The sequence below is a fragment of the Miscanthus floridulus genome, chromosome 13 (assembly GCF_019320115.1).
Source record: "Miscanthus floridulus cultivar M001 chromosome 13, ASM1932011v1, whole genome shotgun sequence".
Taxonomy (NCBI): domain Eukaryota; kingdom Viridiplantae; phylum Streptophyta; class Magnoliopsida; order Poales; family Poaceae; genus Miscanthus; species Miscanthus floridulus.
The window spans coordinates 74,882,308-74,954,396 of NC_089592.1; the positions used below are offsets into that span (position 1 = coordinate 74,882,308).

At 44.7% G+C, this 72,089-nt stretch overlaps 3 protein-coding genes, 1 non-coding gene and 1 pseudogene across 5 annotated transcripts; 3 read left to right on the forward strand and 2 right to left on the reverse strand.

The window, feature by feature from the left end:
- Positions 1-22,642: 22,642 nt before the first annotated feature.
- Positions 22,643-24,359, forward strand: LOC136500042 (hypothetical protein At1g04090-like; annotated as a pseudogene).
- Positions 24,360-28,313: 3,954 nt separating this feature from the next.
- Positions 28,314-31,915, forward strand: LOC136500377 (probable 26S proteasome non-ATPase regulatory subunit 3). 2 transcript variants are annotated; one of them, XM_066495714.1, is made up of 8 exons: positions 28,314-28,553; positions 28,655-28,860; positions 29,910-30,047; positions 30,125-30,261; positions 30,353-30,407; positions 30,498-30,608; positions 30,820-31,059; positions 31,137-31,915. In XM_066495714.1, the coding sequence occupies exons 1-8, from the start codon at positions 28,463-28,465 to the stop codon at positions 31,647-31,649; spliced, it is 1,491 nt and encodes a 496-aa protein (XP_066351811.1). In that variant the 5' UTR covers positions 28,314-28,462; the 3' UTR covers positions 31,650-31,915. The 2 variants fall into 2 exon arrangements, with proteins under 2 accessions (XP_066351811.1, XP_066351812.1); XM_066495715.1 differs by having other exon boundaries at positions 28,316-28,553; positions 28,670-28,860.
- A 502-nt stretch (positions 31,916-32,417) lies between these two features.
- LOC136500494 (stigma-specific STIG1-like protein 3) lies at positions 32,418-32,828 on the reverse strand. The gene has a single exon (XM_066495851.1). The coding sequence runs from the start codon at positions 32,826-32,828 to the stop codon at positions 32,418-32,420; it is 411 nt and encodes a 136-aa protein (XP_066351948.1).
- A 1,334-nt stretch (positions 32,829-34,162) lies between these two features.
- Positions 34,163-34,235, forward strand: TRNAA-AGC (transfer RNA alanine (anticodon AGC)). The gene has a single exon. It is a non-coding gene; the product is annotated as a tRNA-Ala (tRNA).
- Positions 34,236-39,869: 5,634 nt separating this feature from the next.
- On the reverse strand, positions 39,870-40,915 carry LOC136501773 (methionine aminopeptidase 2-1-like). The gene has a single exon (XM_066497309.1). The coding sequence runs from the start codon at positions 40,726-40,728 to the stop codon at positions 40,282-40,284; it is 447 nt and encodes a 148-aa protein (XP_066353406.1). The 5' UTR covers positions 40,729-40,915; the 3' UTR covers positions 39,870-40,281.
- Between the last annotated feature and the right edge of the window lie 31,174 nt (positions 40,916-72,089).

Genomic DNA, 72,089 nt, shown 5'->3' on the forward strand with positions numbered 1-72,089 from the left:
CTTACTTGTTCTTTCTTGCTCTTTCTTACTGAGCTTGATGACCAGGTTCTGGTTCTGGGAATCTTGCACAATCTTTTCATGATCGGCGGCTTCAAGTCACCGGCACAAGCGGTCCACCTCCACCGTCAGCTCCTTATTGTTTGCAACGATCCCCTCGATCTGGTCGAAGCATTTCTTGTGGTACCTTGCGGTCTTTATTAAGTCCTGTGTGCAGATAGCTAAGTAAGACAACTATGACTAGACTGCAAGACCAGGGGGTGAAGCAAAGCTTACCTGCACCTCCGTCACAAGCCATTTCATTGCCCGTTCAACTTTCTTGGTTTCTTCGACCTCCAGGATTTCCTCATGGACAACCCATTGGTCATTCCACCAACGCGACACATACACATGTTGTTGTTTGTCTTGCAGATGGCCTAGGACCTCCTCCACCTCATCCTCTTCGGGCTCTTCTTTGGGATCCTGGTGCTAGCTCGACGTTAGCAGCATCTGTGATCACCACAGCCTTCCCATGAGCTGCAGCATCGGTAGATGTGGTCTGTGCTCTCACCTCCGGCTGCTGCACCTCGGTCTGCTCTATTACCCTCGACACTGAGGTGTTGCCCTCAGCAGGTTTAGCGCTCGAAAGTACTCTTGCCTGGCTCGGCTGGTCCCTTGACCACCTGCTCCAGGGACTGTTGTCTGACTGCTCACTTGCTGAGGCCCCGATGGAATCTTCTACTATGGGTTCCTCGGTGGTCAGCTGCTGGGCAGTCTGCTCTGTACTTATTGGTGGTGCCACGCCACTTTCGGCTAGCTGGTCCGGACTTTCGGTGGATGTCGAGCTAGTACATCCGAGATAAGTTCAGAAGGTAATCATATTAAATGCAAATTGCTAACTTACAACAAGGTTACGAATACTTACATGTTGGAAGCACAGAATGATGTGGAGAAGGCACGTCTCTTTAGCCGTACTTGCTCCACATGCCGTGCGGATGACTCCTGGTCCAGCACTGTCATTAGGGCCTTGGTGCTCGAACCCTCTGCCACTTGTCCTTTGCATTGCAGTGGTCGGTGGCGTGCTCGGTTGAGTTGTCGCTCCCGTCGCCGGTCGCGTTCCTTGCCCAGGTACAACCGAGGTCAACCCGGCTGCATCCTTCACTGCCAGTCGGCAATGTGGGTCCCATAGGCGTGGAGGACCCACCTTGTTCCATTGACTCCAGCTGTTTCCTCCTTTTTCGAGGGACAAGTTGAAAGGTGTCTGCATCTTCCCCCTCCTCTGCGCCATCGTCCGACCAAGCAAAAATCACCTGCTGACGCTTGCTGTCCGGGTTCTCCTTTGGGCCCTCCTTGGGCTCATTGATATTTAGCGCTCCCCCAGTGAGCTAGGGTGGTTACTGATCTCTTCTTCGACTAGTTTGGGGGCAATCGGCTTCTTACCAGCAGCTCTGGTCGCTGCCTCCTCTCTAGCTCCGAGCTCCGCCCTAGTCAACGTCCTCGTCCTCGATCTCGACGTTGGTCTGGGTGGTGGGATCAGCTCCTTGTGGCCACTCTACTCTAGGGGGTGGCGACACAAACACTGTCGCTCTATCCCGACCATTAACCTGGGTAACAAAAGGGAGTGAACACAATAAGTTTCCACTTATCCTACCACAATATAAGACTACGGGTACGCGGCAAGACGAGTTACCTTTGGGAGAGGTCGGGCAAGCTTGAAAGCATGCTTGATGTCGCTTAATCTGGCATAATTTGGATTGGCTAAGTTAAATAGCTCGTCAATTCTAGCTTTGACTTTGATTTTATCAAGCACCCTCTGCCTCAGTCCTCGTCGGGTCTGCACTCCCTTGATACTCATAGCCAGGATATACCCTCCTCTGGTAGGGCTAGATCCGTCGGCTGATGAAGCTCCTGACCACGCTTGGACCAGTCTAGTTTTTTCCATGGGATCATTCCAAATATTTCTAGGATTTGTCCTAAGATGCTCAGGTTTCTCTGACCAGCTTGTCTTCTTCTCTGGAATGTAGCCCGCATCGCACATCATGATCGTGTTCGGCTCTTCTCGGATGTAGAACCATTTTTTGTACCAGTCAGTCGAGCGACGTGTTCCATGGGCAGTGCAGGTACTGGGCTTTCATGCTTGTCATGGAGGTTGAGGTACACACCCCCGGCTATCTTTGAACCACCGCTTCCTTTCTTCCGCAGACAGAAAAGATGGCGGAAAAAATCGAAATGGGGCTGGAAGCCACCATACGCTTCGTAGAGATGAATAAAAGTGGCGACAAGGAGGATCGAGTTGGGATGCAGATTACAAATCCCAATCTCAGTAGTAAAGACAGAGCCCCTAAAGAAACAGATGTACCGGAACCCCAAATCCCCGTTTAAAGAAATCCTTGAACACCACGATCTCACCTGGTTGTGGATCGGGGTACCCCTCGCCTTCCGGCGCACGCCATCCTGTGAGCTCCTTATTGTGGAGTACCCCCATGGTGACGAGGTCTTCAATGGTCTGCTCGTTGCTTTTCGACTTCCACCATTCCTTCGCCATGACCCCTGCTTTCTTCTGCGCATCAGTTTTTCGCCATGACTCCGACCTTGCTGGTGAATGGGGAGTGTTCTGATCTTCAACAGCAGCGGGGGATTAGCAGAGGCAGGTAGTTGAAATGGTGGCGGATTGATTGGTGGCCATTTTGGATGTGTTAGGGTTGGTTGGCGAGAGGAAGACAAAAGCTGCGGTTGCGAATGGCAATGGGGTTCAGTAAATAGTAACTGACCTATCATATACCATATTTAACCCAAGAGTTATGCCATTTCATCTGCCCTAGGATTCTTGGGGGACGTGTGCACGTGCCATAGACGGTTGTTTTCACAGCCTCGAGATCTACGCCAATATATGCCTCTTCGTTGCCAGTGTGGGAGGGCCCATGCTGACGCACCTACTGATAGGTGCCACGCAACTGTTTGCTTGAACAAGACAAAAAGGTAGCATGATGTGCTATACCCGTCTACTTTTTTGACCAGACGTGTCAGACCTGGACTTGTCAGAACAAATAAATAAATAAATCCATAAAATAATAGTACAAGTGGCATATGGTTTTTTGCTACACTTTTTTCGCTTGGGGACTGTCGCGACTATCCTCGTGCTCGGGGACTGTCCCTGACCACCATTGTGCTCGGAGACTGTTCCGACCACCATCGTGCTCAAGGACTGTTCTGACCACTCTCGTGCTTGGGACTGTCTCGACCACAATCGTGCTTGGGGACTATTCCGACCACTCTCGTGCTCAGGACTAGTCTCGACCGCCATCGTGCTCAGGGATTGTCCCGATTACCTTTGTGTTCGAGGACTGTCTCGACTACGGTTATTCTCGGAGATTCATCATTTTTCCCACGCTGCGCTCGGGGACTGTCCCCGACCACTCTCCGACCATTGCTCGGAGACCACTCTCCTCGGCTACTATGTGATTTGTACTCACATACAGTTGAGAGGCATTTATTTTTTTCTCACTTAGACCTTGCTATAAGGCTGATACCTCGCCTTCTAGCAAGCTCAGGGACTATATCGGTACGATGCACCTGCCGGTGCATCTCAGTATCGCTTGTACGACGATTGGATTCTCAACTTAATTAGGAATTCTTTTTAGACCCTGGCACCACGTGCCTGCGTCACCTACTACCAGGCTCGGGGACTAAGTGGGCACACTTCACCTTGCGGTGAATGTGCTTATTTTATTCGACCCCTATGCTCTGACTATTGGCCATAACTACTACTATACAAGGGTCACTTACATTTCTTTTCAGAAATACAAGTGGGCACACTTGATCAGAAAAGAAATCTTTTTCTTTTTTCTTTAGAGCACCATGCATTCTTCGGACAACCGGAATCTTCAGGCTATAATCGTGGTCTACTGCTCTCTGTGCTGACCAGAATACTAGCACTATTTGCTTGGTCAATGTTTTAACCAGTTGGAGATGACATGAAGACAGATCGCATTAGCCGAAGAAGATCGAACGGCGTGTTCGCAACATAATACATGGTGCTTGGGGACTAGCTGTGGAGGTATTAACCCCTATACCCTTACGGCTAGGCTTGGACCGGCTCGGACCAGGGGGTCTGGCCCACTAGAAGATGACATGCCGCCCGGCCAATCTGCTCGGAGTCCCGCGCAAGGAATCAAGGGAGACTTGGAGATCAAGCAATATCCTGGTTGGTTAGAATAGGAATCCTTATCCGGCCACTTATGGTAATTGTAACTGGTTAGGATTAGTTTCTAGATCTGTAACCCTGCCCCTCAGACTATATAAGGTGGGTAGGGGACCCCTCTCAAAAAACATCTCATTGACATATAGCAATACAATCAGACGCAGGACGTAGGTATTACGCCTTCACTGGCAGCCGAACCTGGATAAAACCTCGTGTCTATCTTGCGTCACCATCTCGTTCGTAGCTTGAGCACCTATCTGCCGATAATCTACTACCTTGGCCATACCCCTAGGTAGATTGCCGACCATATTTCATCGATAGTATGGCTTCTTTTTCTTCTTCTCATCTTCATCTTCATCACTTGAGTCATCTTTCTTTCCCTTGTTCTTCTTCTTGTATTTGTCTTTCTTAGGCTTGGGGCATTGATGTGCTAGATGACTAAGTTCTCCACAATTATAGCAATCTATCTCGGAGATTGGCTTCCTTCTAGTGCTAGTGAAGAACTTCTTTTTCTTGCCATCAAACTTGACGCCATTCTTGTTGAGCTTCTTTAGCATCTTGGCGGTTCTTCTCACCATGAGAGCAAGACTTGCATCATCACTTGAGCTCTCATACTCAATTTTTGTTTTACCCTTCTCTTGGCTAGCCTTGAATGCCAAGTCTTTGTCTTTCTTCTTGGTAGAGGATGAGCCATCTTATGGTGTGATGTGCATGTACATCTCATGAGCGTTGATCTTTCCCAAGATTTGAGTTGGTGTAGCGGTGGAAAGATCACCTTGATGAAACACGGTCACAATATGCCCATATTTGTCAATAGGGAGGACACTCAAGATTTTTCTTACAACATCGGATGGTTGCATTTGAGTGAGTCCAAGCCCATTGACTTCCTCTACAAGAACATTTAAGCATGAGTACATCTCATTAGCACTTTCTTTCGGAAGCATCTCAAATGAATTAAGCTTTTTCATGATGAGATGATATCATTCCTCACGCTCACTCTTTGTTCCATCATGGAGCGCACAAATATCCGACCATAGTGCATGGGCGTCTTTGTGGTTCCTCACCCGGTTAAACACATCTTTGCAAAGGCCTCCAAAGATGGTGTTTCTAGCCTTTGAATTCATTTTTTAGTAATTCACTTCATCGCCTTGAAGGTGCGTAGGATCCCTAGGTTTTGGGAAACCTTGAGACGCAGCTCTAAGAATTCCAATATCTAGAGCTTTTAAATACGCCTCCATGCGGATTTTTCAATAAGGAAAATCATCTCCCTCAAAGATAGGAGGAGGTCCATCCCCGTAGGACATCTTTCTCTAGGCGATTAAACCTAAATACATGAGCACGAGGCTCTGATACTGAATTGAAAGGATCAAGATAGTCCAAGAAGGGGGGTGAATTGGGCTAATTCTAAAATTCTTTGCAATAATTAAACCCTATACTTAGCCCACTTCACCTCTTGTGCCTAGAAAGTGATTCTAATGATCTATCGCACAAAAGCTTAGCACCCTAAGTTCCAATCCTACTCTAGCATGGCAATTCTAAGAATGTAAATACAAGAATTGAATTGCTCAAAAGTAAATGCTTAAAGTAAAGAGAGGAGAAGGAACACGGTGATATTTTGCCGAGGTATCAGAGAGTCGCCACTCCCCACTAGTCCTTGTTGGAGCACCCTGCGCAAGGGTGTAGCTCCCCCTTGATCCATGCAAGGATCAAGTGCTCTCTACGGGTTGATTCTTTGACACTCCATCACGGTGAATCACCCACAACTACTCACAACTTGAGTTGGGTCATCCACAAGCTTCACCGGATGATCACCAAACTCCCAATCACCACCAAGCCGTCTAGGTGATGGCGATCATCAAGAGTAACAAGTAAGAACTCTCACTTGACCACAACAAGTCTAATGAGAAGGGTGGATGCACATTTGCTACTCTCTTTTCACTAATGAGGCCTTAATCTTGGATTCTCAAATCTCAATCACCTCACTAGGCTCTTGCTCTCCTTAGCACTCTCAAGGATGTTTCTCAGCTGTTGAAATGTGCAAGAGTACTCCCTTGAATGAATAGAGGAAGTATTTATACCCTCTCATTCAAAACGAACCGTTATGTGACTGAGTCAGCACTCTACGGGGTGACCGGACGCTCCGATCAAGGTGACCAGGACGCTCCGGTCAGTTCTTCCCGCCACTAAGCCATTAAGTTGTGACCGGACTCTGACCAGCGTCCGATCAGCACTGATCGGACGCGTCCGGTCATGAAAACTGCTCTCTAAAAGCTTACTGATGTTGACCGAACGCTAGAGTCCTAGAGTCCGGTCACTTCGCTGTTCAGCGTCCGGTCAGTAATCGGAACCTGACTAGCATCCGGTCAGCACTGACCGAACGCGTCTGATTAGGATTCTTCCTCTCTGGAACCTTACTGGAGTTGATCGAACTCTAGCACCCAGCGTCCGGTCATATTTCACTCAACGTCTGGTCGCATCCAGACGACGTCATCCTGATCAGATGAACTGACCGGACTCTACTGACAATGTCCGATCACACCGGAACTAGCAGTTCGGTCAACATTTGACCCTCCATTCACTTCGAACTCGAAATCATATGTGAATGAAATTTGCTCCAATTGATCTTAGGGCTACTTTGGAGCTACCTAGTGCTAGATTTGATAAGTGTGCATCACACCAAACCTACTAGACTCACCTAGGTCAAGCTACTAGTCCATACCCCCTTAATAGTACGGTCAAAGGAAAAATAAATTCCTAAACTACTCTAAGTGTCTCTTCAACACCAAATGACACTTAGAACTAGTCCATCCTTAACCTTGTCGTCCATCCTTTAAAAATCGAAACGATTTCCATCGTAGGGGCATGACAACCATGATTGCCCAATCAATTGTCATTACCATGACCTAACTTAATTGCCTCTGCAAAACACACGTTAGTCATAGTAATAATGTATTGTCATTAATCACCAAAACCCAACTAGGGGCCTAGATGCTTTCAACCCTCACGCGAGTCCATCGGTGGTCAGCACCAAGCATGGGGGCTCCTCGTGTTTTTTTCATTAATACAGTACCGACAATGATTATATTTAAAAAACAACTTATAATTTAAAATTGAGAGAGTACTATTTCTATAGACCGTTTTATATCACCAAGGGACCAGAGAAATGAGCAGTTGTTTAAGGAAAGGAAAAAGTCTACTTAACCTCCCCACCTTTTATACTTGGTCTACTTTACCCCCCAACTATGAAACCGCCTGTTTTACTCCCTGAACTTTCTAAAATCGTCTATTTTACCCCTAGGCGGTTTTTGACAGCGGTTTTGCTACAGTGTCGGTGGTTTTGAATTTTCTTTTTTTTTATTTATTTTCGATGAATTTTTTAAAAATCATAGTAAATCATAGAAAAATTCATAAAATAAAAAATCTAATTTTATTGGACTCCACATGAGTAGATCTACACAGTGAATATATAATACGGTATGCTTTAGTACAAATTTTTTTTGTAACTTTAGATTAATTGGAAAATCCAATTTTGTCTGTAATTAATTAGAATTTATCTATAACTAAGTTATACATAGTCCAATGAGTACGAAATTTTTACTATAGTTCAAGCATACAATAATTAGCGTACCATAAAAATTTTACCACAATTGGACCAGAGAAGCTGCAGCTATGAATTATTCCAATTAATTACAGACAAAAATAGATTTTCCAATTAATCTAAGGCTACAGTAAAAATTTTGTACTAAAGCATACCGTATTATATATTCACTATGTAGATCTACTCATATGGAGTCCAACAAAATTAGATTTTTTATTTTATGATTTTCTATGATTTTTCAAAAATTCACCAAAAATAAAAAGAAAAGGAAATTCAAAAACAACGGCACTGTAGCAACCACCCGTTACTGTAGCAAAGCCGCTGTCAAAAACCCCCCAGGAAGTAAAATAGACGGTTTTAGAAAGTTCAGGGGGTAAAATAGACGATTTCATAGTGGGGGTGAAGTAGACCAAGTATGAAAGGTGGAGGGTTTAAATAGACTTTTTCCTTTATGGAAAGTGCAGCAGAAATGAGCGCGCGATCTCTCAATCCTTTGTCTGTTGCGAATTTGGGTACAGCAAGCCTACTTACACACTTAGGACCCCTTTGAAAAGCATAAATGTTACATGAATAATGCTAGAATTACATATGAATCAATTTATTTTTATTGGAAAATGTAATATTCAGAAGGGGAAAAAAAAGATGCTACGTTCCAAAGGATATGGCCAGTTTGGCAATTTGCTGATAAAACTGTGTGTGTATCGCTCTCGTTTGAGACAGTGAGATGTGAGATGACGCCGCTCGGCGTCGACCGATCTCACTTCTCACCTGTGGGGATTATCTTTCCCGTTTTATAACCTACCACTAGTACATCATAAGATCGGTACACCTATGAAGTAAACGTTACGCGTTCAATATAATGCGCGGTACATGTGTCGTGCCTGCACGCTCCGCCGCCAGCTAGCTCCTTTGCACTGGAACAAGTTAACAATTGCAAGTTGGTGGTGGTTATTTATTCAGGAATCAGGGCACGATCACACGATCCTCGTGCGCCGGTAAAAAACACAAGGTCAAATTCTCAAAAAGGAAAAAATGAAAAAAGAAGAAGGTCAAGGTCATGCAGGCCCCGCTCGTGCCCGGCACCATGATATATGATGCACATCATATCCACCCTTATAATTCAAGTCTCAGACTCAGCAACTGTATCCATTATTATATTATACTCCTCCGTCCTAGAAATAATGCAACTCTAACAGAGTGTGTATCTTAGGTTCAATTATAGATAAAAAAATATCAATATTTATGTTATCAAATAAATACTACTAGATTAATTACGAAATATATTTTTGTAATAAATTGATTTGAAGCCATAAATGTGAATATCATTCACTAAAAACTTGGTCAAACATGAACCACATTCATTGGCACGCAATCCATAGTTGCATTTTTTTAGGCGGAGAGAGTAGTGTTTTCCTAGTTTCGTACCAGTGGCAGAGGGAGGGGGCAACGGGTCCCAAATGTTAATTTTGAGTTGTTCTAAGATTTGAAATTTCAAAATTTAGAATTTTTAGGGATGGCTTTGAATTTTAACATGGTGTATATTAAAGTTGTAGTACTCAATGCGATATATAATTTTTGACAAGCTTATTTTTTTATTTGGAATCATTTATAGTCCATAAGTTATTGAATATCGAGATTTATATTTAAAAAAATCAAACTCTAATAGAGAGCTATGCTCTATACCGAAATTTTCATTTAAAATTACTTAGGGGCTTAAATATTCAATGTAAGATTTTTAAAAGTAATAAAAAGGATACCATTATTGTTGTTAGTTAAAAATTAAAGTGTAGTTCTATAATAGAGAGGAGAGGCACGAGGTAAGAGTTTACGGGAGTAGCCATGCTTCCCCACGATCGAAATTGAACCAAGGGAATATTTTTACCTAGGTTTTTTTTCCCGATCCCCTGAAATGAACCTCAAGAAAAAGTACTGTTTACACTAACTACTCAAACTAGGTAGACTACCGGCCGTGGTCTACTGGTTGTTGGTCTCTCCATTTCTACCTATCATTCGTAGATCACGTTACATTTAACTATTGACGGATCGACCAATCGATGCCTCTTTGATCCGGTCGTCAGTTACTCAGTTTTATTTATGTGCTCTTGCTGTCCACAATAGCCACGATCGGCCAATCACCTATGCCGATTATCAGCCTGTTCGGTTGGCTGGTTCGTATCGTTGCTGGTTCGTGAAAAAGTACTGCTGGCTGGTTTGTGTGAGAGAAAAATATTGTTCCGGTTGAAATTTACGATCGTTTACGACAAGCCACAGCCAAACGACCAGACTGTATACATTTGGAATTGGTACACGATGTCGGGTTCAGGCTTAAACTATTCTCACCATTTTTTTTTGGTCTCCACTCAAATCTTCTCCTTCGTCTTCAACTTCGGCACACACACCTGAGAATAAGGCTAAGGGTACCCGCAGCAGTAAGAGTCAATTGCTAGCTTTAAACTAACATCTCCAATAGTATTAGCTTTTAGCAATGACTTATAGTATGATTAGACTCACATGACACTCTCACATGTTTTTGAAATGCGTGTATAAGCCTAGCTCTTGATTAAGAGCTAGCTTCTCTCTTCTATTAAAATATGAAAGAAATGCTTAGAGCTAGCTTATGAACCAACCGTTGCGGGTGCCTAATAATATAGACAGCAAGCCGGCTATAAGGATCTTTGCAGCCTTCTCTCAGCCCACCTATATAGTGGTTAGCTCTTTACTATTAATACATGGTCCACTTATCTCTCTTACAAAGTTTCTCAGTTCTTATGTCTAAGCCAGCTATAAATTTACAGCTCACTTCTCCTCTCTCCTCCGCCTCAGTATTCGGACTTACTATTATACTTTGCTCAAATTACCAACGAACTGAGATCTCGCGAGCTTGCACGACGCTGCACGTACTAGCCGTATGCCTTCCCTTGTCAGCTGGAGTAGAAGGCAGGGCAGCTCGATGCCTCGATCAGAAGCTGACGGGACCTATGCGTGAACCAGATTCCTCCGTGTGTGTCGTCGTCCTGCTTTGGACGACAGCTAGCAGCAGACAGAAACCAGGCCATCGGTCCGGTCCCCGGGGCGGTCGACCTGCACCTGCAGCTAGCTTCCCACACTGGATGCCCCTGCCGCCGCCGCATGCATGTACTACGGTGGCGCGCTGGCGGTACGTTGTGGGCAGCCGGCACCCGATCGTACGTCGTCGTCGACGACGTAGAGTGAGTCCAGTGGGCAGTGGCCGTCTGTCTGCTGGTCCGTTCCGACGAGCCCACGCCGCCATCTACCACCTCTCTCCTCTGCGGGGCGCGGTAGTGTCAGTGGCCGTCAGTCGCTGCACTGCACGCACGTGCTTCGACTACTCGCTCTCGTCGCTAGGTACTTCTCCGGTGCCACGTCCGCAGGCATCCCTCGCCGCGGCACGGGTATAGCCGCCGCCGTCCGCCGGTGTTCGGAGGAGCCGCGCGCCGCGCGCGGAGTGAACATGCATTTGCAATCTCCCGGTCCACAAAACCTTTGTGTCGCTCTCTCCCTGCTCGTTAATGGTGATCTCCATTCTCGATCGATCACTCATGATCATGGTCATGGAGGAAAGGACAAAGGAGGATGAGGCGCTGAATGAGCAGCAAATTAATGATGATCGAATCTTAGTTGGGACGACCAGGACAGCAGTACTATCAGTGTATAACTACTCAGTGAATCCTGTAATTTTAATTCTAGCTAAATATGTTTGCATAAATAAGAATTGTTCGGACTCATAAAAGTTTCTGGATCCGCTAATGGGTATGCCAAGCAGACGTGTTCGATCATCGCTCGATCAATCGGTTTCGTAGAAAACGATTTTGAGCCAGACAGTAGAACCAAATTAATTACTAAAACTATAGCTGTCGACGATCGAACGAGAAATCGACAGTGATGGGAGAGGGAGAGTAACCCGGCCGGGACCTCGAACACGACTCGATCGATGGATCCAGTCATGGATCGGAGAGACCACACACACACACGGTCCTGTACTACTGTTTTCCAGTGTACAATGACAGTACGTAGTGATCCCGATCAACCGAGATCTACCTATTCGGCTATTAGCTGAAGAAGAAGATCAGTCCGTATCCGTACACGTAAGCAGAGAGCGAGGCAGATAGTTATCTCTGAACGACATCGCGCTCTACGTACGTACTGGTTGGTTGCTGCTGGTCTCATCTCTGTACACTTCGCGTCGTCGTTGGGGGCGTCGTTGCATTGCGTCTTGTCAGGGCTCCGATCCACCGGTTACTGGCGTACGTACATATACGATCGAAAAATAATGCCCGGTCGCCGGTCGGCCACCTCCGAGAGAGCTACGACCTTGAATGATCCATCGGTCCTCTCGCGACGTCGCGGTGTCCCGTGTAGCCAGCCTGCCCGGCCCTGCAGTGCCCAGCTACCTCGATGGGGGAGGACGGAAGGTGATGGCTGGCGTGATGGATGCATGGGAATCTGGACGCGCGATCCTCGTGCGCGACTAGACAAAGATTAAACGCCGAGCGGAGGTCAAATCTCTCTTTCTCTGTCCACGTACCTACCACGGCGCGAACCTTCGGATCATGAGTAGGACTAGTACAGTATAAAATATAGTAGCGCATGCGGCCGAGAACAGTGTATTGTAAAGAGGTTTTGTCGTCCCTTCCACGGCGCGTGTGCCGTCGCCGTACTCCGATCCGTCTATCAGAGACACAGAGGGGACGCATGCAGGGTATGATGACGGTCCCCATGCTGATAGGTCCAACGATCGAGCTGCAGGCTGCAGCTAGCTTTCCGCCCGGCTGCACAGAGACAACGAGATATGCCCGGCACGGCAGGTGCCAGTTGCGCCGCGCATCGGTGTCCGCAGGGCCCCGGCCGGCCGGCCCGTCTCCGGCGAGACCACACAGCCCCCACAGGCCACGGCCATCATTTATGTTTCGGGCTCCGGACAGACGGAGCATTTTTTTTAAGAATTATATTAGATAATAGTTGGTATATCAACACGGTTACAAGCACACTGGATTACATAGATATCCATAAACTGAATTTTATCTAAATTATACCCACGCTCCATATCTCAAAATCCAACAGGTACGACGCTTTGCAGTATAGACTGATCGCACGACAAACACTCGGCAAAAGGCCTGAGAATAGATGCCCAATTAACGACGCCCAACATTCATGTAGACGGAGTTGAGAAACTTCTTTCTTTCTAGTGTCTTTCTTCTTCTTCTTCTTCTTTCTGCCACCGAAGAATGAAGAAGACTGATCTAAAACTTATTCTTCCTAGTCATTCGTTGTGGCCTGATCTAACCACAATAAAATGGAGAAGGGATCAGAAAAAATTATTCCATGGCGGCGACACCATCTCCGCCTTGATGTCGCCATCCGGAAATAAAAGTCTCCATGTCGTCATACCGGTGAGGATGCTGACGCCGTAGTTGTTGCCCTCATCTTCAACAGAGCCGCCGTGGAGAAAACGCATCCACCCTGCCCTCTCGCCGTCGCCGGAGAGGAGGAGGAGGAGATAAATCCCTGAAATCAAGAAACTTGGCATGGAGAAACCTTAACCCTAAGAACTCGATCTACCAGAAAAATTTATTAAAAACGATGGAGCCCCACCCCTTCCGTCCTCCGGCGATACGCCGGATGGGGACGGAGGTGGACCAACGATGGTGGAGGCGGGTGACGGTGGCGGCGATAGGAGAAGCGATGTTTCACGCACATAAAGGAGACAAATGGCATTTCCTTATTACGGACAGACGAAGCATCCGGACGCCTGCGCCCACATCTATTTCGCATGCCTGCAGCAGTTTTCCATGCTCACGTGGGGCCTGTGCTACCCCGAACGTCATCAGCATCGAGAAGAGGGGGAGAGGGCGATGGATGCCAACAGGCGCTAGGAGGAGGAGACACCAAGGCGAGACAGCAGAAAAACGACGAGAGAGATGCAATACCTGATCTACTTTTGAAACATTCAGATGCGACACTTCCAACATACGTCTGAAGACACATGAAACACTTGCAAAAACACATGAAAAACTCTTAAAAACCACTATACGCAATATCAAGATAAAACACTTGCAACATATGGGTGAAACATATGCAACATCTAAATAAATATAGTTGCAACATACATCTGAAAGAAAACGAATGATACATTGGGAACAGAAGCTTGCAACAGCTTGTACAACCATTGCAACATATGCAACATTCCGATCTATTTTTGCAACATCCGTATGAAACACTTACAACATACATATGCATATATCTGAAACGCTTGAAATATACGCTTTCAATATGCGCTTTCAGCGCAACATCTCTTTGCTGCTTGAGAGAATGGAGGCTCGTCGGTGTGTGAAGTTCACCGGAGGCAACAACCCGGAACAAAGAGCAGAGAAGATGACGCCCACATCGAGTTTAAGGAGGCGACTGACGGATCTCGGAAGAAGGGCAGCCGATGGTCCTTAGCTGCCACCCTGAGTTAAGGAGCCGACGGTCCTCAACGGCCCGAGACGTAGGAGAGCAAGCGTAGTCAGTGTGGCAGGGCGGGCAGCGCAATGCCGAGTCGAAGCAGCGAGGAGGCGGTGGGGGCGCGCGGCTACGCTGGTGGCCTGTGGGGCTACGGGCGATGGCGCAGCACGCGGGGCACGACGCGGTGGGAAAGGGAGAGGGCCACGAGGCAGGAAGATCGATTCTTTCTTTAAAGCTCTCGAGCGGATAGGAATGGGTAACTGGGCTAGCATCAGGGCCCCGAGCGTGCGGGTAGATGCAGCTTGACAGCATTGCCGTTTATATTTTCTCTGTCGGACGGTGCTACCACTGTGTGCCTACGTCAGCGGCGCAATTTCTTATTTTTAATTTATTTTTAGTTCTGTTTTAATATTAACCTCTCTCTAGTTTTATTTTTAAAACTAACCTCTTTGACTGCCCGATGCAACTGGTACGGAAAAAATATAATACGGCGTCATCCTTAATTTCATTCCTGCGGTCGTTCACCAAAATCAATTCCAGCGAACGATCCGACCAAGCCGCACGCCGAGCGTGCACCTGTGCCACCGTTGCATGTGTCTGACGTTATTTAAAAAAAAAAGCAAAATATTTATTTGAAAATGCTATAACTTCTTAATTGTGTATCTATTTTTAATTCCGTCTGCACCGGCATATTCTGCGCGACGAGACGAACAAAACTAGACCCCACTTGCATATATTTCAAAAAATTTTATTTTAGTAGTAATTTATGTGTATTATCTTATAATATATAATTTATAATATATAGCTTATAAGTATAACTTATAACACAACTTAATATCCCAGTCATTCTTTAAATACTTTCCTTATTTTGCAATACTAAAAAATGATCCTCAAGTTAATATCCCAGTCTTTCTTGACAACTTGATTCTTCAGTTATTGGAATATTTATATGAAGTTGATCAATCCTTCTCGCTTCTAGAAATCACATGTGAACAAATTATTTGGCAGATGTAACATCCCGCTCATTGGCCGAATGGGCCAAATCACGATTCGGGTCGGGTACTGTAGCTACAAGGCGACTGCAACATCAGGCTACTGTAGCCCCGAACCGAACTCCGACGAGCTCGGACTGTACCGTCGCGGTACTTTTCAACGGGTTACAAACCGTGAATTCAAGATAGCCGGACCGACTTAAAAGTCAGAGTCAGATACGCATAATAATCTTTGGTTAATTGTTTTTCTCAAAGCGAGAACGAAAGTACAAGTGGGTTGGTACATAGGTGGAGCCTACCCCTCATAGAGTGGGCTTGGGCCATGCGCCGAGCCTAGATGTTACAGCAGAGCACACAGTGTGTCGATGATCTGGATAAATATCTTGGATCTGATGATAATCATACCGTTGATCTTATCTCTCTTATCGAAGGTGCAATTTTTTCTTAGCTTCTTTTGTTCAATCTTTTTTTAGTTTTCTTGTTGCACATAACTTATAGTTATTAATTTTGTGTCTAACTTTTATATGTAGCTTTATACACATCTGTTTTATTTCTAACTTTCTGAACAAAACTTTTATGTCTAACTTTCTGCACATAACTTTTGTCTTAATTTTTGGACATAACTTGTATCTATTAACTCTCATTTCTAACTTTGCGATGATTTTTTTGAAAAAACATTTCTGGAATGTAATTGTATGTTGTTTTCTAGGTGAGAATAATGTGTCTAAAAATGTCATTATCATGCGTCCTAAAGAACACTTTGACGCTACTTTTTTACTACCATTGCTAGCAACTTTATCTCATAGAGAATCTTCTAGTCGTGCTGATGGGGAACAAGAAGTGTGCACAATACATGTTTTAAGTGCATACAATTGTAATAATGTTAGTGTTACAGATTATTTCATTCACAATCAACCGAGACCAAGTGTACCATATAAGTCAGTTGGAAATTTGGAAATTTTTGGTATTGCTGCTAATCCACAACATGAATTATATGAAAATTTTCCTCCAGTTCTCTGTGGAAAAGCATGCAAAATCGTTTCAAGGCTTGTGCACAAATATGATTGATGAAGAAATTGAAAACATTGAAAAACTGAAACTGAATGGACAAGGTGAACAGAATGATCAGCATGTTTCCGTTCAGGTCAAAATTATACATGTGTGCAAGTTATACATCCATCAGATATTGAATATAAGTTCTCATGTCTATGCTACCTAACTTAGTCGATTAACTTATTCTACAGAGTATGTATCTAACTTGTGCTTTCATGTGTATGGTACCTAACTTATTTGAATAAGTTATTGTACGGAGTTATATGTCTAACTTTTGTTTCCATGTGTATGCTACCTAACTTATTTTGATTAACTTACTATTAAGAGTTATGTTTTTAACTTATGTTTTCATGTGTATGTTAGATAGTCATCTTACTTTCCTATTGACTTATGTTTTTTCTTCTGTTGTCAACTTTTATTTTGTATTTGTTATTTTAAATATTAAAATATTTTGTAAATCTTCCAATTGAAAAAATAGATATGCTCAATGTCATAGTTATATAGATGCTGAGACTATCGCTACAGAAGTTATGAAAGTTATTTATTTATCTGATTTTAGAAGTTTGCATCAAATTATGGAATTTATTGTGTAGTATACTCTCTCTGTCCCTAAATATTTGTCGTTTTCACTTCCTAAGAAACAACTTTGACTAAATATATATTAAAAATATTAATAATTATGGTACATAATTAGTATCATTGGATAGATATTTGAATCTAGTTTTTTATCAAATTTATTTGAAGACATAAATGTTACACGTATTTTCTATAAATCGAATCAAACTTATTGGCACACAAATTGTGGTGACACATATTTAGGGACATACATTGGCGGACCCAACACTAGGGCTACTAGGGCCGTGGCCTTAGTCGTGGCCCAAGTAACAAGTAAGCAATTCTTCAAATTTTTTGGCCCATCAGACATCAGCCCAACCAAGAAGTCCAAGCCAACCCAAGGAATAGGGCAGCGCTCGCCTGCGTCTGGACGGAGTCTCGCCGCCTCGCATGCTTGATGGCGTGAGTCGCGTCTGGAGTCGCGCTGCTCCGAGCCGTCGTCTACGGCCAGGTGCATCGCCCGTGTAAGGAAAATGGATCCTAGGCCTATTTACTTTGGATTTTTGTGTTTGATGACCAACACAAATAAATTGGACTAAAGAATTTGCAAGTGTTTATTTTGTAGTTCAATAGGGTGCAAGATGTGACTTGGACGAAGGCGACGTGATGATCCGATGATCAACACCTTAAGCAAGACCTTAGAAGCATAAGAGAAGATCCAAGATATCCAGCAGAGTCCAAGCACAAATATTGGAACCAAGCTAGACGCAAGATCATGAAGAAACGAGCTCACAGATGTGACCGGACGCTGGACCGGACGCTGAAAGCATAGTGACCGGACGCTCTGATCAAGAGGCTCGGCAGTAGCAGCGACCCGATGCTGAACAAGCAAAACGACCGGACGTAGGACAACAGCGTCCGATTGAGTACAAAAAGGTTCTAGAGCGGTGAAATTGTGACCGGACGCTGGCAGCGTCCGATCAGTTGATCACGGCTCTAACGGTTGGGACAACCGGACGTGTTCCGATCAGGACGGCCTGAGCGTCCGGTTAGTAGCAGAAAAGCGGGATTTCGGCCGGAAGCTTGATAGTGAAGACGGCGGGGAGCATCTAGGTAAGGCTTGCTAAAAGGCACGTCGGAGACCCACTTACGCGTGGGCAAGGCCCGAGGCTATCCATGGAGTTACCCAACCGGGAGCTTGGCCCTTGCGAGGGACTCCAACGAGGACTAGGGGGAAGCTTGACGCTTCTCGATACCTCGATAAAAATACCGGAGTCGTCGATAGGAGTTTGCATATCTCTACCTTGCTATTTAGCTTTCAGCATTTACATTGATTGCATTACTCCTTTTGCGGTAGAGATAGCAACACACTAGCAAAACTGTAGCTGCACATTTTGATAGTTTATCTTTTGCATAGGTTTTGCTAGAGTTAAAAAAGTGTCTATAGTTTAGAGTTAGATTTTTAAGTTGCCTAATTCACCTCCCCTCTTAGGCGTCACTGGTCCACTACAGCCCATCAATACTCACCCCCTATGCTTCTACTCTCCGCCCTTGGCCGGCTCGCCCCCTCCGCTATGCACTCCAACCTTGGCAGGTCTCCGGCTGCCTGGCCGGCCGCTGCCCAATGCCCTAGTGGTGGCTGCCCATCGCGCTCGCTGCCCAGCGCCCCAGTGGTGTCCGCCCCGACCTCGGTCAGCTGGCCATCGCTCGCTAGGCAGCTAGGGCGCTGCGCCGCTGCCCGCTGGGCGCTGGCCAAATCAAGCAGGACCAGACGAACAGGAAGACAGAAGCAGAGCCCTGGTTTGCATCTGGTTTCCCAATTTCAATTTTTCAACCCTTTGTTGCAGTTTGTATTTTGAAAAGTTTCTATTCCAGTTACATTCTAAAATTATAGTTTAGAAGATGAAGAGGACCAAACTTCAGCGTCATATTTGTATCGAGTTCCTAAACAAGAGGGGGCTGCTGAACAACAGACTTTCTTTGAGACTCCTCTCAATTGCAAATTTTCTTTGAAAATAGTTGTTTTTCTACATGACATAGATTATGGTGTAGTTTTAGGTTTTTGGCTGCTAAAATTTTGCCCTAGTCTTGGCTAAATTTTGGGTCCGCCACAGGGGACAGAGGAAGTAGGTTGTAAAAGTTACTTTTATTTTGCTCCCCCGTCCTTTTTTAAACCATTTTCCTATGTTCCTGAATGATTAGTTTCTGAAAAGAAAAAATGCTGATGAAATCTAAAGAGAATGTTATTCTCGCAGGCATTTTCAAAATGTAAATTTTGCGTTAAAAGAAAAGGTAGTATTGTATAACTTAGAGCATCTCCAAGAGTTCCCTAAACCTCCTCCTAATCCTAAGTTTTTAGAAAGATCCACAAAAAAATCCATCTCCAACAACTCCTAATATAATCTCCTAATATTTTATGAGTTGGAAAAAATCCCCCTCCTCTGCATAACTTTACGCGTCCGTAGCCTCATGCGTATCCTTCGACTCCCGCTCGGTTTCCTTTGCCTCCCACACGTGTACCTACACCCGAACGAGCCTTACTTCCCTTCAGTCGATGACATGGTTCTTCGAGAATGGCGCGCTGTTGTACCAAAAGGGCAGCAAGACCCCGATGCCGGTGGCCGCCAACGGGTCGAACCTCCCGCAGGGCGGTGGCAACTGACGGCGGGTACTGGCTCGACCTGCCTAGTGGACGACAACTAGAGGGAGAAGGTCAAGAAGGGAGACCTCGCCGGTGCGAAGGTGTATGTGCAGGTGAAACCGATGCTCGGCGGGACGGTGACCTGACCTCGCTGTGTGGATCTTCTACCGGTTCAACGGGCCAGCATGCGCCAAGGTTGGGCTCATCCCGTCGATCCAGCTCGGCAAGATCGATGAGCACGTCGACGACTAGGAGCACGTGTGTTTTATTAGGTGATTAGCATAGGTGCTTTGCGAAGTGCTTAGGTTGATTAGACCACCTGCTTATGCACTTGCTCTAGGTTTAGGCCTAGTGTTTAGTGAGGTTTGCATACCTCTTACCACTCGATGCTTGCGCGCACCATTGTTGTACATTGAAGGGGCTTGTAGTCTTATGAGATCACACCAACCGCGTTTGTGGTGTGGCCACCACCGTGTACCAGAGGGAACAAGGCTCGCGACATTTCAATCGAAAGCTTGATAGTGAAGACGGCGGGGAGCATTCGGGTAAGGCTTGCCAAAAGGCACGTTGGAGACCCACTTACGCGTGGGCAAGGCCTGAGGCTATCCACGGAGTTACCCGACTGGGAGCTTGGCCCTTGCGAGGGGCTCCAACGAGGACTAGGGAAAAGCTTGACACTTCTTAATACCTCGGTAAAAATACCAAAGTCGACGATGGGAGTTTGCATATCTCTACCTTGCTCTTTAGCTTTCGCATTTATATTGATTGCATTACTCCTTTTGCGGTAGAGATAGCAACACTCTAGCAAAACTGTAGCTGCACATTTTGATAGTTTATCTTTTGCATAGGTTTAGCTAGAGTTAAAAAAAGAGGCTATAGTTTAGAGTTAGATTTTTAAGTTGCCTAATTCACCTCCTCTCTTAGGTGTCATGGTCCACTATAGCCCGTCGATACTCACCCCCTCTGCTTCTACGGTCCGCCCCTGGCCGGCTCGCCCCCTCCGCTATGCACTCCAACCTTGGTAGGTCTTCGGCTGCCCGACCGGCCGCTACCCAATGCCCTAGTGGTGGCTACCCGTCGCTCGCTACCCAGCACCCCAGTGGCATCCGCCCCAGCCCCGCTCAGCTGGCCATCGCTCGCTAGGTAGCTAGGGCGCTGGCCAAATCAAGCAGGACCAGGCGAATAGGAAGACAGAAGCAGAGCCCTGGTTTGCATCTGGTTTCCCAATTTCAATTTTTCAACCCTTTGTTGCAGTTTGTATTTTGAAAAGTTTCTATTCCAGTTACATTCTTAAATTATAGTTTAGAAGATGAACAGGACCAAACTTCAGCGTCGTATTTGTATCGAGTTCCTGAACAAGAGGGGGCTGCTGAATAACAGACTTTCTTTGAGACTCCTCTCAATTTGCAAATTTTCTTTGAAAATAGTAGTTTTTCTACGTGACATAGATTATGGTGTAGTTTTAGGTTTTTGGCTGCTAAAATTTGGCCCTAGTCTTGGCTAAATTCTGGGTCCGCCACAGGGGACAGAGGAAGTAGGTTGTAAAAGTTACTTTTATTTTGCTCCCCCATCCTTTTTTAAACCATTTTCCTATGTTCCTGAATGATTAGTTTCTGAAAAGAAAAAATGCTGATGAAATCTAAAGAGAATGTTATTCTCGCAGGCATTTTCAAAATGTAAATTTTGCGTTAAAAGAAAAGGTAGTATTGTATAACTTAGAGCATCTCCAAGAGTTCCCTAAACCTCCTCCTAATCCTAAGTTTTTAGAAAGATCCACAAAAAAAATCCATCTCCAACAACTCCTAATATAATCTCCTAATATTTTATGAGTTGGAAAAAATCCCCCTCATCCGTGTAACTTTACACACCGTAGCCTCACGCATATCCTTCGACTCCCTCTCGGTTTCCTTCGCCCCCCACACGTGTACCTGCACCCGAATGAGCCCTAGTTCCCTTCGTCGATGACGTGGTTCTTCGAGAATGGTGCGCTGTTGTACCAAAAGGGCAGCAATACCTAGATGCCGGTGGCCGCCGACGGGTCGAACCTCTCGTAGGGCAGTGGCAACGACGGCGGGTACTGGCTCGACCTACCGGTGGACGACAACCAGAGGGAGAAGGTCAAGAAGGGAGACCTCGCCGGTGTGAAGGTGTACGTGCAGGCGAAACTGATGCTCGGCGGGACGGTGACCGACCTCGCTGGTGTGGATCTTCTACCGGTTCAACGGGCCGGCACGTGCCAAGGTCGGGCTCATCCCGTCGATCCAGCTTGGCAAGATCGACGAGCATGTCGACGACTAGGAGCACGTGTGTTTTATTAGGTGATTAGCGTAGGTGCTTTGCAAAGTGCTTAGGTTGATTAGACCACCACTTTATGCGCTTGCTCTAGGTTTAGGCCTAGTGTTTAGTGAGGTTTGCATACCTCTTACCACTCGATGCTTGCAGCGCACCATTGTTGTACATTGAAGGGGCTTGTAGTCTTACGAGATCACACCAACCGCGTTTGTGGTGTGGCCGCCACCGTGTACCAGAGGGAACAAGGCTCGCGACATTTCAGTCGGAAGCTTGATAGTGAAGACGGCAGGGAGCATTCGGGTAAGGCTTGCCAAAAGGCACGTTGGAGACCCACTTACGCGTGGGCAAGGCCCGAGGCTATCCATGGAGTTACCCGACCGGGAGCTTGGCCCTTGCGAGGGATTCCTTGCGAGGGGCTCCAACGAGGAACTAGGGGGAAGCTTGACGCTTCTTGATACCTCGGTAAAAATACCGAAGTCGTCGATGGGAGTTTGCATATCTCTACCTTGCTCTTTAGCTTTCGCATTTACATTGATTGCATTACTCCTTTTGTGGTAGAGATAGCAACGCACTAGCGAAACTGTAGCTGCACATTTTGATAGTTTATCTTTTGCATAGGTTTTGCTAGAGTTAAAAAAAGAGGCCATAGTTTAGAGTTAGATTTTTAAGTTGCCTAATTCACCTCCTCTCTTAGGCGTCATGGTCCACTACAGCCCGTCGATACTCACCCCCTCTGCTTCTACGCTCCGCCCCTGGCCGGCTCGCCCCCTCCGCTATGCACTCCAACCTTGGTAGGTCTCCGGCTGCCCGACCGGCCGCTGCCCAATGCCCTAGTGGTGGATGCCCGTCGCTCGCTACCCAGCACCCCAATGGCGTCCGCCCCAGCCCCGCTCAGCTGGCCATCGCTCGCTAGGCAGCTAGGGCGCTGCACCGCTGCCCGTTGGGCGCTGGCCAAATCAAGCAGGACCAGGCGAACAGGAAGACAGAAGCAGAGCCCTGGTTTGCATCTGGTTTCCCAATTTCAATTTTTCAACCCTTTGTTGCAGTTTGTATTTTGAAAAGTTTCTATTCCAGTTACATTCTAAAATTATAGTTTAGAAGATGAAGAGGACCAAACTTCAGTGTCGTATTTCTATCGAGTTCCTGAACAAGAGGGGGCTGCTGAATAACAGACTTTCTTTGAGACTCCTCTCAATTTGCAAATTTTCTTTGAAAATAGTTGTTTTTCTACGTGACATAGATTATGGTGTAGTTTTAGGTTTTTGGCTGCTAAAATTTGGCCCTAGTCTTGGCTAAATTATGGGTCCGCCACAGGGGACAGAGGAAGTAGGTTGTAAAAGTTACTTTTATTTTGCTCCCCCGTCCTTTTTTAAACCATTTTCCTATGTTCCTGAATGATTAGTTTCTGAAAAGAAAAAATGTTGATGAAATTTAAAGAGAATGTTATTCTCGCAGGTATTTTCAAAATGTAAATTTTGCGTTAAAAGAAAAGGTAGTATTGTATAACTTAGAGCATCTCCAAGAGTTCCCTAAACCTCCTCCTAATCCTAAGTTTTTAGAAAGATACACAAAAAAATCCATCTCCAACAACTTCTAATATAATCTCCTAATATTTTATGAGTTGGAAAAAATCCCCCTCATCCGCGTAACTTTACGCGCCGTAGCCTCGCGTGTATCCGTTCGACTCCCGCTCGGTTTCCTTCGCCTCCCACACGTGTACCTGCACCCGAACGAGCCCTACTTCCCTTCATCGATGACGTGGTTCTTCGAGAATGGCACGCTGTTGTACCAAAAGAGAAGCAAGACCCCGATGCCAGTGGCCGCCGATGGGTCGAACCTCCCGTAGGGCGGTGGCAACGACGGCGGGTACTGGCTCGGCCTGTCGGTGGATGATAACCAGAGGGAGAAGGTCAAGAAGGGAGACCTCGCCAGGTGCGAAGGTGTACGTGTAGGCGAAACCGATGCTCGGCGGGACGGTGACTGACCTCGCGGTGTGGATCTTCTACCGGTTCAACGGGCCGGCACGCGCCATGGTCGGGCTCATCCGGTCGATCCCGCTCGGCAAGATTGACGAGCACATCGACGACTAGGAGCACGTGACGCTGTGCGTGAGCAACTTCTCCAGCGAGCTGCTCCGGATGTACTTCTCGCAGCACAGTGGGGCCCTGGGTGGATGCGTCGTGGCTAGAGTACCTCGACGGGAACAAACCGGTGGTGTACGCGTCGCAGCATGGGCACGCGTTCTACCCGAACGCCGGGGCAGTGCTGCAGGGCAACACGAGCCTGGGCATCGGGATCCGGAACGACTGCGCCAGGGGGAGCAGGCTGGACACCGGCGTCGGGCAGTGCGAAGTGGTGTCGGCGGAGTACCTCGGCGTCAAGGAGCCGGCGTGGCTCGGGTTCGAGCGCGAGTGGGGACCGCGGGAGGAGTACGACATCGGGCGCGAGATCAACCGCGCCGCGAGGATCCTGCCGCGTTCGGTGAGGGAGCGGCTAGCCAAGCTGGTGGAGAAGGTGCTCGTCGAGGAAGGGCTGACAGGTCCCAAGATGCATGGTAACTGGAGATACGACGAGAGGGAAGCTTGATTCTAGAAACCTTGCAAGGCAGTCTGCGGGCTGTGACGGGGTGTGGCCGGCTAGGAGATGGTCACGGCCGGCTAGGAGGTGGCGTCGGTCGACTGGGAGGAGGGCGTGGCCGGTTGGAAGGTGGATGCGGCTGGCTGGAAGGAGGCGGCATGCGGCTGGGTGGTTGCCGTGGCAGGCTGGACGATGGCGGCGGCGGCAGGGAGCTCGCGGTCTCAGGGTTCGTTGCGCCCTGCGTGATGGAAAAGAAAAAAAAGCCGCAACATAATTCGTGTGGGCCTTAAATTTAATTTTTTAGATATCATTTATTAGAAACTCTTGGAGATGACATTTTTTCCCCAAATCTTTTTAGGAGTTGCCAAACTACAAGTTTTTAGAAGAAAAAAGTAGGGAACTCTGGAGATGCTCTTAGCACTGTTAAGTTATCAGAAATGCTATACAACACACGTGTGTTTTAGCACAAAAAAACATATGGATTTTAGTCCACCAGATCGTTGTCTCGGTTTATCCGTGTCCGTCAGATCTGCGTCCGTCAGGCACCAGCAGCGCACCAGCAGATCTGCGCTTCGAACGACCCATGACGCGACACCAGCAGAGGCAGCAGTGCACCAGCAGCACCAGCAGCGCAGCACCGGCACCGGCTAGGGGATCACGACGCGACGACCCATAAAGAATGGGCAATGGAACCAACCCCTCTGTATTTTGTCCTTCCATAGAAAAAAGTTTTCTATGATATGTGATTTGTGATATGTGGATCTGTGATCTTATGATTGTCTGGAGGTAGAAGAAGGCTAGAGGTAGAAGAAGAATGGAGGCTATTGGATCTTAATCTTATGGTGTAAAAAAAATCATGTATTGGAATTGTATAAAACACATGGTTGTGCAGTAGACAGACTCAAGTTATTCGTCGAAGTTATGTCGTCTAATTCAGTTTATCTAAGTTATGTGCGCATGGTTCTCAAAAATAAAAATAAAAGGAAAATGTGGAAGCGCGTGAGATCCAATACGTCCACATCTCGTATGTGCGCGAAAAGAGAATGGAATGCCGTTGCGCTCCCACCAGAAAAGAAAAAGAGAATGGAATATCATCAGACTTTCCTAAAATGATATCGAATGAATGCTTTCGTAACTATGTTGGTCGGAGAATCGGTGGTTGGATTCATTTTGAATGGATGTTCGCCCATCAGTGGTGTCGGGCACCATATACATTGGCGCGGCAGGCTTACCAGCTTGGCGGTCCAAGCCACGACAGATGTCAGCACTGCACCCCCTGGTGCGGCGACCTTGCCGTGCCAACCCGCCTGGCCGGCAAGGGCGTACACAGAGCCGCGCGCCAGCTTCCGTTTTCTCTGCCTCCTCTGTTCTGCTTGATCCAGCATGCGGACACTGTCGTTGCCGCAGCCTGCCACTCGGCACCGTTGGAAATCTGGGCCAATACGTCGTTTTGGGGCCAGATTTCAATGAATCGATAAACTTTTACGATTAATTGTAATCTATTTGTTGCAATCAATGCCGTTGCATTTACTATTTTTGTATGCTTAGATTTATTTCTCTGAATTCTCTGTGCGTGTGGAAGTACTTTTCTGGTTTAAATTAGGTTCAGTTTTTTTTTGGTAAAAAAAGAACAAAACTTTTTTTTGGGCACAGTAACGACCTTTCGGCCTGCTTCTCTTTGTTTTGGACCGAGCCCAGCTCGAGGGCCTGATGCTGCAGCAGCCCATTCCCAGGTCCCCTCCCTCCTCCAACATTGCCCCCCTCCGCCGCACCCGCTCCCCTCCCTCCTGCAACATCAAATCATTAAACCGCACGGAACGGGACAAACACGGCAGAAAGCAAGATCTATATTCCACGGAAAATCCACAAAAATATCGCACAAGAATCGTCAACAGATCATAGGGGTGTGAATACGAGACGGAGAACCACAATAACAACGTTGGATTCACACAACAGAAGTGATAGAATTGAATAGAAATTCACAACCCTAGAAATCGCCAGTAGATTGCCCGCCCCCCTCCGCCGCGCAGGTTCCCCACCCTCCTCCTAGCCTCGAGAGAAATGAATAGAAAACAGAGCGACTCTCGAGATTAAAAAATATAAAAAAAAGATAAAAGGCCGCCGCAACCCACAAACTCAGCCCGTGTGCGGAGGGGGTGCTAGCACGAATCGCAACGCGCGATCGGAGGAACAGAAAAACGTGTGTGCGAAGGACAACAAAACACACCGTCATCGTATAGCATTCCTGTTTTTATATCTCTCTTAGTCTTCCAAGGACTCTTTAATGTTTATTCGCTATACTCTGATAGTTTATCATAATTTTTCTTCTGTGAAAAAAAATCATGAGAATGCTACCATATATTCTATTTAGAGAGCCATACCGGAGAACGGAAGAGATAGAGAATGTCCTCAGAAAGTCTATTGAATCATGTTTTTTTTATTTGTTTTTAAAAATTTGTAATAAAGAGACATGCAGAGTTCCTTGCAGACGCTCTAACTAATTAGCAAGATAGCTCACGCAAATAGAGTGGATAGTTGGGATTTTTTTTATATATGCTTTCATTTTTGTTTACTTGAAAATATGTTCTTCCAAACAGTTTTGTTTTTTTGGTTCATACAACCATCGTTTTTCTTTTCTCTTCTTCATCCCTACCCTATCTGTGCAAATTATGTCAATGCCAAATCAAGGTAGCCTTAAGATTCTTTTGTGTTGAGCTCCAATACTCAATAAGACCATTATTGCCCAAGTATCTCACAATTTCTTTAATTCCTTGGCTTCTTCTAATTTATTACCTTGCGCATCCTATTCTAAATTCGTCTTGCTCCCCCCCCCTAAATTATCGTCGAACTCATAAGAATGTTGTCAGTGTATTTTGGAGTCACTTACTACATGATGTAGTCGCTAGTCGACTTGTCGTCACACAACCATCTATTGGCTTCAAGCCTCTATGAAGAAACTATGGAACTATCAGTGGTGATCGGCTAATCTCAGGCCTACACTTCAAGCCACTCTAAAACATTTCTTCTATTTGGTTTAGACCAGAGCAAACTGAGCCTGGTCCATCTCATATGCCAAAAAATGCGACTACGGGTGAGCCCGCCTAGGACCCCTAGTGGACAGGGCTTGGACAGAGGTCTAGCTACCCATAAATTTTTTTCTTGCCCTGGGCTCGACCCAAAATATTTCTTTTTTTTGTTTTACAACTAAAAGATAGCAGGCGGCATGCTGGGTCCCAGGCTGACTCGCCCGTGGTCGTCATTTTTTGGCTCGAAATAACTAGGTTTTTTCAGCCATACCCGAAAAAATGCTCAGGTTTGATTTGGTTGTTTCCTATTTGTCGGCGTCGATAGTGATGCTACAACAAGAGTATAGATTGATATAGCGAGGCATATAGCAGGGTAGGAGAAGAAGTTGAGTAGGATCAGAAGTGATTAGATGGTTTTATTTGTGAAGCAAAAAAATTAGTGTTCGTGTTGGATAACTTTTGTGCATTTGTGTAATCCTTCCCATGTATGTCTGTGTGCTTGTTATTTTTTTTTTTATCACAATAGAAAAATCTAGTTTTAATATTGATTGAGTTCAAAATTATTACTATCTCTACATGATTTTTTGTTTGACTATTTATTTATTTATTTTACTATATCTTATGAAGCATTGATCTTAGTTCAAAAGACTCTAGTCATCATTAAAACAATAGTCCTTGATATATTGTATTTTCTAAGAAACTACTCATCTCTACTCTAAATTATCTTATATCACTAGAATTTTTTTTTAAAAAAAACCTAAAAAAGGACAGTACGCTCATTTGGAGATGATAGAAAGCCCACGGACTACGGGCAAGCCCAACAACGACGAATAGCAGGCAGCCCAGAAACGGCTGCTGAAGGGCCTGCTGGGTTTCCTTTCCGATTCCAAGTGGAGCGGGACACAACACAACAGAGCGGTGACGGAGAGCCTAGGTAACCCAACCGGAAGCGGAAGCGACCTTCTTGAGCCGGAAGCAAAAAGGCTCCATATTGCTCTCCTCGCCGATCCGCCACCACGCCACAAAATCCTCTCCTACTCGAGCAGTTCCGCTCCTCGCCGCCGCAGCCGCACCGCCACCGCCACGATGCCGGAAGACGTGCAGATGAACGACTCGGAGCCCCAGCCTGCGGCCCCAGCTCCCGCCGCCGCGGCGCCGGCGCTCTCCACACTGCACCGTAAGCTCCCTCACTCCTTTCTTCCCCTCCCCCAAAACCCTAGAGTTATCCATCTATCATCTCCGCGACCGCGAAATTCCTAAGATTTGGTGTGGCTGAAGCGGCGCTTATGTCAGATCTGAAGGAGATCGCGACCGTGATCGAGGCCGGCTCTCTGTCCAAGGAGGTCCGCCGGATCTCCCGCGCCTTCCGCCTCACCGTCGCGCTCCGCCGCCGCGTCGCCGCGCGGGACGTCTCTGCCTTCCTCGCCTTCGCGCTTCCCCCGTCCTCCGAAGCCTACGGACGCCTTACCGCCCTGGTGCCCAAGGTAAAATTCGCTTCTCCGCTATCTGCTGTTAAGCTATCACCACTAAGAGATTGGATTAGAGAAGCTAGACTTGGTACTCGCCAGATTTTGTTACGCCTGGTGGGCCTCATCGTGTAAGGATGTTACTGATGCTGCTAATATATCGCCGTATCCTAGATTGAACATACATGTATGGTGCTTGCATATTAATCACAGTATCATAGATATTGACTTGTCACTGCACAATTTGATTTTTCCATGTCCATTATAGTTGACGGAAGGCATACATGTTTTCTCCCCTGCAGTTACTTTACTTTTCATCTGAATAAGCTAGTCATGCATTCATGCTGCACTTCTAGCATCCTTATTTGTGCATTTGTTATGTAGCCTAAACTGTAAGACAAAAAAAAATGCCATCATGTATATATTCTCTTGTCACAATTGGACACACTTGCGTTATTCCTATGGACTATGTATGATTTGCACCTGTGCAGTTGGCTTTTCTAGTCCAGAGTGCTTTTTCATGCTTTAGTTTTTCTCCTGAATATATGGTAGTGTTTGGCACTGCTAGTTTCTTAGATCTACCATTACTAAGGAGTAAGTAGATCTTATAATCATTGGGATTTTCAACCTCTTGTGCTTCATGGCTTCAACTTTCAAAAGCACTTCCTTCTCAGTAACATGTGTTCATAATTTTGTTCATTGTCTTCATATACCTAGATTCTGACTTAGCTGAGGACGAATTAAAAATTCATTACTAGAGTTGAATCTTCAGAGCTTAGTTTTCCTTCTTTGTGCAACTACACCTGCAATTTTGGAAAATGGTACAGTGAATTTTTACATTTGGTGGACTCTTAATTGGTATGTGATTCTTCTGTATGTGAAGAACTGAAGAAGCTCGTGCCCTGTTAAATAGATTTTGCTATATCTGCTGCTTGTTCTGTAGTTTACTGTTAGAACCTACAATGCTATCACTCTGTTTTGTATGATAGAGTAAAAGAACAAGTGAGTTTTCTTTTTTACATTTATCACATTCATAACTCCTAATATTCATCTGTAATTTCTGTCAGGAAGATGATACTGAGATGGATGTTGATGCTGCGGCTCCGGCAACTCAGATTTCAATCAAACATGGTCTCCCTGAGATTGAAATATTTTGCTACTTGCTTGTACTGATTTTCCTTATTGATCAGAAGAAATATGATGAGGTACATCTGGAACCACTGATCTTCCTTATGTTTGATGTGTGAAACATAATAATTTGAATTTATGCTTTTGAATTAAGGCTAAAGCATGCGCAAATGTGAGCATTGCTCGCCTGAAGAACCTAAACCGGAGAACTGTTGATGTCCTGGCATCTCGTCTGTACTTTTATTACTCTTATGTGTATGAGCTTACCAACAGCCTTGCTGAAATACGTGGGTAAGTCAAATGTTTCATTCTTGCTCATTGTTCACTCCCAGGACCAATCCTGGTACTCTCTCCTACATTTGCTTTGGTTTTTTTCTTTCAGGAATCTGCTTGCTCTACACAGAATGGCAACTTTGCACCGTGACGAGCTTGGCCAGGTTAATGCTGATTTTCTGCTCGCCAGTGCTCTATTAATATGTTGTGGAATTCTGCATACCCGATTGTATGTATTTGGTTCTTGATTGCAGGAAACACTACTCAATCTCCTCCTCCGCAATTACCTCCACTACAACTTGTATGATCAAGCAGAAAAGCTTAGATCAAAGGCACCTCGTTTTGAAGCACATTCCAATCAACAAGTAATCCATTTGCTTATTCTGTTTGTTGCGATGCAGCTTTTGGATTTACTGTGTTTTAGATTTAGCACGTGCAAACCATGTATGTAACTATTTCTATTAAGAAACATCTAGTGGTTGCTCTGTTGGTGATTGAAGTATTATATTTTTCTTCAGAAAATTGATTTTGTAGGTAAGCTTTCTAAACAAATGCTACAAATTCCTTTTGTTGCAGTTTTGCCGATACTTGTTCTACTTGGGCAAAATTAGGACAATTCAGTTGGAGTACACTGATGCTAAAGAAAGCCTCCTGCAAGCTGCTCGTAAGGCACCAACAACAGCCCGTGGTTTTCGGATTCAGTGCAACAAATGGGCTATCATAGTGAGGCTGCTGCTTGGAGAGATTCCAGAGAGGACTGTTTTCATGCAGAAAGGAATGAAGAAAGCTCTGACACCTTACTTTGAGCTAACAAATGTAAGTAACTGGTCATGCATAAACTCTGGTACAATAGGTGAAATACTTTGAACTTACATCATACATGTGTCCTCCAGGCTGTCAGGGTTGGGGACCTTGAACTGTTTAGGGCCGTCGCGGACAAATTTGCAAGCACATTCAGCGCAGACAGGACTCGCAACTTGATTGTGAGGCTGCGCCACAATGTCATTCGAACTGGACTGCGCAACATTAGCATTTCTTACTCAAGGATCTCCCTTGCTGATATTGCTAAGAAGCTCAGACTAGACTCTGAGAACCCTATTGCTGATGCGGAAAGCATTGTAGCCAAGGCCATAAGAGATGGCGCAATTGACGCCACCATAGATCATGCAAATGGCTGGATGGTTTCGAAGGAAACTGGTGATGTCTACTCGACAAATGAGCCACAGATTGCATTCAACTCCAGGATTGCGTTCTGCCTCAACATGCACAATGAGGCAGTCAAGGCGATGAGATTCCCCCCTAATTCTCACAAGGAAAAGGAGAGCGCTGAGAAGCGCCGAGAGAGGCTTCAGCAGGAGGAAGAACTGGCTAAGCACATGGCTGAGGAGGATGACGATGACTTCTAAATTAGCTGCCTTTTGAGCAACCACTTGCAATGTGGAGTGGAGTTGTTCAATTTGTGAACGCCTGGTTCAAAGCAATTCCCGTGCCTCTAGTCACTCGAGTCATGCAAACGCTGAAGTTTGAAATTAATCTGCTGTAATGTTATGTTGATCAGGATTTTGTATTAATTCCATACTTGAGTTTTTGTCTCCCTGAATTGTTGAACCAGGGAATTTACCCACCATGCAAGAAACGGCTTTGTTTATTTCACATGAGTTCTCTGCTCCCAGTTCGGGCTTTTCTGAAATGCTGTATTCTGTGTGTGCTCATTATTTCCCTGTCTTAATTTAATAAATAAATTATTATTATTATTGGTTGATTGAAGTTTGATTCTAAAGCAATTGATGTTGTATATGTTTCAAAACGGTATGCTTTTTAGCCGTATGGAACATAAAAAGACGGTTCGGATGTTCGACAGCAACAAGATCGATTGCAAGTTGGAACCTACAGCTGCCTGCAAATGAATCTCTACGCTGTTCCATCGAAGTTAGTAGTGCTGCTTATGTTAAAAAAAAAAGTTTACTTTGAGATGCGTGTAAATTTACACAAGGAGTGCACAAGAACGATTCTCTTATGAAATACGCTTATTAGACGGACGGAGTAGTAGTATCGTATACTCTGCTTCTGCACATATAATATGTCGCACGTTACAGGGCGTAGTTACAGAAGCCGTTGTTGCATTTCTTGTTGATATAATATAATATATATAATATGTCGCACGTTACAGCTTATTACAGGGCGTAGTCACAGAAGCCGTTGCTGCATTTCTTGTTGCACTGGTTCCCGCACGCGCCGCAGTGGTCCTTGTCGGCGAGCAGGTCGACGCAGCGGCCGACGCAGCACGTGCTCCGATCGTGCTTGCAGACCTTGTTGCAGCTGCCGCAGTGGTCGGCGCTGGCGACCGTGTCCACGCACTGCCCGCCGCAGCACGTCGCGCCTGGGCTGCCCGGAGCGAAGCACACGGCGGCGGCTGACTTCTTGGAGCAAGCGTACGGCGACGGCGAGTTGGCAAGCAGGAAACGGCTCCTCCTGGTCCTGGCTTGTTGGCGACCTGCTGGGAGGGTACCGCCGGCGTCAGTGACCGTGCCAGCCGTTGCGGCAGCCAGCAACATCAGCAGGACGATCGCCGTGAGTTTCGCCATGGTGGAGACTACTGACGGTGGCTGACTTCTTGTAGTGATCACTGACGGTGAGTGTGTGTTTGTACGTGTGTTGGGAATGTCTCGGAAGCGAAGCGCTTATATAGAAGTGATGGATGGTGTGTGGAAGGTCAGAGGGTTAGTAGGGGTTGACTTTTGATGAAATTTGGAGTCGAGAGCAAGAGAGTCGATCGCCGCCCGGCTTGCTGCGGTTGGGTGCAAATCTGCTGATGAATTTACGGGCGCCATCACATGCATGCCATATATGCTTCAAATTACGGCGAAACAGAACAAACAGAGAATATGAACCTCCAGCGTACGTGGAATGCACCGCGTGATGCCTTCCATTTGACACACACAAATCACGCCAAGTTACCTGAAAGTACATGCATGTGCATACCTTGCTGGCTTGCTCAACAGGGAATCGAAGCATGCATATTCCCATGATTCATCGTACTTAGAGTGTGGATATTCCTCCCAGATTCAGGCGATTGAGAAACAGCGTGAAAATTAATCAATCATAAATTCACGCTAGCAAACCGTAATTTTAGTGTCACAAGAGTTAGTTTGTACTCCCTCCGTCCGTGAAAGCATGTAATTCTAGCATGCTGCTTTTGTCCAAGAAAGCATGCAATTCTAGCCGGTGCATAGGTAGTTTTGTAGGTCTAGCCGGTGCATAGTTCATATCCAACGTGTTTGGTTCGCGCGGCACGTAGTCATCCAATTGTTTTCCAGAGAACGATTTGATTCTACTAGTTAACTTATATTTGCAATTGGCCGTACGACGGAGAACTGATTGGTACCGAACAGTTCTGCAAACCAAACGCCAACGCCAGGTTCGGAGGTAGGATCGGATTGTTCCGTATCCATCTATCCGGCAAACCAAACACTCTGGTAATGTATCTAGTTCGAGTAAAAGAAAGTTCCAACCTGTTTGGTTTGGAGAGTGAATCCATTTCGCATTGGCTGGTCAGGAATCACCCTCGATTTTGTCCGACATTTTTTTTAGAATGACTTCGTCCAAGATTAGCTCGTTGTTAGTTCGTGCGACCGCCACACGTGGAACAGGTTCATGACGGACGAGTTGATGACGCGACGCAAACCAAATATCTCAGCTAGGCTCGGATGATTCTGAACTACCTCATGACGCAAACCAAACATGTTGTTTGTTCCCAGCATGCACCGCGGAGGCGGCATGATTACCTTCGCATTCTGATTATTATAGTTTCCTGTTCTGATTAAACAGGAAGAAGGATCATTAACAACTTTGGGATTCTAGTTTCCTGTTCCGAGGAAGTAAAATAATAATAATATTAAATAAACGATGCTGTCACAAAGGGGATGTAGCTCAGATGGTAGAGCGCTCGCTTAGCATGCGAGAGGTACGGGGATCGATACCCCGCATCTCCATTTGTATTTTGCCTTCTTTATTTTGCAATAACACTGTGGTTTAACCTGTGCCTGATGCACTGTGCTTTTTTTTTTTTTTTTTTTTTTTTTTTTTTTTTTTTGCGAAATGATGCACTGTGGTTTAACCTGTGCCTGATGTTTTTACTTCAAATGCTCAGTAAAGCTGCTGATAAAAGTTAACAACTTATCAGAGGCCCTCTTTTAAGTTTTAACCTCCTGGATTGCAATGACTAAGTACTTTAACCTGTGGCTGATGTTTTTACTTCAAATGCTTAGTAAAGCTGCTGATAAAAAGTTAACAACTTATCAGTGGCCCCTCACAAGATGTATTTCTCTCCCTGGAGGAGTGGGGGTGTTATAGCTTGCGCATTCATTATGTGGCATTACTCCGACATAATTTTGCTTGTAGAAAATAGTTAGTACGTAATGCAGATTGTGCTACTCTTATATTGATTAATTTTAAATGCATTTTGGTTTGCATTGAGAAGTTATCTGTAGGATGAGAATTGACCTTCATACTGCCTATTAATTTGTGGTTGTTGACATCTCTTGCATCAGGAGTTACCAGTTGAATAAAATAAGATTAGAAGAAACATATTGCACATTATAAATATCATACTGATAGATCTAATGCGTCAGCTTTACCTTTTTTTTTTTTTTTTTTTTTTGCGAGACAGCTTTACCCTACTTCTGGGGTTTCTCCCTTTTGGATATGTGTCTCTTCCAGGGAGCTCAAACTCCTAAGATCGATGGATTAATGATAATGGCAAAAGGCAGCAATTTTCCTGACACTTAACGCAAAAGAGGTTGGCAGCATGAAATCCCCATACATTTCTGGAAAGATTGCATGTAATAACCAGGTAAATTTATTTGGACTACGGTCAGAGCTTGGAGCAACCTCGGCGCCTTAAATAACCTGAACTAGAGAGGTTCCATCTACAAAAGACAAATGGTGGTGTAAATGCAGAAACAAATAGAAAAAAAGGAGGGACATTGAAATGATATATTATTCTGGTGGCGGCATGTGTCTGCAAGGAACATAACTGGAGGACCTTCAAAAATTTGGAGAAACTCACAATTGAAGTCGCCGGCTCGATTCAATAATGAATGGCGACAGTAGCAGGAATTCAGCAACTATCTTAAGCGACCAGATTTATAGGAAAAAGTATCAACATTTATCACACCAAAATAGTGTTATTAGATGCACCTTGAAATATCTTTTTGTAGTGTACTTTTTTGAACGAAATTTTTTTGTAGTGTACTTGCATTGGTGTCATATATGTTAGTACTCTTTCTCGATGAAGTTGGTCAAATTTAAAACAGTTTGACTTGGCATTAACTCTAGAAGTTGTTTTATTTTGAGACGGAAGAAATATTAGCATGTGTTTGGTTTGGACACTAGGGGGATGCGATGGGATGTACCCGTCCCTGTTTTCTAGGTTGGGATGGTTGATGGTTCGAGTTTGCTGTTTGGTTGGAGAAACGTGGCCATCATTGTTTTTAGTTGTTGTTGTTGGTATCTCAAATTTGGAATTAGGAGGTCTAAGTTGTCAACCTTTTTATCTTCTCCTCCTCGTTTTCCTATCTGCCCCGTGATCGGTGTCCTACTTGAGCTCCCATGGTAGCTGACGCCTATTGCGCTCCCGTGGCCTCCTGCGAGCTTTGAGCACCCCGAGACCCTTGCCTCGTGCCCCATGGCCCCTACGAAACAGCAGTCACTGGCTCTCCCTATGATCCCCGGTGTTCCATGACCAGCTCCCACATAGTCACCACACTCCTCTCATAGGTACCTAATGAGACCCTCTCCTTCCCACACGCTCGTGTCAACATGTACATCCCTCTTCGTCCGTTCGATTTTGAGGTATCACAAGGGAGGAATCTAAGAGGCATATTTCCTGCTAGGGACTGTCCAATCCCTGTGTCCTATAACCAAACACTTGAATGACGTGGGATATCCCACATCATACCAATCTTGCTCTGAAACCAAACATATGCTTAGATACTTCCTCTATCCTAGAAACAAAAACAATTCTTGGTTTTTTGTCCGGGAAAGAATGCAATTCACGTTTTACGAGTATTCATGCAATTTTAAGTTTGAACAAATCTATACAAAAAGTTACTAATATTAATAATATAAAATAAGTATCATTAGGTTGACCATAGAATATATTTTCATAATAAACCTTAGAAACATATATGTTGATACAACTTTCCATAAACTTAATCAAACTTGAGTACATTGTTGGCAACTAAGGGTAATCCCAATCCATGGTGTCATACTCCGATATCCAATGCACTTAAGAACTTGAGTACATTGTTGGCAACTAAGGGTAATCCCAATCCATGGTGTCATACTCCGATATCCAATGCACTTAAGAACTTGAGTACATTGTTGGCAACTAAGGGTAATCCCAATCCATGGTGCCATACTCCGGTATCCAATGCACTTAAGAAGAGTTAAAGAACTGCTACAATACATGATATCATGTCATTAAATCCAATAGTATCACAATATATTTCATATGTTGTGTATATGAAAGTGGCTCTAAACTGTCAAAAATAATTCTGAATTGTTGGATTTTGTACCAAAGCTATATGGGTAGCTACAACCCAAAAACCATGTCTACACGAAACCATTATACAAAGAGATGTGATAACTAGGTAAATGATAGGTGAGAAGACATATATGTGATTCGATAAAAATGAAATTTGAAAAAACCATCCATTTGGAATATGGTTTCTATGTGTAGTGTGTATAGTATTTGATAAGTATAGAGACTATCTCATAATTTTACGTTAGAAGTTAGAACTGCCCTAACAAGTGTTATAGCTTTCACTCTCTCCCCTGATTTTTTCTTTGCCATATTATAAACAAAATATCATATATGACATCTAATAAATGTGTATGCTACAACCTACTGATAGTAGCCTAATTAAAGTCCTCTTTGTTTTCACTGGGTGTGGTTGGGTGCCACTGAGTTGTTTCGCCGCTGCATGCACCTACTACCAGTTGGTTTTTCGATAAGGCATCACCTTCAGTTGTTGTTTTGTTTTGAAAGAGACCTTCAGTTGCTGGGAGCCTGGGATGGCCTGAGTGATGAATGATGATGTGTGGTTAGCTGGAGCTTGGTGCGGCTCGTGATGTTTTTCTCTTCTCTTCCCCTTCCATTTTTAGTCTTTGTATATATACCCCCTCTCCTATCTCTTTTCTGCTCTTTGTTTTCAACTCCTTGTCCTTTTATAAATTATCAACAAATCTCACGTCAAATCTCTTGTATTCCTGGCTTTTTCTCAAGGTGGCCGCGCGTCCATTTGGTGAAGAACTTCGCCGCCCCTTTGCTGCACTGCTGCTACTCTGCTAGTCCTTAGGCGTTGTTTGCCAAGTTCCTCTCATCGAATACGTGTAATAAACTATAAAAAGCTTCAGTTGTTTCGGATGCCTGAAAATTCTTTATAAGTATACTAATCGTTGACCGTTTATGTTCCAAAATGTAAGATGGTAGCTAAATGACGCCATTTTGTGTTCGTTGAGGGGACTAGCATGCAGAGCAGCAGCAGCTAGCACAACTGCCTAGGTATATATGCTCTCGGCCTCTCGCCTCTCGGGCTTGATCGGAACGCTGAAAGGCGCCACTGGGTCTTCGTCTGATGATCGCCGTCCTCATCTACACTTGTATATCATCGAGAGAGAAATATTAGTCGGCAGATGATTGGATCGGATATCCATCGATCGGTATGACCAATGGAGTTGCCGGAAAGAGACGACGCAGAGTAACGCCGCCTTTTGCATCAGAAACACCGATAAAATTAAACTGACCATATGTAACTAGATCACTAATCTAATAACACACATCGAATTGAGGTGCCGTTCAATTTAAGAGAGCTAGTTAGCGTATCCCAGTTATTACCTTTTCATGGAATAATTAACTTTTTACCAGACTTACGGGGTGAGTGGTATATAAAATATCATGTCAGTGACTTATGTGTCAGTGACACATATTATGGTGTCATCCGTAATAATGGTAAAAAATTAAATGCACCCCTTTTCATCTTTCTGGAGAGGCGCACTGGGATTGTGTCAACTACGAGTGTTCTCTCTCTCCTCTCTGTCATCAGGGAGCCGGTCTTCTCTCTCATCCTGTGCTGTCTATACGTGTATCTAATAAACTAGCAAACATATATTTATGTTATAATTGGACATATAGCTTGCTGCACGCTCATATAAAAGATCTCTATCTGTGACTCAGAAATTTAATTATAATAAATGCACAGTAGGGGATCAAACCCCTCCTGTTTTCCTCAAAAAAAAAACTGAGAAATTTATTCAACAATTATTGTCATATGTTCTAATTCGTTTTAGAATTCGATTTTGTAACCGGGTGAACGCAGGGGCGAAGTCAGGCATCAAGTCCATTGGGGTAATCTCTATTATATCATTGGGGTCATTTACTAATGTTCTGAACAGTAATTTCTATAGGATTAGCAATATTTTATAGGGTTAGCTAACCCCTACAAACTAGCTTGTGTCCCTGCAGTTGCTCTAACTTATATGGCAGCTTGAGATTTATCCAAAGACAATGATTATTAATCATTGTGTTCTAAGTCATCTTGGGATCAGACTCCACACACTCTTGTACCATGATTGGACACACTGCTCGATCTAACTCTCCTGTGGGCATAGGAAAGATTGAGGGACCATGGAAATGCTTTGTATTTTAACTCATCTTGTGATCAGACTTTACACAAGTGCCTGAACACATTGGAGGGAGTGAATAACCACAGAAATAAACTCTCCATACTTTTATATTAAGTAGAGTGCAATTCTCGCTTCTCGATGAGTCAATCAATTTCAGATTTAACTAAAACTATACAAAAGAAAACTACTAATATTTATGATATTGAATAAGTATCATTGGATCAAGTAGAATATTTTTTCATAGTAAACATATTTTGAGACACAAATGTTCATATATTTTTTGTAAACTTAATCAAACTTAAGAAAATTTAACTTGATTCAAATATAAAATAATTGTATTGTTTTTAGGATGAAGAGGATATATAGATTAAGCTAAGAGCATGGCTAGATACATAAACGAACTGAATGTCTGAATGTGCCGCAGGTGGCTTTGTCGTCTATCAACGGTAAGCTCACTACCCATGGACAATTATGCAAGATCGATCTGAAACTCACAAAGATGAAAGTCATGAAACATCATCCATACAGCAGAGAAGAAATAAAGGGACAGTCTGTAAGACCAACTTTAGTTCATCGTTCTACTGCCCCAATAATCGAGACACAAATTAGGAGCCGCGGAGACCACCACCACCCTACTTGCGCGACCATAAAAGCTAATAGCTAGTAGTACAAATCTGAAGGGGAATGAAGGAAAGAAATAAGAACACTACTCGTGGTTAGTTATGCGCAGGACACTGAACCGACCGAGGGGAAATTAAATATTAGAAGCATCAGCCGAGGGATCGACCTGATGACCTGACTCCAAACACACTGGGCGCTCTCCTGATCGTGCAGCTCAGAGCACACGGCTGGCCATCATCGATCTGTCCTCTTCCTAGCGCTCTTTCTTCCTCATGTGTCAGCTTAATTGACACTGACAATCGGTCGATGGTGTGGCAAATACTGGTATCTCAGTGTATGCATGGATACATGATGTGCAGCAAACCAAGTGCTGATATTACTAGTGAAAGGATATATACAATAGTTTAATTTACAGTTAATAACCCACCACCCAGCTCCTTGATCACACTGATCTGTATGCAGTATGCATGCATGCATGTATCCTCTCCTCTCCAAGAGGGAGGATGGATGGGATATGATGCATGAGCAGAAGAAGATCATGCATGATGAGTAACAAAAGGTAGCAGCTAGTTAGTAGAGAGGATGGATGATGCATGGATAGATATGATGATTGATGATAGTCTAAACCAAGCTCGCACAAACCTTCCTATAGCAAGCTAGAGCTAGCTAGTCCCTGCTAATTATCCATAATTACAAGCAAGTCCACCTTCTCTCTCTCGATCTCTCCCTCTACTTCCCGGCGGCTTCCGGCGCGGCGTCTGTCCTGGGCCTGTCCGCCTTCCTGCGGCGCGCCCCGGCCCCGATCGGCTTGGGCTCGGTGGCCGCGTAGATCTCGGCGATCGGGCGGTAGCGCTTGTTCCTGCGGCGCCTCCCGCCCACCTCCTGCTGGTCCTCGTCCTCCTCTTCCTCGTCATCCTCGGCCGCGGCGGCTAATAACCCAGCACCAGCAGCAGGAGGAGGAGGAGCAGGGGTAGCCGGCGGGAGCGGCACAGGCGGCGCGTTGACGGAGCGCGGGGACGAGGTGGAGGAGGCGGACGCGACGGAGCCCCGCGGGAGGGCGCCGGCGTAGGAGGAGCAGCTGCTCTCGCTGAGGTGGATGAGCTGCTCCGCCGCCGCGAGCTCCCGCGCCGTGAACCGCGCCGGGGACGGGGCCTGCGCCGCCGCCTCGTCGGCCATGGCCGCGCGGTGGACGGATCGATCGATCGCTCGGCGGAGGAAGGGAGGAACGGAGGAGGGGCGTGCGGGAGGAGCGAGCGAGGGTTGGCCTCCGGCTAACTCTGCGTGTCCATCTCTCTCCAATTTTCTGTGTTTTTTTTTTCGTTTCTCTCTATTTTTTTTTCCTCGGCGTTGGTTGATTTTTCGGGCTCAGGCTAGGCTGGCTGGGAAGGTTAATCGCTCAGGGCCCAGGCGAATAGGCGATCGGCCCCGGCCGGCCTCGCGAAAACGGAAAACCGGAGGGGGCTATCCAGAAAACGCATGGTTTGTTTGACGGAGACGATTATTGTGCATCGTGCGGACCGAGGAGGCCACGGATTCCGTGCGCGCCTGTGCAGTGAGGTGTCGACGGGTTCGGTCGCGGGCCGGGGCTGTGTTGTGCTTGCTTTTGCAAATTGTGCAGAGCGGCAGGTGGTTTGTGCAAGGAGGTGGCGCGGCAGGATTCGGGTGGAATTTGGGCCACGTCCTCGCGGCGCACTTCACGCGGTGGTGGTGGTGCGCAGCGGCAGCGCCGCGCCCGCGCGACGCAACCTCGCGCGCGCCTGGGTCGCGTCGCGTCGCCTGCCCAGCCAGCCGCTCGCCCCCGCGCAGCCAGGCTAGCTATTACTAGTGCTCACGGTCACGGTGTTGGCGTTACGCGAGCGGCGAGCCTAACTACTTTTTTTTTTAAACTTAGGAGATAATATTTTTCTTTCATAATATTTCAGCATAAGCATCAGTATAAACTAAATTTCAACATCAGCGAACAGGGTGACGGACGGGACAGGACGGGTGGGCGGGCATGCAGACGCAAAGCCGCGGGCAAAGTTGTACAACTTGGAGTGCTGCCGCTGCAGGATATATATTGTAACACACGTAAAATTCCTTTCTTTTTTCGCTAATGCTATGATTAGGGTGTCTGTCCGGGCATGTGCATCCAGACTAGCCCTGTTCCTGGGCCTGCGCAGTGAATTAGGCCTAACGGCAATCAGTCTGCTTCCCTCTATCCTCTCTCCTTCATCTCTACCTAGTGACATAACCTCCGCCGACGGAAATTTCCACTCGCTTCACTCGTCGTGGCTTCAATGCATCGGACGCCCGCCCCACTCCGTCCAGTGCCCACATCCTTCTCCGCGCCGCATCTGTCGCCACACCACGCCCACTCCTCCTCCAGAACCTCACCACGCCGCGCCCACTTCTCCTTCCGAACCTCGTCGACACCGGCGTGGTCGACGAGTCGGACGTCTTCGGCGGCACGGGGATGACAACGACGACCTCCTCTGGGCGCTCATCAACACGGACCTCACTGGCGGGGACCTCGACCTCGGCGTATGGAAGCTCCTAGCTGTCGCGGCGCTCTCCTTCGCCGGCGTGCCCACGATCCTTTGGTACCTCGTCCAAGCAAAGTGGTCACATTGCGCAGCGCATGTTGCAAGTTTATGTTTTAAGTATTTTAGATGTTTCATGTGAATGTTGTAAGTGTTTCATCTTGATGTTGCAAAAGTAGATCGTGATGTTGCACGTGTTGCAATAGCTATACATATCCGTTTCAAGTGTATGTTCTAAATATTTTATCTATTTTTTAGATGTTCATTGCAAGTGTTTCATCTGGATGTTGTATATGTTTCACACTATGTTGCAACTATTTTATCTGAATGTTGAATATGTTTGCAATATGGTTTTCAAGAGTTTTCATATGCTTTTGCAAGTGTTTCAGACGCTTCTTGCAAATGTTTCAGCTGTTTCGTACGAATGTTGCAAGTGTTTTATCTGGATGTTTCAAAAGTAGATCGGAATATTGCACATATTGCAAAGTGACTCACCTATCACAACCGCCTGTTGCAGCTACTTGGACGCCGTGCATGCGCGTGGGGGAGAGGAGGTATGGCGCGCTGCTCGGCAGCGGGTGCAGGAAGCGGAGGGCGACGTGGTAGGGGCACAGGCAGTCCCCGCGTGGTATGTGGGTGTGGCAAATGGAGGGGGTGCGGGCGGACATAGGCGCGATGTGAGGGCGCAGTTTCTTGGGAGCAACAGACGCCGACGTCAGGTGCGGACAACAGCCACGGGCGTCCGTCCGGACGTTCGGACGGTTGCTAGTAGTGTCGTTCTTTTTTTAAGATGCTTTGATTCTGAGTATGATATTCTGTTGTTGATATTTTATCAGTTTCAAATTATAAGATGTATGTTTTGATTTTTTAGATATTATTATATATCTAAGTGTATAACAAAAACTATAAGAGCTGAACATCTTATAATTTATTTATAGAATGAAAAAAGTAGTAGTAACTAGTAAGTTAGCCCACGTTTGCTTTGCCAGACCAACAGATGTGGAATGATATGATCCTAGATCCCAACCTGATCTTAGCATTTGGGTTCGGGTCAGGAGACGAATTGAACCCATCCGTGTCATCAAGTTGCCATATACCAGGTGTTGGGTTTATAAACCTGGGGTCTCCAATGGGCCCGCTTCTCGACGAAAACTCGGCCCGGCAGACAGCGTAGCAACAACGCGCGTCTCCCGGACCGACCCAGTTACCTAACGACCGGTCGGGAGAATGACCCGGTCTCCGACCAGAAGGCTTGCCTAAGGAGGGGACATAGTCCGACTCCGACCTCCTTTTTCGACCAGTAATACGCCGAACCTTTGCTTGCAGCTCTTCTCCGACCGACCCGGTCGGAGTCGATCGGGAACGACCGACCAGGGACGCCCGCTCAGTAAGGGCCCGGGGATCAGGTGGAGCAGATAAGATAAGGCGCTCAAGTCAACCGTGATACCGAGGACCGTACCCTGCCATACCCTACACACCTACAGGACAGTGCCACCAGGCCATATCAGACGGGTACTATGCAACCTTATAGGCGTGTCAGAGACCAAACAGTGTTGTGGGCGCCGACATTTGCCTTACAGTGTTGTAGGCGCCGACATTTGCCATACCAGGCGAACACGGTAAAGCCTGCCACATGCGTCTGACATAAACAGTATTGTGGGCGCCGACGACCATCTTGTACCCGACAGCGTGGGCAACAAGACTAGGAAGCATATATATACATTCTTTCTCTTTCTCTCTAAATTTGTAAGACCATCCCCTTCACCTATAAAAGGGGATGCGCTTTCTCCCAACAGGGGACGGTCATTCAGACTCTCTCTGGCTGGCTATAGACAATCTGAGTATTCGAACAGCTCAACAACTCTAGAACTCTAAAGCTACATAGAGTTCTCACTCCAGTACTTAGCGCATGTTAGAGCCCGCGTCACTCTCAGCCCTTCGGTTCAGAGTCCGACCGGGCCTTTAACACCCCATTCTTATTACTACTCTTTTGTAATCCCACAATAAACTTCGAGCACCTGGGCTCAGGAATAAAGTCTCCGACCGACTGAAACTAGACGTAGGGCATATTGCCTGAACCAGTATAAATCCTGTGTCATTGAGTGTCAGGCCACATCTAATCACAACGCATGATAAAAATATAAATATTTACTTGTTGGTTACTTTTCGCACCAACACCAAGTATGGATAGAAACTCCACTGATCCATGATGGATAAATCCTACAAATGCTTATTGCATTGGTTGTCCAGATGCTTCGTTAGCAAGGAACCAATCCTAGATGTTACGTATACCAAGTTATTACTGACAACATGTGCATCGATGGATCGGAAACATAGCTAGCCAGATCTAGGCCATGTTTAGTTATAAAAAATCTAAACTTTGGCACTATACAAAAAAAAGATTTCCCGTCACATCAAATTTGCGGTACATGCATGGAGTACTAAATGTTGACGAAATCAAAAACTAATTACACAGTTTGGTTGTACTTTGCGAGATGAACGTTTTGAGCCTAATTAGTCAACGATTGGACAATTATTACCAATAAAAACAAAATGCTACAGTATAGCTACAGTGCGCCCGAAATCGGCCGGCGCCGAATCCGGCCTCAACTAAACGCGGCCCTAGCTATGGTAAAGTATTGTCAGGATATATTGAATATATTTTTAATCCGAAAACATATGCATGGTGTATTAGCATATACTAAATCTGTCAAAGTGGCTTTCCTGTTGTTGACCTTGAAAGGTCAGATTAATACACGGCTTTACCTGAGTGGAAGCTAACGTGCCAACCTTTTTCTCCACTCCATCCCTGGGTTGCAGAACAGGGTAGACCTTGGAAATTAATGTTCAATCCATCAGTCAATCCAAAAAATGGATCAACCAGTTCGGAGAGGGAGAGAGAGAGAAGAGTGATTGCATTTAGTACCACTGTTGTTGCATGTATTATTAATATTTTTCTCGTATTGCAAGTTAAAACAACACTACGATACAAATGCCGACAAACATGCACCTATTATACTCATCTTATAATGGTCGGCACCAAAACCATAACTTCAAAGCACCTCTAAAAAGATTAATTTGGCAGGTCATAACTAATTTTACATATCTTGAAGTTGATAAAGTCACCATAGACATCTAGCTGTTGACAAGCATGCCACTTATTACCGTTGAAAGAACACTACTCCTATAAGCACCTCTGAAAGACGAAAGACCAATTCGTCAAATCTTGAAGATGAAGTCACCATAGATGTTTAGCTATTGATGAGTACAATTCTTACCGGTGAAAGAATAGCACCATTAATTTTGGAAAAATACAATTAATTATGACACATCGAAGACTTAAACCCAAATGGTCATGTTCAATCATAACAAATCTGACCATTAGTTTGTGTATCATCTATCAGTTATATTTAGGAAATGAATAAGTGTTGTTCTCAAAATGATCATACTTATTTTTTTGGAAGAAATAGTAATTCCTCCTACCACAAGTCAAATATATAATAAATCCATGGATCTAAGTTTTCTCTAAGTCTAACTTTTTTTAACTTCGATCAACAATATTGAAGATTTGTATATAGATGAAAAAACAGGATTGACACCAAAATAATATACTTTATACCTCTTTCCATTTAATAATGTAAGAAAAGACCCCATTCACAAATATCCATTCGATTTGTCCCCGTTGACTGCACATTACGGTTTTGTTGCTCAATTGATGGGAGGGAAACAACAACAGTAGAAGGTCGATTGATTTTAATATGCATGTACTCCATCTAGTTTGCAAAACCTTGATGTTTTGAACAAGATGTTAGTCAAAGTTTGGAACTTTGATTACAAATAATTTCAAAGTATTTAGTTTAGAAATTTAAAGATCATATGCAAAGATTTGTTGTCATGAGAACCACTTCCATTAAACCATAAAGATATTTGGATTCTTATTGTGATAGAATATATATCTTGGAGACCATGTCGAATTACTGGAAGGAGCACATCATCAATCTAAGCATGTGGCTAAATTTAGTGTTGGTTCTAGCTTTCACTGTTCTACTTCCATAACTCACCAACCGAAGAAGTGTGCTGAACCGACAATGTTGTTTTCCTCATCACTGTCGGCTGGTCACACAAACTGACAGTGTTGGCTACACAAAACACTGCTGGCTCATTTAATGAACCAACAGTGAAGAAGATTGTGATCACTGCTGGTTTATAAGAATCGTCACTGATGTGTACCCCCATCACTGCCGGTTTAGTTGTGCCGGTTCAAAATCCGGCAGTGAAGGGGGTTTGAACTGCCGAATTTTGAACCGGCACTGATTTGAAGATCTGAGGTAGTGTAAATAACATCACTTCTTTGGTGAAACATTTAGAGTGTGTTTGATTTGAGAATGACGAAGTAGTTCATCATCTATTATCACTTTTTTGTTTGGTTCGTGCAATGTAATGAATTGATCCAACATTACCTCATTCCTCACAAGTGTATTAAAACAAAGAATAGAGTCATTCCATCAAATTTGGGTGTGTTTTTAGTTTTTAAGGAATGAGGTGGTCCATCTTCTACTCATTCCTCACTTTTTTGTTTGGCTTATGGAATGGAATAGGTTGATGCATCATCACCTCATTCCTTACAAGCTAATAATTAGTACTAGTACGAGAAATAAGGCCATTCCATCCAATTTAAAGAATAGACTCATGATGCACCACCTCATTTAGGATGGAGTGGCTCCACAAACAAAACACCCTATTGACTATTAAAGAACGATAATGCTTGTATCCATGCATCTGTCCTGTGACTCTCTGTAAGGATCTAAACAATGCCTAGAGGGGGGTGAATAGGCGTATCTAAAAATTTCTACGTAAACTCAATGTCAAATATCAGTGATAGTCGGAAGTTCCGACTGTTTGGGCTGAAACTTCCGGCAGTCGGAGAGGAAGACAAACTAACAAGAACAAATATGTTAGAACCAATCACAACAACAACAAGCACGTGGGACACAAGGATTTATCCTGAGGTTCGGCAACCCCACAAAGGAGCTCTTACGTCCTTGTTGTTGAGGTGATCACCAAGGTCGAAGTCTCTTCCACGTCCTTGCCTCTCTCAAAGCAACCACAAAGGTTACTTGAGCTTTTCACTAAGAAATCAAGGGTAATACAAACTTCCCAAGGCTCTTCCACAAGATGGAATCTCTTGGGCGATGCCTATCCAGCTAGGGTTTCAAGAATCCAAGAATAATAGACGCAAATCCAACCGACTTGATGAAGAAATCAAGTGCTCAAGCTTACCAAAGTGATTCTCTCACTCAATCCACTCTCCTTTCACTCAAAACCCTAGGGGAATCAAAGATTGGAGCAAAGGAGAGAGGAGAGGGGTGCCTTGAATGCTTGAGAGCTGTTTTGGACGAAGATTGGTGAGCAATGAATGAGTGGTTCTATGGTTAGAAGAGAGGAGAGAGCTATTTATACTCAGTGAAATCCAACCATTCAGATCTAGGTCGAAAGTTCCAACATAGATCGCTGGAACTTCCGGTCCTTCCATAAAACACAGTTCAAGGCGTACTCAAAGGTGGTCAACACATCTAGATTTGGAACTTCTGGTGGAGCGTCGAAACTTTCAGCAGCCAAGACTTCCGACTCACATCATAACTCCTGACCTAGAGCCGAGCCAGGGGGCTAAGTCCTAAAGCGCCAGGACTTCCGACGGGAGCCGAAACTTCCAACTCCCGTCGGGGCTTCCGATGGGCGAGTGAGCGCAGGCGGGCTGACGGCTAAGTCCTTAATTGCTAGAACTTCCAGCACCAAATGCCGGAACTTCCAATGGCCAGAACTCCCGGCTCACATTGGGACTTCCAACTACCAAAAATCTAAGAACTATATCTAAGTGTTTGTGAGGTGATTTTGTGTCTCTCTTTTGATTTTATTTTTATGCTTGAGCACTCTATCTTCCTCAGACCACCTAAACTTGCATCCCTCTTTATAGTATGGCATACCTAAACCCAAAACAAAATTAAAAATGCTTGAAGCGCGCTTTGGGTTCGTTCGCCTTTTGCACTTGAAGACTTGAGGGATACCATTTCATCTTAAATCAACTCTTTAAAACTTTCAAGGGACTAACGCTATAATATATCTCATTAAGTTCTCATTAGTCCCTAATTTGGATGTCATCAATACACCAAAACCATATAGGGGGCAAATGCATTTTCAATCTCCCTATTTTTGGTAATTGATGACAACCAACATAGGCTTTATAAAAATGTAAGAATTTAAAGTTTTTGAGCCCTAAAATTTATAGATAGTGTCGGTGTTTCGAGTTGCCACCGGCTAGTAAATTTCTAATATTGCGCGTCTGGTACGGATGGTGTGCTAAGAGGACATGAGGTTTATACTGGTTCAGGCAGAATGTCCATACATCCAGTTCGTTGCTGCTGCTCGTGTTGCTAGCACTGAAAGTTTATAGTAGGGGTTACAAATGGTCAAGAGAGGGATAGATCCTAAGTCTCTGGTGAGAGGAGCAAATGGGTGTTGAGGACTCGGTCACCTCTCGGTTGTGTGCTTTGTGTTCTAATCGGTTCAGGGTTCGAGTCGGAATCGGTGTGATGTGTTTCAATCCGATCGATTCGAGTGTCCTATGGTGTGTTGCGATGAGTTTCGATGTCCCTTGTGGGACACACTACTTTCCCTTTTATAGGCCAAGGGAAAGCATGGGTTACCATGGAGGAAGAGAAGAGAATGAGAGGAATAAGTCCTTCAGGATCGCTGGGTCTCCTCTATGCAGGTCCCATCGACCCTGTAGATGTCAACAGGGATAGCTTCTCATTGTGGCCCTATCCATCATTGGCGCCATGTGCAGACATCCTCTGCTAGTCATGGTTCTCCACTCCGTCCTGGCGGTCGTCGTGGTGAACTAACGCGCCCATCAGTGTTCGTACAGGGGTTAGGCAAAAGAACACCATTACGCTCGATGTTGTTCCTGATGTGAACCCCTAGGTATGGCCCATCGTGGGTCGCAGGCTACATTGAGTCATGCTAGTCTCTTCTCTTGCATCAAAGCTTTGACCCAAACCCATACGGTTGGACCTAGAGTGGTTGGCGACAGTATGGGTCTCCGTTGGGTGAGATGGAGCCTCTAGCCTCGGGGTTAGGCGAGGCGGAGTTCCTCCCTAGAGGCCAGGTGAGGTGGAGCACAAACTCGAGGGTTGGGCAAGGCAGTGCCCAAACCCAAGGGTCGGGCGAGGTGGAGCCAGCCCTTAGAGGTCGAGCGAGGCAAAGCATATGCCCTTGGTGTTAGGCAAGATAGACCCCACCCCTAGAGGTCGGGCAAGGTAGAGTCCGCCCTCAGGGGTCGAGTGAGGCAGACCTCATGGCCTCGGTGTCGGGTGAGGTAGAGCCAACCCTCAGGGGTCAGGCGAGGCAGAGCTAGCCCTCAGAGGTCGGGTAAGGCAAAGCCCGTGGCCTCAGTGTCGGGCAAGGCAAGCCACCCTCAAATGTCGGGTGAGGTGGAGCCTACAGCCTCGATGTCGGACGAGGCGGAGCCAAACCTCAGTGGTCGGGCGAGGTGGAGCCCGTGGCTTCGGTGTCGGACGAGGCAGAGCCAACCCTCAGGGGTCATGCGAGGCAAAGCCCGTGGCCTTGATGTTAGGCGAGGCGGAGCCAACCCTCAGGGGTCGAGCGAGGTAGAGTTTGCGCACCTAGGGGTCGGTTGAAGCTGTAGTCATGCTCTTGACTACTCGGACGAATCAATGTTGATGGTTATTAGCTCCTCTTTGGGTACCCTAGTATTGGTCCCCGACAGAGAGCTCCCCTTAATATATGCATTGAATTTGAATTCCAATGATGATCATCAACGCGTCACTTGCATATATTAAGATAGAAACTCCCCCTAAATTTTGCAGTCTGTGGGATGCAACAAGTGTATGTGAACAAGTGAATATCCATGAAAAAGGGAGATGCAATATGACATGTTATACAACAAGTAAAAGAAAATATGATGGCCAAGATCTCAAAGTAACAACTTGAAACAACACATGGCCATCCAAAATAATATCCACCATTCACATATAGAGACAAATAGATATGTAGATAAACATTGCTTATCCTATAATCATCTATCACACAAATATAGTTGTCCATCACATAGCTCATCTAATGAAGGATGTTGTTTAGCACATAGTAGTTGGGCTTCAACCAAACAGTCTTCCCATTAGCACGATGACCATCCAAATACATATACTGGTACTCATCCATGGCAAGAGCGGAAATGTCAGTAATGGCAGTGGAGGTGCGATCCCTGTGGTGTAAGCCAAGAAGGCGAGAGAAGGTAATGAAATCAACCTTGTAGTGCTTGCCTTCAGTGGTCCAATGAATGAAATGAGTCTCTACCTAGGTGTCCAAGTGATAGGAGGCATAGAACTGACAGATAATCTCATTGTTCCATGGCTTGTAGAACTCCATCAATGGCTACAACCCCATCCTTCTCAAGTCACAGAGTAGCTATTGCTTATCCGGTCTAGGCAGCTTGCTAAGCTCAAAGGTGTCAATTGCCTTCATTTGAATCATCAGGGCCTCTTGCTTGTTGATGAAGCGGAGAAACATGAAGTGATGGTAGAAATCAAAATGAAACGGCTCCCAGAACTAGTACTCGATCCTCAGATCCTTGGGCTCATCATATAGGTGTTGGGCACAATAGCAATAAATCTCAGCCACATGTCGATGATAATCAACCTATAGATGAGGGGTAAAACCTCTAGCTAGATTGGGAGTGCGCTGCGGTTCATGGATAGTAGGAGTGGGACCATCGAACTAAATCAAGCGACTGATCCCAAAGTAACCCGGAGCTGAAGGTGTCATGGTGCACACATCATCAACAATAGTTCAGCCTTCTTGATCAAGGACTTCTTTAGCAGGATCGATGGCGGGAACATCACCAAGACTGGGAATGAACTCTCATGCAGTGGCCCCAATGGGCAGAGCTTGAGCATGAGCCCCACAACCACCACCAGCATCATGAGAGAGTGATGCCTTGGTGCGTCCAGTGAGCCAAGAGGATGTGGCGGGATCTTAGGTCCGCTTGGAATGCTTCTCGCTACGACGGGGAGGAGAGGCATCACCACTAGAGACCATCACTATGGAGAAAAGTGAAAGGAGACTAAGAAACAAGGTAAAAGAATGGCGAATGAGAACTAGAGATGGAGAAACATGGATGGAGTAGCGACCAAAAGGTCAGGAGTGCCGGCTAGTGCTGGGACTTCTGGCAGTCGGAGTTCTGGCAGGCGCTGGGACTTTCAGGGTTGTAAGTTCTGGCCCTAGGGTTGGGACTTTCGGCGGCCGGGAGTTTTGACTATAGCCTAGACTTCCAGCATATTTTGGTGGCCAATCCATACATGTGGCTCCAAATCCACGCAAACGTTCCCACAACGAAGGTAGAGGAGGAGAAATGAAAGAGGAATAGAAGAAAAGACACAAGGTACATTGCAATTAGGGTTAGCCATGGAGGTTGTACCTTGGAAAGGAGAGGAAGAATAGGAGAAACACCAAATCCATAGCACCAATGAGGAAATCCGCGATAGGAAGCACCTCTTGTAATGAGTGGATGACCTCTCCACCACCAGGGGTGAGACTAGCATAGGGAGGCAGAGAAGAAGGTGGCGTTGAGTGGATGCAGCGGTGTTGGGAGTCCCAAGGAGAGCTAGAGCTCCCAAGGCACGTGCGTGATGGCGGCGGTAGGCGATGCGGGGTCACAGCGGCAGCGGCGCTGGGCAGAGCGGAGGCATGCAGGGCAATGGCGTAGGGGCAGGCGTGGGTGGCAGCGTGGGTAAAAAATGAACCCTAGGTCAATAGGCACAATTAAAAAGAAACCATCTATGTAGATCTCTGTCGAAAGTTCTAACCTGAGCCGAGACTTCCGGCAGTCGGAAGTTTTGGCCCGAGAGCTAGGACTTCTGGCTATTAGAACTTCCGACCTGAGCCAGGACTTCCAACTCAGGAAATTTCAGAAACGTCCTACCTCGAGCTCACCATGTCATATGGGGCAAAAATATGATGGACACATAATTTTCACATGTGACTAGGTTTCAAACATTCCACAAAGCAATAGTCACATATGAAAACTATAAATTATATTTTGAAAGTGTCACACAATATTTTCACAATTCTTTTCTCCTAGCTAGTTCAAACAAAGCATGTGCAAGATATCAAGCCATGTTATGAGAATCAATGATATTTAGCTCACTCCTCAAAGCACAAAATCTTGACTTGTCTAGGGGCTTTGTGAAGATATTGGCTAGTTGCTTTTCAGGTGCTCACATGATGAATTGCGATATCTCCTTTGGCTTAGTGGTCTCTCAAAAAGTGATGCCTGAATTTCTATGTGCTTTGTTTCGAGAGTGGTTTACAGAGTTGTTTGCCAACTTAATGGCACTCTTGTTGTCACACAAAAGGGGAATCTTGGTTAGCTCTAACCAAAGTCTTTGAGGATTAGCTTCATCCAAAGTAGTTGGGCATAGCATGCACCACCCGCCACATACTCGACTTCAGCGGTGGACAAAGCAACGGAAATTTTGCTTCTTAGAGCTCCAAGACACCAAGGATCTACCAATGAATTGACAAGTCCTAGTGGTACTTTTTTGGGTTACTTTGCAACTAGGCATAATATGAATCAGAATAGCCAAGTAACTCGAAAGTGGAACCTTTAGGATACCACAAGCCAAGATTTGGAGTGTGTACTAAATATAAAAAAAATTCTCTTAACGGCCATCAAATGATATTCTTTTGGAATAGCTTGAAATCTTGCACACATGCACACACTAAGCTTGATATCGAGCCTAGATGCACAAAGGTAAAGGAGGGATCCAATCATGGAGCGATATACCTTTTGATCGATGTCCTTTCCTCCTTGATCAAGGTCAAGATGTCTATTGGTTGGCATAGGTGTCTTGATGGGCTTGGCCTTGTCCATGTGCAAACTTCTTCAACATGTCATTGGTGTACTTGGTTTGACTTATGAAAGTGCCATCCTTGAGTTGCTTGATTTGAAATCTAAGAAAGAACTTCAATTCTCCCTATCATGGACATCTCAAACCTATTCACTATAATCCTACTAAATTCCTCACAAAAAGTCACATTAGTACTACCAAATGTATGTCATCGACATATATTTGGCAAACAAAGATATCATTATTGACTTTGCGAGTAAATAAAGTAGCATCGGTCTTTTCTATCTCAAATCCTTGTTTGAGTAGAAATTCCTTCAAGCAATCATACCAAGCTCTAAGGGCTTGTTTGAGGCCATAGACCATCCTTGTCGAGTTTGTAGATGTGGTTGGGATACTTGGGGTCTTCAAAGCCTAGTGGTTGCTCTACATACACCAACTCGAATAGGGGGCCATTGAGAAATGCAATCTTCCATGTCCATTTGATATAGCTTGAAATCATGATGAGCGACATAGGCAAGTAGAATACAAATTGATTTTAGCCTAGCCACCAGTGCATAGGTCTCCCCAAAATCCAAACCTTGAATTTGAGTGAATCCTTGAGCCACCAACCTTACCTTGTTCCTTGTCACCACTGCCATGCTCATCTTGCTTGTTGCGGAAGACCCACTTGGTTCCAATCACATTTTACTTGGGCTTTTCCACTAAGGACCAGACTTCATTTCAAGTGAAGTTGTTCAACTCCTCTCACATGGCTATCATCCAATCTAGATCATCAAGTGCCTCTTCCACCTTGAAGAGGTTCCAAAGGAGAAACAAACGAGTAATGTTCACAAAAACTTGCTAAATGAGAAATGTGTCATTACCCCTCGTCGTATGCTCCCCAATATGTTATCAATAGGATGATCCCAGTTGAATAGATTGATGCACTCTTAGGATATGGCACTTGAGTTGATCTTTGAATGGGGCCATCATTTTCATCATCATGGTCATGATCGATTGGAGGGTTGTCTTCACTTCTTTCTTCATTGTTGAGTTGAGGTTGAGCCTGCTTATTGTTGACACCATCTTCATGAGAATAATCTTGTGTTTCATTTGATCTCCCATCTTGATCATTTCTTGTTGTGGAAGCTTAACCATGTTCATTGGATGAAACATGATGAGTGGTTGGATCAAGATAAACATGCACAATATTGTCATAATCTTCATCTTCGATGGGCTTTACTTCACCAATTGCAAGCTTCTTGATGGCTTTATGTGGAGCTTCTTCATTACCTACAATCTCAACATTGACTTGCTCCTTTTGAGAGCCAGTCAGGTTTCATCAAAAGTCATTGTCAGTTAGAAGTTCATAGGCGGTCTTGTCCCTTTTCTTGTGAAGATATAAGCTGGTTGATAGCATGACTTGCCAGTGCTAACTGCTTCCGCCCAATAGTTGGTTGGAGTCTTGTATTCATCCAACATTGCTCTTGCGGCTTCAATGAGCAGTTCGGTTCTTCCTCTCCACAACACCAATTTGTTGTGGAGTGTATAGAACCATAAACTCATGCTTGATTCCTTATTCATCAAGGAACTCCTCAATATTGGTGTTCTTGAACTCCGTCCCATTGTCACTTCTAACTCTCTTGATCTTGACATCAAACTCATTTTGGGCTCTTTTTGCAAACTTCTTGAAGATGACATGTACTTCACATTTGTCACGCAAAAAGAGTGCCCAAATGAAATGAGAATAATCATCAACAATTACGAAACCATAATTGTTACCACCAAGGCTTATATAAGCGACGGGTCCTAAATATGTTCATGTGAAGCAATTCCAATGGCCTTTCGGTTGTCTAAACATTCTTGACGGGATGTTTAGCTCCAACTTGCTTTCCCACTTGGCATGCGCTACAAATCCTATCTTTCTTAAAAGAAACATTTGTTAGTCCAAGGATGTGTTTGCCTTTTGAAGTTTGTCCAAGTTCCTCATCCCAACATGGGCAAGTCAGGCGATGCCATAACCAACCCATGCTAGATTTTGCCATTAAACAAGTCTCGGGATTTACTCTATTTGATGTGAAATAAACTTGATAGAGTTTCCCTTTTAAATGACCCATAGATGCAATAGAGGAATCCTCCCTTCTATAGACTTCCACACCCTTATCTATAAAAAGACAATTATAGTCCATCTCACAAAGTTAGTGAAATGGACAATAAATTGTATCTCAACTGAATTCATAAGTAAAACATTGGAAATTGAATTATCATTTGAGATAGTAATTTTACCCAAACTAAGAACTCCTTTTCCATTGTCATCAAACACAATGTTCTCACTTTGGTCATGACTAGGTTGAAATAATGTGAACATGTCTTTCTCTCCGATCATATGATTGGTGCAACCACTATCCACCACCCAATTTGTTCCACCGGAGGAATATTCCTACAAAGACAAATCAAGCTTTTATTTTAGGTACCCAAATGGATTTGGGTCCTAGGGGGTTAGTCACATAAAACTTGGGCACCCAAACTACTCCTTATAATCTTCTTCCTCTTTTGGGCACCAACATACTTGACTACAATCTTGCCATCTTTGCCCCAACAACACATATAGTCACTAAGCATAGCAATGTGGAAGTGGCGCTTATGGCTTGAGGGCCTTGGATTGCTTTATTTTGATTGTCTTGTCACTTGTAGGATTGGATCTTAGGAATGTAGACCTTGTTGTTGGCCTTGTATATATGCTCATCAAGAGCAACTCCCTTGTTGAACTTCACACAAGGCACACCATTGATCATGTTCCTTCATTAGCCTTCCCATCATACCTATTATAGCCAATGCCTTCCTTGATTGAAGGATGCCTTGATGACTTGTATATAGTCTTGTTGGATTGCTCTTGACACTTGCATCCATTCTTCAAGATCATCTTCAATCTAAGAATCTCCTTGTCTTTCTTCTCTAGCTCAACAAGGTTAGTTGCATATGCATTTACATCAACTTTATAGCATCTTTTACTGTAACACCATCGGTGTTATACCCTAAATCATTTACTAAAACATGTCATGGGCATCATATTTATGTGTTAGTACATGTGATGGAGTGCATAGATAAAGCATTGGCAATTAAAACGATCAATAAAAGTGTTAAACAAAAAGTTACTCCATAACTCATACAATTAACAAGTAGGGTTGTAAACCAATTTTTATTGAACAAAAATACTATAGAACATATATGTGGCACTTAAATAAAGTTTGGAGTATGAACTTTGTAGATGATAATGAAATACTTGCTGTAGAAAAATAACATTGCTAGCTAGGGTTTCCAATAGCTTAGAAATGGGACTTGAAATCAAAACTAGCTTAAAGACTTAGAAAATTCTTGAGTTTAAAAATAGTTTGACAGCACCGGGTTTATGAATTTATTCTGAGAAATCTAGTTAAAGATTAGTACTATGTTTTAGTTCTTAGGGCTAGCCTAATATGCTCTCTTGACCATGGTGAAGGTGGCTTGGTTCCAAGATCATTCGTTTAGTTTTTACGGGTGCTTTAAAATTCATGCACGTCACAGCCTTGGGATGGTTGGCACGGTCACCGCGCGGCCACCCCACGCCGTGCACATGGCCGCGTCCCACATGGTCACCCTGTGCCACCATGCTAGGTCAGTCAAGCCTGCCTAGGCTTGATCGAGGTCGGCCGCTATGAGCCACTGGCCCCATGCCCTACTGCCCTACCTCACACTGTCGCCATTGGTGCCGCCATGGCCACGCTGCGCTGCAATCGGCTTGCCATCGCATCCGCACCCCCCTACGGCTTTGCACCGCTGTCTGTGCTGCCGGTGGCCCTACCATTGCTGCGCGCACGCTTGGCATATTTGTGGCATCGGCACATGGCCGTACCTGCTGTCGCCTCACCCATAAAGGAGCGGCAGTCACTCATGCCATGTTGGTCGTGGACGTGGGCACACCTGGTCCATAGCGCCTACACGTGTGCATTCTGATCACACCACTCGCGTCCCACCATGGCAAGGACAAACTAAGCTCTGACCTACCTCCTCCCCTCTCTCTTTGCTGCTGACATGGTGGACTGAGCCACTCCATTAAAACAAGTAGGGAGAAGTCACCATCGCCTGATTCGTTGTGTCGCTAGCTCCGTCACCCAGCTGCCAAGCTACTCGCCCCCACCCTGCCTTGAATGGTGCCTGGTTGAGCTTCAATTTTGGAGCTTTTCCCCACCACTGTGCCAATAAGGTCGAGTCCACCCATCACCGGGGGTAGCTTTCATCTGACCACCTCGGGCCAAATTGGCTGCACCGCTAGACTCATCTCTAACCCCTCCTCACCATGCGCACCTAAGCTATAGCCCTACCGTTGTTCCAACGCGATTGACGCGGTCATGTCCACCATGGCTCGTCGCTGAGCTCGCTGCGCATACACGGCTAGCCCTGCTTAGGGCATCTGATAAGGACATGAGCTCCATGTATATAACCATGCTTAGAGATAGAGGATGAGGAGATCAGCAAGGGTGTCCTAACTGAGAAGGAGGCCCAAAGCTTATCCGGTTCAAGTCACCAAGGTGGAGGCCCAAATCAAGTTTGTGCCCATCTCAGGTTTCAGGACCAGTCTATCATAAAATTGGTGACACGGGCACATATAGGCTCCGTTTTCGATGATCCACATATAGGTGGAAAGATAATTAGATAAGGAAGCCAATGCAAGTGGTCTCACATCAAAATCCCATCGGAATCAATGGAAATCGTCGAAACAAGTCAGCGTCCAGAATCTGCCAAGGTGCTGCAACACCGTCTTTTGGTCCGTTGGGCCATGTATCATCTTGGAGCCCATTAGGGGACATGTCCAGGGGGGTGACGTCTAGGGCTCTATAATTAGCAGTCATTGCTCTCCTTAAGGTTTGAGTTTTGTTTAGTTCTTGATTTTCTCGTGAAACAGACGTCATTTTGCTATAATTTTGTCGCCGAGGCCGTTTGCTGTGAACTAGGGCCCTGGTTCTTGATCTTGTTCGCCTATGGCAATTATCCCTTCCAAATAAATACTTGAACTCCTTCTCATTATGATAAGCCTCATATTTATTTGCAATTTCAGATTGTGTTCATTCTGTTCTTGCTTGTGTTCTCGGTTCACTTGCCGGAAAGCCTTCTCGACGAGGTCAATCGCGTTCGCGTAGTTGATAACCAACGGAGTAGTGGTGTAACGGTTGTGAGGGTCTGAATCAGTCTTGGTTTGAAGCCTAGATCATGAACGTCGAGTCTCTACCAATTGACGCTATCGTACCTATCGAAAGATCAGGCCTTGTCTATATCAAGTGGTATCAGAGACCTTGTTGTCCATTAGGTATACTTTTATTTTCCCTTTTAGATTGTTACTGTTTTTGTATTACCTATAGTCCACAAAAAGCCAAAAAATATATACACCGCCTCATATTTCCTATCCTATAGCCTCGTTGTGCCATGCAATTTCATTTTTGTTTCGTGTTGTTGAGTTTGTGTCCTAGGGCAAGTTCTGGTTGCTGGTTTTAGATTCGTTTTTTAGTCCATTTTGTGTCTTTCCCTTTGTTTTTCATCATAATCCGTGAACACCTTCAAGTCTTGCTGTGTTTACTTTGTATCCATCAAACCCTAGTCCATACCATCTAATTTGTTACACTTATCTTCACTAGTTTGCATCTATCCATAGCCACCGCAACAACTTTTGCACGCTATTGTTCTCGTTTTATCCTCTAATTCAGGAGTCAGTTCTCAAAATTAGTCTAGTTTTCGCATACGAACTCGGATTTTCGACGTTCCATATATCAAAATCGATCAGAAAAAATTTTTCAGATCTGCTTGTCCCCCTATCTCATCAGGTTCAGGAAAATTTTATTTTGGCCAAAAACTGGTCACAAGATCCTCTTTTCGTGGTCACAAGCTTTTTGTCAATTTTGAGCATGTCTTCTGAATTTTCCACAGGTCACGCCTTTCACTTGATTAAGCTCATATTTTTTGTGGTTACTTGTTTTATGCTCCTAAGTGAAGAAAAAATATCAAAAAAGAAAAAGAAAAAGTCAAAGAATCCCTAAAAAAGAACGATAGCCCAAAAATAGATAAAAAAGAGAGGGACAAAAGTGGAACAATATCTAGAGGAGCACATAGAGAGCGCCATTTGAGCTATGTTTGCAGTGTGCTAATTTTTGCCCTTGTTCCTAATCATATTCCTGCTGTTCACAGTCACTTGATATATCTGGTACTTGGAACGTGAATAGGCCAACAACTAAGATAAGTACTCAGGATACTTATTCAGCTTTGCTATTCAGTTGCGAATATTGCTATTCCTTGCTACTATATTGTGCCTGTCCTAAGCTCTACTTTCTTCTAACCAAGTACAAGGTTCACCTTGCAACTGTTACACTCAAGCTACAACGGTATCACAGTCACCGACCAATTGCACCGCCTGTTGCTTTAGTAAGAACACTTGTAAGACCATGGTAAGATGCTTGAGAGTGTGTGACTTTACTCCTTGACCACATCCTATAGTAGCTGATAGAAAAATACATACTTGTATGTTTTCTTGTTTGATGCTAACAATGACAGGTTACAACACGTACTGATATGAGACATCAATGATGTATGAGCCACGCACTATTGCTGCTACACCTCCTCCCATAGGACAATCTATTCTTTCTTTCCTTCCTACTTATGATGGTATTGGTGCTGATGAGTACATTGAGTGGAAAACTATAATAGATAATATTTTTGCACAAAGTTTTATGTGGGAATGGAGGAAAATTAAAAATACAACTAGTGTTTTGAGACAATCTGCCTCAACTTGGTGGGAGTCTTTAAGTTTTTCAGATAAACCTCACACATGGAATGATATGAAAGATCTTATGAGAGAAAATTTTGTTAATCCATCTCTTATAATTAATTCAAATGATGAGGTGCATCAACTAGATCAATCTCTTATTATTCCTCCTGCTATGCCTAACCTTTTGTAGGACAATGTACAAAAGAGCGAGGATGACATGATAGAAAATGAGATGCTCATAGCCTCATGTGAAAATTCAGAATCATCAACTATTACTCTTGCTGAACATGAGAGCAAAGATAATGCCCTATGATGCTAAATTCACGAAAGGTGAGAGTTCTCTTGAAGTGCTGAATTTTTCCACCAATCATGCTATGATAGACCAAATTTTAGTGGAGTCTTCGCTTGATTTATCCTTTGTCACAAGATGATTTGCTTGATGTTCCTTGTGACTAAGATAACTTGCATGATGATATTTATGTTATACCCATGCAATCATTGAAGAATGATCATACTATATGTGTGCTGAAATTGAACACTTATGCTGAAAATAGACTTGTTATTCATAATGCTAGTGAAGTTGATGAGTTAAAATTGTTGTCTTCTTTAAATACTTTGGTTTACATTGAATTTGATATTCTGTGTAATCTTAGTTCTTTAGAGGAGAAACTTTATGCATATGCTGATTTGCCATGTGTCGAGTACAGAAAGTGACCAACTAGTGAATATTTGTAGTTTTGCCGTACGTTGTGATCGGAGATGGACCTAGCACTCAATGACATAGGGTTTATACTGGTTCAGTCACCGTAGCACTACGTCCAGTTTAGGGTCAGTCGATGACTTTATTCCTGAGCCTAGGTGCTCGAAAGTTTGCAGTGGGGTTACAAACGAGAAGGAGAAAGAAGGGGTGTATAAGAGGTCTGGTCGGCTCCGATCGGAAGGGCTAAGAGCGACAGGAGCTACTGCTATGAGTTAAGTGTTCAAGCATGTGCTTGAGGTCCGAACTCAGTGGATTCTATGGTTGTGAGCTAGTGAACTTGATCAGTGCTTGTTAACTTGAAGAAGGGGCTCTCCTTTGTTGGAGGGAGCGCATCCCCTTTTATACATAAAGGGGATGGCTTTACAAGTGAGAGGGTGAGGGTACGTATGCTACTAAGCTTTGTTGCCCATGCCAGCGGGTACAAGATAATGATAGGCGGCTACAACACTATTGATGTCACTGTAGAATGTCAGATGCATGTGGGAGGTCGTGTTGCTTTCTTCAGGAATGGTAGACGTCAGTACCTGCAAATACTGTTTGATGCCTAGAGGCATGTGAGGAGTTTCACCATATTCACCTAGTACGGTAAATCCTGGCACCCACAACACTATTGATGCCTAGAGGCATGTGGGGGGGGGGGCTTACCGTATGGGAGTTTAGCGGCACCCACAATACTATAGAGGGAGATATCGGCGCCTACAATACTATTTGTGTTAGGGCGGTTGCAGAGTACTGTTCCTACAGGCATACAGGGTATGATCTCTGGTATCATGGTTTGACTTGCGCGCCTTGGCTTGCTTTCTCCATTCGTCCCCTGGTCCTTTCCGAGCGGGCGTCCCCGGTCGGATGCCCCCAGTCGGCTCTGGTCGCGCTAGTTAAAGAAGAGCGGTGAGCAGGGTTCCTGTGAACCCTGGTCGGAGATGCGGGGTCAAAGTCAGAAGTAGTGTTTGGGCCAGGCCTTCCGATCGGAGAGGCCGTTCAGAGGTGGCTAGAGTCCAAAGCGATTGCTTCGGTCGGAGAGGTGGGCCGAAGTAGTCGTCGAGCGGGTGTTGTTCCTCTTCGGCCAGACCTTCCGGTCAGTGACTGGACCACCCTTTGGGCCTATCGTTTTAGACTCTTGGGTCAGTCCATGAGTTACGTGTTGTCTACTCGGGCCGAGCCTTGGCGTGGAAGCCAGTCCTGAGGGATCCTGAGTTTATGAACCCGACACCATGGTTCTCTAGACATACATATCATCTTTTTGGCAAATATTACAACCAAGGACAATATTTAATACAACGAGTTTACATTTGTACAAATCTGAATTCTCCTTTTGTTGTGCAAAGTAATGATCAACTAGAGGATAGTAAAATCAACACTGTTGTTATGCCATATTTCTCTAGTTTTGCTTTTCGAACACAAGTGGAATCCAAAGAAAGGGAGCATATGTTTCTTTTTAGTACAAATCTTTTGCAGGATAGTATTAGCAAAGATTGTGTGTATTTCAATCGAGCAGGCTACATGTCTATAGGATAAGACATGCTACAAACCTAGACATGTGGTCATATTCTTTCTCACAACATTGTCCATTCCCATTATTTTGGAAACCTCGTTTGTCCTCATGTGTAGGATTGACTTCAAGCAAAATCGACGCTGAGGATGGCTTTTCTTCAAGAAAGGGAGCATGATAAGGACATGAGCTCCATGCATATGACCATGCTTAGAGATAGAGGATGAGGAGATCAGCAAGGGTGTCCTAACCGAGAAGGAGGCCCTAAGCTCATCTAGTTTGAGTCACCAAGGTAGAGGCCTAAATCAAGTTCGAGCACATCTCGGGTTCTAGGACCAATCTGTCATAAAACTGGTCACACGGGCACGGATAGGCTCCATTTTTGATGATCCACATATAGATGAAAAGATAATTAGATAAGGAAGCCAATGCAAATGGTCTCACATCAAAAGCCCTTCGAAATGAATGGAAATCATCGAAACAAGTCAGCGTCCAAAATCTGCCAGGGTGCTACGACACCATCTTTTGGTCCATTGGGCCGTGTATCATCTTAGAGCCCATTAGGGGGCATGTCCAGGGGGTGATGTCTAGGGCTCTATAATTAGCAGCCATCGCTCTCCTTATGGTTTGGGTTTTGTTTAGTTCTTGATTTCCTCATGAAACAGATATCGTTTTGCTACAATTGTGCCGCCAAAGCCGCTTGCTGTGAACCAGGGCCTCGGTTCTTGATCTTGTTCGCCTATGGCGATTAGTCCTTCTGAATAAAGACTTGAACTCCTTTCTTGTTATCATAAGCCTCATATTTATTTGCAATTTTAGAGTGTGTTCATTCTGTTCTTGCTTGTGTTCTCGATTCGCTTGTAGGAAAGCCTTCTCGGTGAGGTCAATCGCGTTTGCGTGGTTGATAACCAATGGAGCAGTGGTGTAATAGTTGTGAGGGTCTGAATCAGTCTTGGTTCAAAGCCTAGATCTTGAACGTCGAGTCTCCACCAATCGACGCTATCAGAAGATCAAGCCTTGTCTACATCAGCATCTCTGGCCGAACCATTGCCTTGGCCGGGTCCTTGGCGAGTCGCTAATGCTCACCCGCTACCTCTACCGCTCCCTTAGCATCATGGCTCATCGGAACATTGTCGTTGCCACCATAGGTTGCCGTTGATGTGGAGAAGTCACCCTACTTCATCTCCGGTCTCCGAATCGCTGTCCATTGTGGTGTGTTGGCCCGTAGGTGAGCATCGATCCTCTAGATGGGTCGAGGGGGTCTCTAGTTGGATGGCGTTGTGGCCCAGCGTCGGTCAATGCCGCGTCGGTGAGTGCAGAGGCATCAGGGACCTCCTCGATGCGAAGATGGGTTAATATGAGAGCCTTCTCGCATAAACGTTGTCTGTAGAAATAGTGTGCATAGTCATCATGTTAATAGAGGATAGCGTGGGGGTGTTTCTACAAAAATGCTAGCGCACGTGGGTTTCTCCGTCGTGGGCCGGCCTCATGTGGGCCGCACCACGGGCCACCACACGCACGCTGCATCGTGTGGGCCACGCGTGTGGGACGCACTGTAGAATTTGTTTTTCTTTTTCATAAGGAACTAGAAATAGTTTTCTAATTTAATTTCTGGGATAATCTTTGGCAGTTAATATAAAATCATGTAGGTGTCCAAAAATTGTGGAACAAATTTTGTTAGGTTCATAAAATTGTGCTCTATCTGTTGGTGTATTTAGTTCATATATATACATGTTGATACCCAGAGCTATTAAATCATTTGAGAATGCTTCATATTATTAAATTAATCGTTGTAGGAATTTTTATGGTAAATTGGTGCTTGCTTTGGTCCTAAAATTTTTATTGTAGGTTCATGGTATTATTATGTGCTCACTGTAATTTTTGTAGCCTTAGAATAGACTAACATTAGGGTAGTTAAATGCTCTTTGTTTCAATATATATTAAATCATTAGTAGAAATAAAGATATATCCTTGGTTTGCTAAGCTAAATGTTGTTAGTTGAACCCAACACCTTGTTTGATGAAAATGATAGTTAGCCTAGTATCTTAGTCATTAGAGCTAGCTTAGCAGCTTAGTATGCGTATTCTTACTCTAAGAGTTGATGTTGCCTAAATGTTAAGTGTTGCATTATCATCGCATGCATGTACAGAACGAGTTGATGGAGATAGTGACCACCAACGATTGTGAGTTCGAGGAGATCATCGAGGAGTACGAGGAGGAGATCCTCATGAGGGAGGAAGTCCTAGAGCCACCGATGACTGACTCAGCATGACACCAGTGTCAGCCCAAGGCAAGCCCCAGGTGCATAACCCCTTATTTTTTATAATCATTGTTTATATATGTTATGTGCATTTATGTTACTAGGAATTTTATAGAAACCATATGCATAGATATCTGTCCTATGAGTCTTACTAGTGTAGGTTCAAGTAGCTACTATGCTTAGGTTTTTGGTAGCGTGAGTAACATACCGTTACTCACAATAGGTGATTATTATAATTCTAGGACTGAGCGTGGAACCTCCGGGGATTAGAGTATGAAATCGATCTACTACAGAATTTAATGAATGAAAAATAGATCGAATGTAATACCATCCTTCCTAGGGGAGTATGTTGAGCTATCCAAATAGTTGGTTGCACCTAGAAGATGTGGGATTCGTAGATCGGATGCAAACCCTAAAAATCAATCTAAATCACAAGTAATAGCAACAACAACTACAATCATAGTGAACACAAGGATTTATCCATGTGGTTCAACTCACCACAAAGGCTTGTTTACATCCACGCTATTGAGGTTAGCCACAAAGGCTATGGATTCTCTTTCAACTCGCTCCTCTTCTCCAACCTATCACCAAGGCAATGGGTTAGAGGGTCTCACTAAGTCACAAAGGGTAATACAAACTTCCCAATGCTCAACCACAACTAGATTAGGAGCCACCAGGTGATCGCTAGCCGTCTAGGAGCCAAGCTCCAAGAGTAACGAACACACCAAGCAGCTAGGGCTTCACCAAGTGCACAAGAACAGAGGAGAAGAATCTTCTCAGAGCTTTCTCACACTCTGTAGAGCCAAATCCCTCAAGGAATCACAAAGATTTGAGCAAGGGAGTTGGAAGCACCAAGCTTGGGCGAGAGAGAGAGAGAGCTTCAGTTCGAGTCTGAGTGAATGAGGAAGAAGATGACCATTGGGGGTGAAGGGGTATGGTGTAAATAACACCCACGTCACCCACAAAATGGTCTGGTCAGACAGACCCCTAGAGCCTCCATGTTTGAGCGTGGAGGTTTCGCGCCGCTGGAGGTTCCGTGCCTAAGCGCAGAGTTTCCACGTAGGCCAGAGCAGATAAGAATTCAGCTCAGGCTATCCTTTTGTGGCTAGGGATTATTTGAGATGTAGATGGAGTTTTTAGCACTTGGTTCCACCCTAGCACACCATTAGTATCCCCCTTGATAGTATGGCTTGTCCTATGACTCAATTTCAAGATATAAAATGAATTAAACTAGCTCTTGGAGCCATGGCAAGCCATCCATTCGAGTTGGGGGGGGTCTCCTCCTTTGTTTCTTTGCATCCACTGATTAAAGATATGCTGTCAAACACTTGTCAAAAGCCATTAGTCCTTTAATTATGTGGTCAACATCACCAAAATCCACTTAGAGCTTAATTGCACTTACAATCTTCCCCTTTTTGGTAAATATTGGCAACACAATTAAAGCCTGCATTTAATTGAAAGATTGAGCTTTTGATAGCAAGAATACAAGGGCTCCCCCTTAATATATGCAAGATTTGTTTGGAATTATAAAAAATGTCCCTTCAAGACATACTTTGCATATATTAAGAGCAAGTGTGAAAGATACATTGTATTCATGCCATCATGGGGTGCAAAAGAAGTGTGTCAAATAATAATCCGTGATGCGTATGATAGTTTATGCATAAAAGAAAATATCCTGGGTCTATAGACCATAGGAGCCTCTGGGCCAAAGCGCGGAGCCTCCGAGTTCTGCACACTTAGAATCTTCTAATTAGAACAGAAAGCATTGCATATATATGAACAGACATCACACTAGTTATGGAATGCTAGAAACTTATGAATATGAAGAAGTTTTACCATAGTTCTAGCATTTCATTTCACATAAAATTCACATATCCATGTCCATGACCTACCAATCGCCACATAGAGGTGAATCAAAGTATTATTACAGACCACTAAGATAGAAAGAGAGTTCGAAAAAGACCTCGACTCTCACAACTCACAACGTCCACTACTACTACTGCCACCATGACGAAAGACAACAATGACACAAAAGAAACATCTCAATCTTGCCTCTCTCCCCCTTTATCAACAGATGCCAAAAAGGGAAAAACAAGAGAGGTAAAGTACGGTCATCTCACTGCTCCTTGCTCTAGTCACTAGCCAATGTCACTGTCATCATCATCTGCCAGGTTGATCTACTGTCTACTGCTGAAATAGTCCTCTCACTAGACTCCTTATCACTGTCACTCACAACAACCCTATCGGCCATGCGTGTAGTAGCAGTGAACCTCTGTGGCCTAGATTGTCCTCTCTCACGTCGAAGGATGTTCATCCTCTCACCAAACATCTCCTGATCATGAGGATACTCCATCTCTTCATCATCCTCACTAATGTCCTCATTGGGTGGAAACACTAGCGGTGGCAGAATCTCTCTAACCTCAAGTCCTAGCTGCCTCTTCATGTCATTGATGTCCTTCCTTCCCTCATAAGCGGCATCCACAACATATTGACACATGCAAAATATGTTCTTGAGCAACTCCTTGAGCTTGCTCCCCTAGATCTATGGTGGGAAGAGGAAGGCCTACTGCTGCTAGGTCTCTCTGAGGGTGCAGCCCCTGCTACAGCTAACATGCTAGTAGCCCCCAACCAATGCCTCCCAGCCTATGTGCTGCCACTGTGTCAACCTGTATGGCCTATGCTCCACATCCTTCTTAAACTCAATGCCTGGACATCCTCTCAATGATATACATGATATAAGGAGCATATAGGAGATCATTCCTAGTATCATCTAGTGAGTCACTCAACTCAGCCCAAATAAACCTACTAACAGAGAACATGCATCACTCCCTGGAGCCATCCTTGCAAGCAAGTTCTTTGCATACTTCCTCAGTGAAGTTGAGTCACCACCTTTTGGGTTGATTAGTCTCTCTAAAAAGGTTGTTCATGGCATAGGTAGAAAGACTTTAGCACTACTATTTTCCCATCAGCTAGACCTCTCCTCTCATATGCAAATACAATATCCTTAGCTTTCATGACATTCTCTATCTGAATAGGTGTCTGCATATCTATCTCCACTCCCAAACCCTAGAAGACGAGCAAAAGTAGTGAAATCTACCTTGTAGTGAACTCCTTCGTCAACCAATGAATGGTCTCATTTGCCACATCATGGAAGAAAGTGGCATGAAACTGAGCTAGGATCTCTCGATTCCAATCATATTGGAAACCCATGATGTCCTTCAGCCCATGCTCAGTCACTGTATCTATCACTCTCTTGGAATCTAGGGTGTTCATGCTCTCAATGTGATCCTAGTCAATGTACTTCATCCGCACTATCTTCTTTTCTTTGGCAAGAATCATAGTCTTGTAGAAGTCAAACTGAAATAGAGACCAAAACCTATAGTCTATCCCTCTGTCATTTAGCCACACATAGGGATTTTCTACCCTAGCTCCCTTGACTTGCACTCCCAAATTGTGATGGTTACTGTGTTGCCTTTGGACTCCATGATCATAGATCACTGGCTCTCTCCTCACTAGGGCACCCTGATGCTGAACCATATAGGACTGATCAAACTCTAAGAACCGAGGGGGTGTCTAGCACACCAACTGCAGGTATGATCTTCCCTTCTCTTCCTCCATCATCGATAGGTCCTTCTCCATGTCTAGTAGCACCAGCACCACGGCTAGCACTGCCATGACCAGCACCACTGCCACTGCCTCTTCTAGGTTGAGCTTTTTGGCTACCTCAACCTCTACCCTGCTACCCACTACCTTGACCAACATCTTCACCACCACCAGCAAGTTCTCGTACAACTATCCCTCTGATCTGGTGGTCGACAGGATCATTGGAGCGCTTCGACCTCTTCTCATTTCTCTGACCTAGATCATGTTCCATCTAACAAAAAGAACACATAGAGAGGATAAGAAACAACGCTTAAACATAATAGTGACATCATAGTAGGTTTGAGTTGAGTTTTGAAGCAAATCAAGGCACTCAGTATGTCCAGATCGTGAAGCCTTCACGCTCTAACCTAGAGCCTCTGGGGTCAGGAGCCTCCGCGTAGATGCTTAGAGCCTCTACATTCTAGTGGATGAGCCCTTAATTTTATTCAACTATCAACTCAAATCTAGCACAATGTACCATCAAATCCAGCACTAAATAACTAAAACAACTCTATCTACATAAGAAATCAATCGAAAAGATAACCCAAATTGAATCCATGGTGGAATTAGGGTTTCACCTTGGATGTGAGAAATTGTAGGGGAGGAGGACAATGATGATCGTAGATGGCCTCAAGGACTGCTCCTCAACTATGGGTGTAGCCGAGCAGCCAAGGATTTTGGCCAACGACATGGATTCCTCAAATGGCGATGAAGACGGCTTCTTCTTCCTCCTCCATGGACTCCCCCTGAGTCTTGACCTCTGACACCACCACCACAAACACCCGTGTGACATAGGGGAGTAGGGCAATAGAGCGGCTGCAGCGGGACCAACGACATGACAATGGCAATGGCGAAGGTGAGCGCACACATGAGAGAGAGTGAGAGTGGACAGTGCGGTGAATGAGAAGCCCAGTAACTCAGGATAGTTACTAGGAGGGTTAAAAAGGGGAAGATGAAAATTGTTTTTGATTTTACCCAAACCCTAATGAACCCGTAGGGCACGGAGCCTCCGCGCTAGGCCATGGAACCTCCGCATAGAAACGCGGAGTCTCCAGTGATCTGACACCGAGCAGAAACTAGGTCTATATTTCAAGGTAATTTCTCAGTGTTTTGATTATGGTCATGAACTTCTTATCTCTTGTAGCTAGCCAGCAGATCAATAATTCATAACAATAGCTACTTAAGACAAGATTGTACATAAGAACCAACATTTTTAAACACTTATGAATATTTTGCAAACCTATCTAGATTAAATAGAAAATAACAAATAGAGGCATGCAAGATTTCAAACCATGTTATGAGAGTCAAGTATATTTAGTTCACTCCTCAAAGCACAGAACCTTGACTCGTCGAGAGGCTTTGTGAAGATATCGGCTAGTTGTTTTTTAGTGCCCATATGGTGAATTGCGATATCTCCTTTGATTTCATGGTCTCTCAAGAAATGATGATAGATGTCTATGTGCTTAGTTCTTGAGTGGCTCATGGGATTGTTTGTCAAGCTTTATGGCACTTTCATTGTCACATAAAAGTGGGATTTTGGTAAAGCGACATCCGTAATCATTGAGGGTTTGCTTCATCCAAAGTAGTTGGGCACAGCATGCATCGACCGCCATATACTTGACTTCAATGGTGGAAAGGGCTACCAAATTTTGCTTCTTAGAGCTCCAAGACACCTAGGGACCGTCCAAGGAATTGACATGCCCCTGATGTACTTTTTCTTTCTACTTTGCAATCGACATAATCGAAATCCGAATACCCAAGTAGATTGAAATTTGAGCCCTTAGGATACCACAAGCCAAAGTTAGGAGTGTGTACTAAATATCTTAAGATTCTCTTAACGGCCATAAGATGGCACTCTTTCAGGTTAGCTTGAAATCTAGCACACATGCATACACTAAGCATAATATCTGGCCTAGATGCACATAAGTAAAGTAGGGAGCCGATCATGGAACGATATACCTTTTGGTCAATAGCTTTCCCATCTTTATCCAAGTCTAAGTGCCCCTTTTGTTGGCATAGGTGTCTTGATGGGTTTGGCATTTGGCATGCCAAACTTCTTGAGTATATCCCTTGTGTACTTAGTTTGGCATATGAATGTCCCTTCCTTCAATTGCTTGACTTGAAACCTGAGGAAGAACGTCAATTCACCCATCATAGACATCTTAAACCTCTTTGTCATAATCCTACTAAATTCTTCACAAAAAGTTTGATTAGTACTATCCAAATATTATGTCATTGACATATATTTGGCACACTAAATATATCATTCTTAATCTTTCTTGTGAAGAGAGTAGTGTCGGCTTTGCCTATTTCAAAGCCTTGCTTGAGCAAGAAATCCTTAAGGCATTCATACCATGCTCTTGGTGCTTGCTTAAGCCCATAGAGCGCCTTATGGAGTTTGTAGACATGATGAGGATGCTTAGGATCTTCAAATCCTGATGGTTGCTCCACATAGACTAGCTCAGAGAGTGGACCATTGAGAAAGGCACTCTTCACATCCATTTGATATAGCTTGAAATCATGATGGACGGCAAAGGCTAGAAGCATTTGGAATTGCTTCAAGTCTTGCCACCGGTGCAAAGGTCTCTTTGAAGTCTAGCCCTTCAACTTGAGTGAACCCTTGAGCAACCAATCTTGCCTTGTTCCTTGTCACCACACCATGTTCATCTTGCTTGTTTCGGAAGACCCACTTGGTGCCAATCACATTAGTCTTGGGTCTTTCCACCAACTCCACACATGATTTCTCTCAAAGTTGTTCAACTCTTCTTGCATAGCCATCACCCAATCTGGATCCTTAAGAGCTTCATCTACCTTAAGTGGTTCTAAGGAGGAAACAAACGAGTAAAATTGGCAAAAATTTGCTAGACGAGATCGAGTTGTTACCCCCTTTCTTATGCTCCCAAGGATGTTATCAACTGGATGATCCCGTTGTACACTTTGATGCACTCTTGGATGAGGTGGCCTATCTGAAGGTTGATGTAGGGGTTGGTTGTCATCATCTTACATCAGCTTGAGGCTCATCATCTTGTATTGTTCATCCTCTTGCTGATTGTTGTCCTAGACCCTAGAGCCTCCTGCGTCCTGGCGTGGAACCTCTAGGCCCTAGGAGCCTCCATGTTCAGGCATGGAGCCTCCATGTCCTGCATGTTCACCAGGACCTAGGACAACAGTTGGCCCTTGGAGTGGTGTTGAAGCCTAGAGTGGAGGGTCTTCTTCTTCAGTCAGCTTCAACTGGTCTCACATCACCTATGGCCATATGCTTGATTGCTTCACAAGGTGGCTTTTCTTTTCCTACAACATCTAAATCAACTTGCTCCACTTGAGAGCCATTAGATTCATCAAACATCACGTCTACCATGATTTAGTTCTTTCGGTAGAAAGATTGAAAACCCGATAGGCGTGCTCGTTTGGACCATAACCAAGAAGAAAGCCTTCATCAATCTTAGGTGCAAATTTAGAGCTTTGGGGCTTCTTGTTAAGAATGAAACATTTGCACCCAAATACTCTAAAGTATGACACCTTGGGTTTGTTACCTGGTTAGAAGCTCATATGAAGTCTTCTTGTAGTACTTGTGAAGATAGAGGCGGTTGATAGCATGACAAGCTGTGTTGATTGCTTTGGCCCAATAGTTGTCTGGAGTCTTGTACTCATCAAGCATTGTTCTTGCCATGTCAATGAGAGTTGGTTCTTCCTCTCAACCACCCCATTTTGTTGAGGGGTATATGGAGCAGAGAATTCATGCTTGATGCCCTCCTCATCAAGAAACTCTTCAACATTGGTGTTGCAGAATTCGGTACCATTGTCGCTTCGCACCTTCTTGATAGGTAGCCCAAACTCCCTTTGTGCTCTTCTAATGAAGGTCTTCACCTTCCCTTGCACTTCACTCTTATCATACACAAAGAACACCCACATGAAGCGAGAATAATCATCAACAATAACAAGACCATATTTGTTACCGCCAATGCTAACGTAGGCAACCGGTCCAAAGAGATCCATGTGGATGAGCTCCAATGGGCTTGAGGTAGTGACGATGCTCTTTGGTGGGTGTGGTACGCCTACTTGCTTTCTAGGCTTGGCATGCTTTACATATCCTATCTTTCTCAAATTGAACATTCGTTAGTCCAAGGATGTGTTCCTCCTTTAGAAGTTTGGCCAAGTTCCTCATCC

Coding starts and splice junctions, on each gene's coding strand:
- LOC136500377 (XM_066495714.1), top strand. CDS start 28,463: ATGCCGGAAGACGTGCAGATGAACGACTCGGAGCCCCAGCCTGCGGCC. Junction 28,554..28,654: donor GGCGCTCTCCACACTGCACC/GTAAGCTCCCTC, acceptor GTGTGGCTGAAG/CGGCGCTTATGTCAGATCTG. Junction 30,609..30,819: donor AAGCACATTCCAATCAACAA/GTAATCCATTTG, acceptor CTTTTGTTGCAG/TTTTGCCGATACTTGTTCTA.
- LOC136500494 (XM_066495851.1), bottom strand. CDS start 32,828: ATGGCGAAACTCACGGCGATCGTCCTGCTGATGTTGCTGGCTGCCGCA.
- LOC136501773 (XM_066497309.1), bottom strand. CDS start 40,728: ATGGCCGACGAGGCGGCGGCGCAGGCCCCGTCCCCGGCGCGGTTCACG.